The following is a 59,026-nucleotide window of genomic DNA, read 5'->3' as shown; positions in this document are numbered from 1 at the left end:
TTACGGAGAGGGAGTGGATTTCTTGTTAAAGTCAATTTTGTATTTAACACTTGATTCCAAAGTTCAGTGCTGGTCCCACCTCAGTATTTTTACTGTAAAATAGTTGCTGTGAATTCAGTGACTCTTAACATGCCAAGTAAAGATTTAGTCTTTCAACTTGCAATTCCATATTGAATTCTTTCTTCAAAGTAAATCCATTTGACTTTTTTTTTACAGTGCGTTCTGTTCTCACAACAGCGTGATAGAGCTGTTTTCAGGTATTTGTGAAATGGGGAGGGATGGAGTGTACATCACAGTTATGCAGCAGTGGTGTTTGTCTTTGGATAAATTCAAAATCATCCTGGAAACATGGTGCTGGTCCCACCCAAGGGCATGTCTCATATTCTAGAGCTGCAGCCCTGTTATATGAATTTTAACGCAAGAACAAACTTTCCAAAGATGGAAACAGCTTATATCTTTGGCATTGTAACTTTCTAATGGGGATGGGAGCAGAGAGAACAGAAAAGGTTCTATAGCTTGAAAGTAGGTGTAGCAAAATGCCAAACTTCTTGCCTGTGGGGGCCAGCGTAGAAGATCCTGGAATGTCTCTGGTGATAAACTTTATACAGCAGTTGAGCAAACGTAAGATACTTGCTGGATAACGTCAGTTGTCAGTTAACTTGGTCTTGACAATTTGTTGCTTTCACATGAGTCTTTAAAAACATACTGTAAATATCCATAGATAAACTTTTTTTAATGTGAGAACCTCAGTTGTTCCACTGAAAGTATAATTATGATCTTGTGTAGAAGATATAACAGAATATGTAAGGTATAATATGAATGTCTGTTTCCATACAAAATAAGTAGTAGTATTGCTGTTAGAGGATGTCTTTGTAAATATTTAAGACAGCCAAGCTTTCAGAAGAAAACCTGCCCTTGTTGGGCAAAATATATATCCTTATTTTAACTAGTTCCCAGGTATATTTTTTGGGGTGAGATAGGTACTCTGTATTGCTAGTAACCTGGAGTTTCATGAATAGTTTCATGAATCACTAAAATTAATGCTCTTCACAATTTTTATCACAAATGTCCATTTGATATGTTTGTCAGCTGGGTCTGGTAAATTTGTTAAAACTTTCTCTTCTACCATCATTTGTAGTGGTTAATAAGTAAAACATAATAAAATTAATCAAAATATCAAGTTCATCAACAGGCCAGAGGGATTAAAAATAAAGTTAGCTCAGAAGGAACAAAACTATTAATACAAACCCCAACAAAATAAAGAACTTGACTAAAATCTGGCTGTAAAAGTAATGTTTGGGAAGATTGTAATCTTCATTTACTTAACAGATAATTTACTTAACAGTAATGTTAAATATTTTGGTCTTAAGGAAAAGTATTCTGAGTCTTTTCAGAAATCCATAAATGTAGCAAGTTCGCTTTTAAAATATTCTTTCAGTAGGAGAACCTTTGTTTTGGACAGTTTGGGTGTGTTTGAGAATCTCATTTTTCAATATATGTGTCAACAATGCCTCTGCTCTCTACATAGGTCAAACAGATTAGTATAGGACCCCCCAACCTTTTGGCACATGGGGGCCACATTAAAGTGCCCAGTGCCTAAAGAGGACCACAGCTTAAATCAAAATGTAACAAAACTATTAACCTCATTTAGATCAACAGTAAACATTCAGAGGTCAATGAAGAAATGTTAACTTGAATGCAATCCATTTTGGAACAATACTTCACTGTTGAATCCTTTTATTTAGCTACACATGCTTACCTAGTCAGTGTGATTTTTGTGGCTGTTTTCTGTTAGCCAAGGCATTAATGTCCAAGTCAAGGTTTGTGACAGACACCCTTAAAATATCATGTTCATGTTCATTTGTAAGTTTTGACCTACACTTTGATTTCACAGTTTTCATCTTGGAAAGTGTTTGTTTAAAGATACATGTGGTGCCAAAGACGGTGAACATGCCTACAGCAAATTTCTGTAGGTTGATAAATGTATAAGGTAGACCAGAATAGAAACTGAACAGACTATTTTCTTTTTAATTGTCTCTGAGATGATCACTGGCTTGCAAATCAATTAGTTTCATCTTTAAAAAGTTACTTGCATCTTCTGGTGCTACTTCAAATGGATTTTGAAACATTCTTATTTCCTTTCTGTGCTTATGGCAATCAGTGAATCTGTTTGGAATTCCACCTGCAATAGGTTCAGTGCTTTGACATGTCTTTCAACATGGAATTGTAAATTCCTGCCCTTCTCAAATTTTAGTTCATTGCAGAATGAGAATTTTGAAAAGTTACCTTCACTAACTTGCTTCACAAAAATGTTTTGCTTCAAAAGCTTTCAGTTCACATATCACACACAAGCTTTCCTTTTCCCTGCAACCTTAGATTCAATGTGTTTATATGCTCTGTGATATCAGTTAAGAAAGCCAAATCAAAAATTTATCCAGGTTCAGAAAGTATTTCTTGACCTTTTTCTTTCTCCTTGAGAAAGACATCAACTTCATGACAAAGACTGAAAAAACATTTGAGGACTTTGCCTCTGCTAAGCCAACTGACTTCTGCATGGTACAACATATCTCCATATTCTGCATCTACCTCTGGGAGAAAATTTTGAAACTGATGATTAAGTAAGGCCATGTTACCTGATGTCATTAATGCTGGATACAACAATACACTTCCCACTGAAGAATTGTACTACACAGGGCTTGCTGATGGATGATGCAGTGAAATTGCATGGGAAGTGTACTGTTTATCTCTTGACTGATTCTTGTTATTACACCAGTTTTACTTCCCACCATATTTCTTGCACTATCAGTTGTGATGCTTTTCAATTTATCCCAACTCAGACTAAGATTTTCTACTGATTCACACACCTTCAAGAATGTTTTCTGAAGTTATAGTGCCTTTCAAACTCTGCAATGCACACAACTCTTCTGTAATTCTGAAGCTGGAATCTATTCCCCCCTGATAAATGGTAGTAGTTGAGCTGTATCTATAATGTCATTGCTCTCATCTAATGCCAAAGAAGAGGGGGGAATCAACTTTTTGCCTTGGCAATCTGTGATATATGCAGCTCTTCTCCTAGTTCTTTAACACACTTAGTAATTGTAGATGTGGATAAACTGACACAACAGAAGGTATCAGGGCACACTTCCACCATTACTTTAACCATGCACTTTTTAACAAATTCACCATCAGTGAATAGCCTACATTTAACAACATGATAACTGGCCCTCACAGCAGATAGGTTCTCCTCAATGTGCTTTCTAAAACTATTTTGCTGCAAAAACATTTGATTCTTTAAGAGAATTTATCTTGTTCTACCTCTCCTTGATATATTGAGTAGCTCTTGTGACAGGATTCAAAGTGCCTTCTAACGTACTCCTTTAATACTGAGACAGTTTCAAAACGTACCAGGCAAACTGCTTTATCTTCGTTTAAAACAAAGTACTCAATCCATTTGTCATTAAAGACTATTTTTTCGTTTCTTTGAAACAGCACTTTGTTTTGCAGACATCTTACAGAATTTTTAGAGCAGCAGTTGCAGTTTCAATAATATCCTTGAATAAATAAAAATGGGGTTCTAACTCTCATCAAATTCACCCCACTCTAGCTGCTATTAGCTGGGGGGTTTCATTTTAATAAACACATTGCTTTGAGGTTTAAATCTACACATGCTAATACTTTTGGGGGTCCTCCGAAAAAGGGCAGATACAGAGAGTGAATAAAAGGGCAGCCTCCCACCTGGAGCAGATGCCATTAAGTTGGCTTCAAATGATATGTGGGTGGCACATACACATCACTGCCTGACAGCCAAGCCTCAATCAAAAGAAGCAAAATGGCAGCTGGGTGGGAACTTGGCTGGAGGAAGATGTGGGAAGGGGGATCCCATAAGCTTTCCTGCTAAGGGAGTATTCCTTCCCACTCAACCCAAGAGGCCATTCACTGGCTCCTGCAATCACAGGTGCATAAGAAGACTCCTAGCTGGAGTGGGTGGGGGAGGAGAGGCAGAAGAAAGCAAAGCAAAAAGAGTAACCAGTTCTGGTTGCAGAATGCTTTTCCTGCAGCATTCCAATAGAGCCTTGAATGCAAAAGTGAGTCGCATACATTTGGTCCTGGGTAAATTAGCAATCAATCCCATATAAGGTGATGTGCCAGCTCTCAGATAAAGTAGCAATACCGGCAATTTTTGCCTACTCCACTCTCCATATTTAGAGATAAGCTGTGTTGTAAGTTTCTGATTGGACCTCCGTTTCCACCTTTGTCCTCTATTGGTTTTCTGTTCCCGCTCTTTTGTTGCCTATGTACATAAAAGGCTGTGTTGCAGTTTGCTCCTTGCTTCTGTGGTTGGAGACTCAGAGCCTCTGTGTGTTAAAACAATAAAAGCTTTTCTGGTAATAAGGATCAGCATTGCTGTTTCCAGGTTCAGTCCACCAAAGGATAGCCCGGCTTGCCTAAATGAGGTTCTCAAAACATTAATTAAAAGCAGCTCTAAATAAAAATGTCTTCACTGCCTCCTGAAGATTGGTCTCAAGGGACCAGGTTCACCTTCCTGGGGATCCTAATCCATAATAATGGGATTGGCACCAAAGAGGCCATCTCTTGTGTGCCTACCACATCAGTTTCTTTAGCAGCAGTCTGGGACAGTCAGATGGCTTCCCCTGTGATCTTAATTCCTAGGCAGGAACATACGGGATCAGATGGTCAGATACCACAATCACAAGCCATGTAGGACTTTAAAGGCCAAAACCAACATCTTGAATTATGCTTTGGAGCAGATTGGTAACCAGTGCAATCGTTTTACTATTGGGGTCATGTGCTTCTGATAGATGGCCACAACCAGCAACTGCAGAGTTCAACACTATCTGCAGCTTCTAAACACTCTTCAAGGGTAGCACCAAGTAGAGCACATTGCAGTAGTTCAGTCTAGATGTAACTAAGTCACACTATGACTAGATTTGACTCACTGAGACGAGCAAGTACAGCTGGTGCACCAACAGAGGCTGAACAAAAGTGCTCTGGGCCACTGCAGCCACCTGGTTTTCTAAGGTGATTGCTGTGTTGAGCAACACTCTCAAGCTGCTAACCTGGTTTTTCGAGGGAATTATAACCCCATCTAAGACAGGATAGATCTCATGTTCCTGGGCCATTTCCAGACGGCTTGCCTGCACCCGGGACGTCGCGCCACGTTTCGGATCGTGCCGGGGAAAACGCGAAATACCGCGTTTTCTCATGCGAGTTTTGCACGAGATCGCGCAAAACTCGCGTGAGAAAATGCAATATTTCACGTTTTCCCTGGCATGATCTGAAACGTGGTGCGACGTCCCGGGTGCAGGTAAGCCATCTGGAAACGGCCCTGGTCTGCCTTTCTATTAACTTGTCAGGATTAAGTTTAAGTTTGTTCACCCTCATCCAGCCCATTACTAACTCCAAGCACCAGTTCAAACCATCAATAGCATCCTTGAAATAAGATGGAAAAAAAAGGTAGAGGGGAGCTGAGTATAATTTACATACTGGTGACACCTGAGCCCAAACCTTCTGATGACCACTCCCAGTCGACCTTTTCCATTACTAAGAAAGTATTTTTCTTGGTTTGTTTGAATTTTATGTAATTGCATATCACATAATTGCATATTACATAATCTTCGTATCATAGTTTCTTGAATCCTTTCCTCCCATGCATAAAGTATTTACATTGTTAAGATCACACTGCAGCTAAGAAGTGGGTTTCACAAAAACTTAAGATGGGAATAAAATTTCATTAGTCCTTAAAGCGCCACAAAAAACTCATTTCAACTTCAGGGTTTCTGGGTGGATTACATGGGAGGAAGGAACTCTGAGTAGGGTACCTAGCTTGGAGAAAAGGCAGCCTTAAACGAGTTAAGTCCCAGCAGTCCAAACTATGGTATTCCCCATTACTATGCATGGATGTGAAAGTTTGACACTGAAGAAAGCTGACAGGAAGAAAATTGATTCATCTGAAATGTGGTGCTGGAGTTTTGCAGATACCACAGCCGAAAAGATAAATAAGCGGGTACTAGATCAAATCAAGCCTGAATCCTCCCTAGAAGCTAAGAGGACAAAACTGAAGCTATCGTACTTTGATCACATTATGAGAGAACAAGATTCTCAGGGGAAAATAATGCTAGGGAAAGTGGAAGACAGTAGGAAAAGAGGAATACCTAAAACGAGAAGGCTTGACTCAAGAAACCACGACCTCCAGTTTGCAAGATCTGAGCAAGTCCGTTAACGATAGGACGTTTTGGAGGGCTTTCATTCGTAGGGTCGCCATAGACGGACATAACACACAGTCAAAATAGGGTTGGTGAGGGAGGGACTGAACTATAATTCCAATCTGCTTTTGCAAATACTGACAAGAAGAGGCGGACGTCTTTAGGCCACTTTCCCTCTTAGCTGGCCCGAAGGGCGCCGCTACAAGTGGAGCTCTTTTAGCTACCGAGGGAGCCTCATTCCCCCAGTATCAGCAAGAAAGAAAACTCCGCCACTCCCGCTCCAAGATGGCTGCGGGGCGAGGCAAAGGCGAAAGGCGACTGGAGACACTCTAGCCGTTGAGTGTGCTCTCTATGACCTATTCCCGCCCGTTTCGGTTCCAATCTCCCTCTGCCCCATTGACTAAAAAAATGGCAAGGGAGAGGCAATCAAACGGCCCGCTCACCGGAAGTGACGTTCCGGCGGGAAATATCGCTACCCCGCCTTCTTGCCTGAGGGAAGTGACGGCGGTGGGTGTCGCGGAAGTGCGGGGGCGCGCACGGGGTGGGTCTGGGCGGTGGCGGGCGGCGTTTGTCACCGGTGGCGGCAGCAGGACTAGCGGCGAGGCGAGGCAGGAGCCGGTGCTGGGTAGGGCTCTCGGCGCCGGTTCTCTCTCGCGCGCGCTTTCCTTGCTCCTTTCCCTCCAGCGGCCGCCGCCCTCTGTCGCCTGCGCCTCAGGGCTCCGACTCGTCCCTTTTCTACCCCCCCCCCCCCGGTCGTTTCCTTCTTCCCCCTCCACGTTGGGCCTCCCCGTTATCCGGAGCGCCTCTTTGCCTTTTCGTTCTGCGGCGCTGTGGGCTTTCTTGGCGTCCATTCTGGGGTCAGGAAGACTGGCGTTTCCTGACCCCGCTCAAATCTGGCTCCCTCTCCGTGTCCGCGCTACTAGGGAGGCTGACATTTCCCCCCCTTGCCGCTGCCCTCGTGTGTTTGCTAACGTCCGGCACTGCGCGTTGTGTCTTCCGCTGCTTCCTATAGCCGTGATTTTGAGTCCAGCCCGGTTTCTTATCGTTGGTGGGGCGTTCCTGTTTCCCAGTCTTGAGTACTTGGTTACTTACAGTGCAATCCTAAGCAGAGTTGCTCCAGTCTACCCATTGAAATCAATGGGCTTGGACTGGAGTAACTCTGCTTAGGGTTGCACTGTTACTTTGGTAACTTTGTTGAGAATGGAGCATTGGTGGCTTTAGGGAATGTATTGTTCCTGTGGCTATTGAGGTCTCCACACCTCCCTAAACTATGTTCTTAAATATGCCGCAGTTGTTTGTACTTAGTAAGTGGCTCGTTTGTGGTCTGATGGGTTCCCATGTGCCTTTTGTATGTCTCTCTCTAAAAAACGTATCTGCGTGTCCCAGAGGTGCGTTTGATCTGCAGATCAGTGTTTCAGTGCTTTCCCTTGGCTCTGGGGTAAGAGGGCATCTGAGCATGTTCAGAGTGCATTTCTTTCATGACTGAGTAAATCTGCACATACTAAGTGTTAGAGTAGGAAGGGTTTCCGGAATAGAGAAAATGACGGCAGGAGAAAATTGAACCTATTTGAAATTAAGATTTGTTGTGTTTGTTGTTAAAAGGTCACTTCTTGAACTGACATCGATGTTAGCAAGGGCCTGTAAGATGAAATGGGGTTTTGTGTCTAGAAGTCATGGGAGATGAGTTCAAGAGAAACTAAGAATATGTAGGTAGCTGTTATTATAGAGAGTAGCTATGTATTGCTCTTAAAATAATATGGTTAGGTAGTCCTTGTGTAGTTACAACCATGAGCAAAAATCCTGTTAAAATCAGTAGGGCTTACTTCCTAGTAAGTGTGCTTAAAATTGTTGCTTAAATGTTTAACATTTAAAGATGTTAAGATGACCTTTGTTCAACGAAGTAATTTGAACTTATAAATCTGCTTGTTCCACAACTTGTTGAGCCTCTGTGTAGGCTTTTAGCTAGTCTTGTCACAAGCAACTAGGCAAGGTGTTTACAAGCTGGCTGTCATGGTATTCTTTGTGTGTGGTATATGCTGGCTACATTTTTAGTAGAAACTGTAAAATGCTATAATAGAACTGGTGATAGGTTGAGAAGTGGGAGCATGCTTAACTTTTGGGCCTACAATATAAGCTGTTTTGATTCCCATTAGAGAGAGAAATGAGATGTAAATTTAAAAAATGATCTGGTATGTGGTGCAGCATGTTACAGATAACAGCAGGGAAATTGAAGCTTTTTCCCCGTCTGGGCTGTTGGCATTGTGGGCATATTTACAGTTGATGCCTGCTGAATGCAAGAGGTTGAGTGTATATATCTTGTGTGTGAGGCTTTTCTTACATTCAGCCTTTCTTCTTTGCTTATCAGATTACTAATGGAAAAACCTGAGATAAGATAACTGTAGGGTGTATGTGATAATAAAGTTCAATGTATATACCACCATTCAGGACAACTTAACACCCACTCAGAGCGGTTTACAAAGTGTGTTAATATTATCATCATAACAATCACCCTGTGAGGTGGGTAGGGCTGAAAGAGCTCTGAGAGAGCTGTGACTGACCCAGGGTCACCCAGCTGGCTTCAAGTGGAGGAGTGGGGAATCAAACCCGGTTCTCCAGATTAGAGTCCCATTGCTCTTAACCACGGCACCAAATTGTCCTACCAGTAATTCTTTGGAAAAGGTTTGTGATCCTCTGCTTACCTGAAAAGTATTGTGATGCAGAGTAATTTTAGCTTCCAGTAGAAGCAGACATATTGGAGATAGTTTCTGCAATTATTTTCTTTACAGGGCTTATATAAATAGGTCAGAAATGAACCCTTGCGTGTGATAGAGAGAACCCCTCCCTGTGTGTTAAACAGAACAGGGGGCTCTGAAACAGTGTTTTTCTTTAATTGTCATTCTGTGTCTAATAAGGGAAAACAGCTTAAATGTATTAAGTATTTTGTGGATCCTTGCTCTCTGTATACCAGTTAACCCTGTGTGTCCTTAACAGTCTTCTCAGTGTGTTACTCTCAGTGGTCTTAATTGCTTAGTCAAGGTCTGCTTAGGAACTCTTGCCCTTGCTTAGGAACTCTTAGGAACCTGCCCTTTAGAGTGGATTTACAAAAAGCAGTAGCTATTACCAGACGGGAGTAAGATAGTTGATTAGGAGATGATTACAAATTAAGCCAGTAAGACTAATACACCACCAAAAGCATAATATGAAACAAGGCATTAACTACCAAAAGCTTCAGAGAATAGAATGTATTTTGGTGCCCAAATGATAACAAAAATAGTCCTAAGTGGAAGTCATTTTAAAAAAAGCCAAAGGTAGTGAGCACCCAGAGGGGAGGCCTGCAGTGACTCTGTCAGCCTGGCAGGCAGTTTCATATGGGAGCAGGTGGTTCTTCAGATACCTCCTCTCAGAGCATTTAGAATTTTAAATGTCAAAACTTTCACTTCATATTACACCCAGAAACAAAATAGAAGCTGTGAGTATCCTTAATTAGCTGAAATGTTGCAGCATATTTTGGTTAACAACGTGGCTGCCATTTTGACCCTGGGCATTTTGATAAGTCTTGATGATGGTGGGTAGAATAATTGCATGGCAAAAACTTGATCCTTGGTGTAGCCATGCTACAATAAAAAAAAAAAACAATTTTCAAGGTGGGGGCTAGTAGTGTCTTCTGCTTTATACTACCCTTGTTGCCTGAAAACTTTAGTAGAATTAAAGGAACTCTACTTGAAGTTTCGAGTCCCTAGCATAGAGCATTGCTTCTGTTGCTTTGCTAGCCTTGTATCTGTGCTCCTGCAAGCTGACTCCTATCTCCTTCACCCATCAAAGCTCTGCCAGTGCACAATACTGACTGTTAATCTCAATGATTTCCTAGCTCAGCTGCTCTTCATAGTATAGCCTAGATAGGCATTGTAGTATTTCCAGTAAAAGCAAAGGCTCCTGGAGTGCCTTCCTCTTTTATTCTTGTCAACATTTGCAGCTGAGTTTGTATATTCTGCAGTTTAGCCGACTTGCCCTATCAGCTCACACAGTGGCAGTGACTATTATCCAGCAGATAAATGCAGGCCAGACATCAAAATCTCTTAAATTCTGTGCTAGGTTAAGGGCCTGGATTTATCATCCGGCTTCCCACCAGTAGCATTCTTGCAAAGATAGCCAGTACTTACAAGTTGCAGCATATTAACCAGGAAAGTATGTGAAAGGTTTCTATACCAGACTTTTGTTTTTATTTTTATCCTGTTCTGAGCTCTAATTCTGAAAGCTAATAACTCTCAACAAAACATTTGCTACGCTGTAGGGCAAATAAGCATATGCAACAGAAAGCATTTTAAACGGCATATATACCAAGGCTAAGTTGAAACTCTCCACTGATTCTGTTCTGCCTGGTTGCAGCACAGTGCATTATCTCTGAGGATGATGGGATCTCCCGTTTGTTCAGATGGAACCTTCTGCCAGCGTGACTTAGTGGTTTAGCCTTGGGGACCATTGCTGTGAGAGGCTTCTGTTCTTGCTTCTCTTCAGCTGCAAATTTCCCAGGTGGCAAAGCTTGTATGTTTTTCCTCCCATGCTGAATATTCTTCTGATGGATTCACAGTCTGCTTTCTCAGAAGACCATCATACTTAATTTCCGGTGGACCCCCATCTTTAGAAATCTCCGTATAAGCATATGCCTTATATGTAATGTTTTGGGGAACAGGAAAGATCTGACAATAGATACTGAAAAGAAAGCTGCCTTAATGTAACAGAAAGCAGTCTTGTGTACATGGTAGACCTGGGCCCTTCATGTCAGATGAAGGGCAGTTTGGTATGCTAAGGTTTCTTACCGAGTGGTGACCTATGTAGGAATGGGATGTATTATGCATCTTTATATGTACACAGAATGGGCATCTACGGCACATACAGGCTGCCTGATAGATATACTAGCAAAGTTACTTGGGCAACATTTTATAACTGTGCTGCATAATAAATTCATGCTCATTGGGTCCAGTCTAAATTGGTAATTTCCACAGATTCCTTTCCTTTTGCAGACCCCCCTCAGGGCCTCCTGTCGCCCCGCAGTAAGATTTTGTGGACATCAGTGGCTGGTGAAGCAGGAAACTTCATTTCTGCAGTTAGAAAATTTAGTTTGAAACCATGAATGAAAATGTGTGAAGGAGCTACAGATCATTGTATTTATAGCGGCAAGGCACATTAATGTTTGACCAGTAGTATATGATGGGCTGATATGGCCTGTCCTGTATCTTTCTGTCTGACTCAGTGAATAAATGATGATTTATAGAGCTATTTACTGCAAGTCCAAATGGGAATTGAACTGTCATTCTTTATATATGTGGTGAGTATCCTAATCACTTGGGGACAGGCAAGCTTTTCTGCGCTTTACTAATTGACATTTTCCCTACAGTACTGCTGTTGCTGTGTTGAAGCTTCAGATTTAAAGTGGGTTAAGATCATAGCTTTTGGGGGTTAGCCATATTAATTCAGTAGCTGATCTTAGATTAGTTTTGTAAGGGAACATTCACAGAATTGCCTTCAGTGTGATATTTAGGCCAAGTATGCTGGTTTTCTTTGAGAGTTTGTATGTCAGTTCTAAATTAGTGCTATAGTAGTCTTGGGAGCTACAGCACTAGTTAATCTCCTCTTCCTGACTTTTCCTCCCCCAGTATATTAAGCAATATTAGGTGACTTTGCAGGCTTTCCAGTTCAGCTGTGTAGTCCAGTCTTGGAAATGTATGCAAGTATTACTAATTTTGCAACAAGTACACTCATGGTTTGTGGATGATCCTTGAAGTTAATGTGTAAACGTCACTAATTTTGGTAGAGCAATGTGGTGCCCACCCGGTTAAGTGTGATGAAATGGCTCCCTTCAACAGTTTCTGCTGGCTTTAATAGTCACATTAATAGTAAGTGATTGGGTCATGTACAGGAAATCCTGGCAGTTAGACAAGCAGGGGCAGTGTTAGAGATGTAACTGTTGGCTGCTCAGAAGGTCATGTCTGAGGGCAGGGATGTTGTGGTCATTGCACTGTGTTCGAAATGAGCTTCAGTTCTATCCCATTGTCGTTTTTTGCATGGATGCTGCTCTCTTTCAGATCTGCGCAAAGGAAACATGGCACAAATCAGCAAAATACTCACAGCAAAATATTCTTGCTTTCAAGATGAAGAGCTGGAATGATTGAGCAGTAGGATAGCACAGGGCATAGGAACTGTAGCACATGGACAGTGAGAGAGAGAATATGAGCCATAAGAACTATACCCCCCCCCTAAAATCTTGCTTTCCACCACCGTAATGTTTATTAGCTTTCCCTACACACTTTCAAAGCTGCTCCTTCTACCTAAAATGATTTTTTTTAAAAAACGAGAGCTGTGATTCGCACGGTGCCGAAGTCCACATTTGAGTGGGACGCATATAATAAGTACAGATTTGTTTCACCCTCTAATGTGGGGGATTAATCTTATGACCCTTGGTTTATGCTTGGTATGAATGTTGCCTGCATATATACTAGAATGTTGGTGTTGTCTTCTTAAGCTTCATTTCCTGGATAAGCACATTAGCTGAATTTGGTTGCAAAACTTCCTGGAAATGCCAAATAGTGCTGCATGATTATTTTGGTGGTCTCTTCCCCCCTAATCCATTTTATTGCTTTGGACCGCTTGAAACACTGGGGCCTGTCTCTTGCAAGTGTTCACAAGCCTGTTCTTGGCTCCCATATACTTGAAGAGTCTGAACTGTATGTGAATTCTGGCTGGGCGCACAGGAGCTCTTCTTCCACAGGTATTAGGAGCAGAAAGTCTGGAAGACTGATTCAAATGATTCCATTGATGCTTTGCCTGCCACCTGGAAACAGAGGGATAAAGGGCCTTTGTTCACTTCAGGCAGCCTTTATCTTGCTGACCCTTAAACTAGACTCTTTGAAGAGGTTTAGGAGGTTGGAGTAAGCTCTGCTCCTGGATATGCAGTTGTGGTGTGAAAGGAGGCTGCTTCTTGCTCCTCTGCAAAGGTCACAAGGGCTGGCTGCACTTCCCAAAGGCTGCTTCATTGTGTTATAACTTTGCAACCTGATTGGCCTTCAGAATGGCCACTGCAGATCTGCATATGCTGCTAAGAGCAAAGAAGTTGTTGCTCTACTTTCAAGGACTAAGCACTTGCTTGTATGCTGTGGGGCTGGGATGTGGTGCCTGCCTTCCCTGGGAATCTTGGCTGTCAGATCAGCTTTCCTGGCTTCTAACACTGGCCACCTTTAGAGGATTAGTCTCCTGGCTGGGGGGTGAGAGTTACAGATCCTGATCCTTTGCACTGGTGCTGCTGGATTTCTGTGGCAATGTTGTGACTGCATACCTCATGTGTGCAGCCCCTGTATCTGCCACTGCCCTTGTTGTGTATGTTGCTTTATTTTGTGGAACAGCAAACAGGTGTCTGGTGCTTTAGACTAACAAATTTATTCCAGTCTAAAATTTGTATATATACTTGTTGCAGTAAACTATCAGGGCTGGTCGTTGAATAATTTTGTGAAGTGTCTCCGTTTCCAACACTTGATACACATGTAAATTGCAAAGAGGGGATTGGCCATGCCCAATAATGTCTCTGAGCAATGTTTTGCGGTTTTGAGAGGGGGTGAGGGAAGGAGGGAGCATTGAGCCTAGCAGTACAGTTTGGGGCCACGAGATGGTGATGTAATAGCTATGTTTCCTAGTGGCCAGAGTAGAATGCTGCCTTTAGGGAGTAGGAAATAAGCAGGCAGGCGCCTGGCAGCAGCTTAATCCAGTGGAGAAAGTAGCAGAACAGTGCCAATGGCAGCTGCTTTTTTGGTGTCATGTCCAAGGCATGTGGCCACACCCTTGGAGATTGAGCCAACTTCCTGTTTGGAGGAGAGATAGCTTGTGCTGCTTTCTAATGGAATAGGGCTGGGCTGCATCATGTTATCCTTCCAGTCTTGAGAACCGGGCACTCCCTTTGGTAGGAAAAGAATACTGTTTGCTGACATTTTTTCCCCTTGAAAAATGGGTGCCACCTTACCAAAGAACACGTCTAGATGCTTGTTCTGTGTAAAACTGGGGTCCACCTAAGTTCCTCTCCTCTCTACTATAGTGTTCCAATAATTGTAAAGCTTACGGCAACTCAATTCTGGGAAGAGTTTCCTGCAGGGTGTAAAGGAGAGCCAGCGCCCAGCTGATGTGGGTTAATGGGCTGGCGTTGCATACCGTATACCCTGTAGATAATGGGAAGGGTGCCAGGTTGCCAGAGCCTTCCCATGTCTGGAAAACACCTGGCTTCTTACTGCCTTAGGGTGAGTTAGGCTGAGATGCAGTCCTTCCACATCTTCATAACCAATCTGCTTTCCTAGGTAGCGGACATCTTCCGTAAAGGAAGTTGCTTCCCCACCCACCCCATGTCCTGCCTCCTAGTCTGACAGTGAGAGGAACGTGTGTATCCTACAGTGTACTTTAGTCCATATTTGATTGTGATGCAAAATACGGCTACTGCTGCACAAACGTTCTTGCCGCTTCTTGGCACGAGTGTCTTACTCATGCCTCAGCTGCAGATGGGGCGAGTAGGAGTTCTTGTTCATGAAGAGCCTGGAAAAATGATCATATTTTGCCATAGTTAACCTCTCCAAATAAGCTTGATTTGTCTTATTTGTAAATGATGCAAAACTAAATTAACCGTGGCAGTAGTCTTTTTTGAAGAAAGAATGCTCGAACAGTATGTCTCTTTATGCCGAGCTCTGCTTATGTCTGGTGACTGTAGCCTCTTTGGGCTGTGAGAGCAATTATTTTGTTGAGGGGGGAGTAGGTGAGGGTCTCCTTCCAGATTAAGTGCATTCTTAGGAGCACTGTCACCTCTGAGAGACGGTGGTGTTCCCTGCCCTGCCGCTTACATGTTGCCTCATTTGGGAGGCACGTGTGCTTCGATTTGCTAGGGAGCCAACGTTTTCTCTTGTGTGTCCCGTACTTTTCTCCTTGTTCTCCTTGGCCACGTGTAGTTCTTTCTGTTATACAGGAATTAGATTTTAAAGCCATCTGATTTAATCTTCCCTTAAAGGAACATGTGAGGAGAGTCGGCGTTGCAGTCCTTTAGCCTAATGGATGCATACGTTTTTCTTTAAGTATTTAAGCAGGTGTAACACAACCAATACAAAGGAATAAAAACATACATTGTTCTTGCCTTCATAGCAGTGGGACCAGTGTGTGCTAGGTGAACAGCAGTTCATTGCAGAGTTCTTGTTGGTGTGTCAGTGCAGTTTCTTCTCCGGCTGCTGTTTTTTGTTTCTTTAGCTACTTCGACAAATACTCAAAGTTCCAGCCCTCCTAATTTATCATGTTACAGTTTCTGCAGCTCCTTCTCTTTCCAGGTTTCCTATCTCTCCCCCCCCCCCCCGCTAAGAAGTGTGAGGTTTAGATGTTTAAATTATTTCTGAGTTAGTATGTGGATTTTTTGTTTTCGTAAGCTGCCTCCGAGGCTAACCAGTAGGAGTGCAATTGATTAGTCTTGTCTGAAATGACTAAATTTTATATCACTTACGTATTGCCTTTCTCCCCCGCCCCTCCGGGGGCACAATGGCTTGCATTATTCTCTATTTTATCCTCACAACCACCCTGTGAAGTGGGTTAGGCTGTGAGGGTGTGACTTGCCTGAAGTCACCCAGCAAGCTTCCCTGCCGGAGTGGGGATTGACACTTGGGTCTCCCTGATCCAAGGCCAACCTCTATACCTACATTGTCTTGCAAAACCATGAAGTTTTGTGCAGTGAGTCTGGATCATCGTGAGGATTTTCATTCAGTGGTTTGGTAACTTCTCATTGTTTAGTGCTCCTTAGCCCTATTCAGACATTACCAGGAGCCTGCCAGCCAGCCACATTGGGAATACTCACTGCCTGCCTGCAGTCGTCCTAATACATGCAATTGTCATGTTGTGAACAGGGGCGACTTAGTTATATGCTTTGTATGTTCAAGCTTTGGTACATGTGAACGCAATCCCTGTTGGCTTGTGCCTACTGCAGCTATATATGTACTGTACATTTGAGCCTTGCTCCTGTTCATGCAGCCTGGTGACTGGAGGTGGCAGGTAGTGTACTCTTCCAAAGCACATGGGGGTAGGCTCCTGGTCCGTGCAATGATGGTGTCTGAACGAGCCATAGAGTCAGGAGCAGCACAAACTATGCATGCTTTAGTTGGACGCACTAGACTCGAAACGATCAAAAGTAGAAAAGATCTGAGCTAGGTTCTCAATGCAATGTTAGGTGATATGGCAGAAACTCTCCAGGGCTTCGAATTGTGGAGGTCAAATATGTGTGCTGGGATTAATCTAGCATTCGATACCTACTTTCCATCCCATGATGTTTTGAGGCAAAGGAATGGCTTTTACTTTTGTTTGCGTCATGTGTGTTTTTCCCTGTTTGATCTAGTTCTTACATTATGTAAATGAAGAGTTAGTACTTTGGAACCAGTACTTTATGCAAGAGTAGGTGATTTGGCGGGTGTTCTGTGGGTATGAGTTTTGGATTCAAGTGTTCCACCCTTTGGGTCTTTGGCGTCTGTTAGCATTGGCAGCATTTTAGCCTTTGTTATGACCTCCTAAGATCTACTTTGCATAAATATGCAGAAGGAAAGCTCAAGAAGCAGCACTGAAGGGAGGAGGAAGTAGGGGAGAGCAGCTATCTCCCTGTGCAGCATAGCTGTGAAAAAGTCAAGACTCATGAGCTTGCTTTTTGCCAACACCACAAAAAGAAAACTCGAAAGCCTTTGAAATCTTGCTGTTGGAGAACACAACCTCCGATTCTTTCTCAGCTTCCCAGAGAATCCCCAGGGATATAGTGACTTCTAATGGAGTTCACAGTATGTAGAGGAGGAGCCGGGAGTGTATAGAGTTATAATAAGAGCAGACTTCCTTAACTGCAGTTACTTTCCCCTCTCCACATAATAGCTTCCTATTCAAGATCTTGAGTGCCTGCAGCTTATTACCCCAGCCCCCACCCCGCTAATAGCAGCTGCATTAGCTGGTCTTATTTAACCTTTTTCAAAAGGGACTTGGCAGCTGGATGTCCTGAGTGCCCCCACCCCTCCTGGCAGCTGCTAACACTGGTCTGCCTGCTTTGTGAGTCCTGGAGCACAATTTTTTAGAGGAGCTAGCATGTGGTAGAGAGCAGAACTGGAAGCAGCAGGCATACTGCTTGGTTGGCTGCCTTTAGCTCTTGATATGGGGCCAGGAGACTTGTCCTGCAAAAGAAATCTTTGCTCCAGCTGCAGCGGGCAAAGGGCAGGCTGTTGCTCATGAGGATGGGAGCGCTTAAGCTAGGAATATTGCTTTTCTCTCTTCCCATAAAAGAGCCCTGTCCCAAGCCGAGCCTCTTCAAACCACAAAACAGCATCTCGAGCGCCGTCTCCATCTTTGAGCAAGGGATCTTCTCCGGAGCATGGGTATAACTTATTTCAAGCTGCTTGCGGGAGGTGCTAATTTGTGCTTTTGCGTTGCGCTCCAGACATAGGTTGCACTTGCAGAGATGGCTGAACAAGAACCCACCCCTGAGCAGCTGGCCCAGATTGCCGCCGAAAATGAAGAGGATGAGCACTCTGTCAATTACAAGCCCCCTGCCCAGAAGAGCATCCAGGAGATCCAGGAACTTGACAAGGACGATGAGAGTTTACGCAAGTACAAAGAGACCCTGCTTGGAAATGTCGCTGTTTCTGCTGGTGAGTTTTTGTAGGGTACATTTTTTGCTTTTGTCAAGATCAGAGCTCTTCAGATCCTTCCTCATTCAAATGAACCCAGCGTCTCCTGAAGGGCAGGTATTCCTGTTCTTTCCAGCGGGCCAAAGTTGGGCAGTGTGGTCTTAAAGGCTTGCCAACTGCTCTGGCCTAAAAAGAAACATCTGAGAGAGATCAGCTGCTTAGTATGCGTAATGCCTACCAATACACTTAGGTGTACTGGCAGGGCTTTTTTTCAGCGGGAACGAGGTGGAACGGAGTTCCGGCACCTCTTGAAAACGGTCACATGGCCGGTGGCCCCGCCCCCTGATCTCCAGGCAGAGGGCAATCTCAACTCCCCTCTGTCTGGAGATCGGGGGCGGGGCCACCGGCCATGTGACCATTTTTGCCGAGGGCAATTTAAACTTTAAAAAACTACCCCCTTGTTCCAGCTGACCCAAAGTGGCGTCATTGTGCAGTCCTGAGTTCCACCACTGAGTTCCACCGCCTCTTTTCCCAGAAAAAAGCTCTGTGTACTGGAATAAACAGTACATATCAAACAGGCTAGCAACCAGTGTGAAAGCAAAATGAATCTTAATATGAGGTTTGTCATTGTGGAAGATCCTGAAATGGTGGGACTGGCACTGGTGGAGAGGGCAGATCAGTAACTAAGTCGATCATACAAGCTAAGTGGCATAAAAGATCTTATTACCTGACAACTGGATGAATTTCCTCTCTTTTGGGTTTTGACATCCCTTCATGCTTGCTGTCACTTTTCCACAATCGGTGTCTAGAAGATAGAAATTTTTAAAACGAAGGTAGAGTTTCAGGTGTAATATATCCCATGGAGGCCTTAACATAGTTGTAGAAGAAACTTCTTATACGTGTAGCTATCAGTTGAGTGAACAGGGGACTGGTTTGCATACCTTCTCATGCTTGTCCCTCACCTTCTGTTTCAGATCCCAGTGCTCCAAATGTGGTGGTAACAAAACTGACCCTGGTCTGCGCCAGCGCCCCTGGCCCATTGGAGCTGGACCTCAAAGGTGAGTGTGGGTTGCGTCAGAACTGAGATCTGTCCTGAGAAGGTAGACTGGGCTGTTTCAGCAAAGGAGCCTCTGCTCTGTCTTTTGTGCCCATGGAACAGCCAAGACAGATAGCTGTTCTGCCCTTTGCTGGGTTATGAAATAGGAGAGGCATGCTTCAGAGGTGAGCTTATAAAGAGATCCCCCCCCCCAAACCGCAAAAGTTGTTGTTAATAAAGCTTAAGGCTCACTTGGTTTCAGATTGAGCCAACTTGTGTACAAGCCACTTTTAGGGGCCAGGATTCTTCCATATGATAGTTATTCTATTGCACCGCACCTGTCTTCCGACTGTGTGCCTGCCCCACTGGCAGGCGTCCATGTTGAAAAAACTTGAGTGGTGGTGACCATCATGGTGTTCATCTTGGTTGTCATGGGCTGGAAAGATCCCTTGTGATCACTGGTGTCAGATGTGGTGTTGAAACTAGGATTTCAAGTTCTGTTGTCAGGTGGTCCGTGGCCTTGGTGTAATGGCTATCTAAGCATTCTTACTACTATTGGAAGTAGAAAAGTAATGCTGTCTGCTTAATGGAGATCAAGCTGCTGTTAAAGGAACGGTCCTGCTCGTTGGGGGCAGTTTCTTTCTGATTTCCTGCCTCTGTCTTGCCACCCAGGTGACTTGGAGAGTTTCAAGAAGCAGTCATTTGTGCTAAAGGAGGCTGTGGAATACCGGATAAAGATCTCCTTCCAGGTAAGATCTTGTGAAGGGGTGGTTAACGAAATGTATTGGGAGATAGGATCCATCACCTTGGCTCTGGCTGTGGGGAGGGCGCTTGTCAGTTAAGTTCAGACTGGCTGACCTCTTCTGTCTGTTTTAGGTGAACAAGGAGATTGTTTCAGGGCTGAAGTACATTCAACACACGTTCAGGAAAGGAGTCAAGAGTGAGTGCTTGTTAAGCAGTGTGGGGACCGTGCTGCCTTGTGTTCTGAATCCCTGATCTCATCTGCTGCTTTCAGGCGAGGGAATACCACCCTGTGGTGAAATCTCTTTGCAAAGGAGCTGTTTCCTCCCTAGGTGGAAGCCAGGTTTCACTTACAAAAATGGAACAGGGCTGACCTAATGTGGTGAACGCATAATTCCTGCAGCAGCAGAGAAAGCAGAACAGCGAGCACATCGGGCCGACCGTTTAAGGAGCCTCAAACGTAGCTCCTGGTGGAGAGGTATTGATTTATTTCAAGCGTCTTTATAATTGACGGTTCATGAGTTGTCTCTGCTTTGTCTCCTTCCAGTTGACAAGACTGATTACATGGTTGGGAGTTACGGGCCACGTTCTGAAGAGTACGAGTTCTTAACCCCTGTGGAGGAAGCCCCCAAGGGTATGCTGGCCCGGGGCAGCTACAACATCAAATCGAAATTTACAGATGACGACAAGACGGACCACCTGTCCTGGGAGTGGAACCTGACCATCAAGAAGGAGTGGAAGGATTAGTCCTTCCAATGCCAAATCCCAAGAGTTGCTCAGACAGTGGCTACAGTAGAACTCCCCACCCTGTACCAAAGTGCTGGCATTGGATAACCTTCCCCTTCCCCTTTTAGCACACCAGGAAGACCTCTTGGCTCAAGGCCCCATGTTCCCTCTGAGAATCACTGAAAGAAATTGACCAAACCTACCCTTGTCTGTCCCCCTGAGCACAGAGGCAGACATGCTTCATGTCCTTCCCCTGGGCTCATTTCACTGCTGCTTCTAACCCTTTGGAATATATTTTAGGCAGGTTCTAAAAGGGAAGCAATGTTCGTTCCTGCTTGTTCGGGCGGGGGCAGGGGGGAGAGGATTTGGAGGCATTCCTGCCTCTGGGCAAGAGGTGAAATGCGGAAGAATCACGATTCCACGCCAAGCTGGCAACTGCCTGCTGCCCCAATTGATTCCAGGCTCAATCACGTTCATGGCCGGCCTTCCCCCTCCCCCGCAGAGTGGGGGGGGGCACGGGCTGGCTTTCCATTTGTGATGGTTTCTGTAACCCTGATGCCTTAATGTGTGTGTAACATACATCCCCCAGGTAGGGGGCCTCCAAACCTTGTTAGACTTTTTATATGTGCTCCCATCCCATCCATAGACACACTCCCCTCCCTTCTGATTTACATCTCCTGGCTTGACCATCATCCTGCTGAGGTTGAGTTCTGCAAGGACTTAAGCAGGGTTCAGGCTGTTACACTTGCAGGCTTCCCATGGCTAGAGAAGCACTTACTTCCAGCGGGGCGGGTTCGTGTGTGTGGCTTAGAAGTCACTAGTGCCACCATCACTTTGTTAGTTCTGTCACATCCCAATTCGTTGCAAAGCATGGAAGTCCCTGGGACCGCTTCAGAGTTTCAGGGCTGGAAGATGGATTGGCCAAGCTCAGCTGCTCCTCCTCTGATTCGAACAAAGAGCTTGTGATGGACAAATGCTCAAGAGCAGTGAATGCCTTATGTATCTGTTCTGCCTTTGAAATTGTGTGCCTGGCCTGTCAGTATTTATTATTGCCTTGATTAGATCCCTTTCCTTCATGATACCTGAGCAGCCCCAGTGAAACCTCAGTGACCTGGCAGTTGAGGAAGCAGGAGGTTGGCAGGGTCTGAAATCTCCGCTTGCCAGACAGGCATGTTCCAGCTTGGCAGTCCAGTTCAGTGGGCTGCACTGAGTCCCAAAGTTGTGCTAGAACTGGGACCAAGTGTGTGGTTCTTTCATAGCTATGTCTCTGCCCCTACATCCTCCTCCCTGCTCCTTTCCTTAGAGGAGACTTTTGTTTGATTTGGCACATTTTGTCTGTAAATCTTAGATTAGGATTAACAGATTTGGAATCAACGGCTTCCCCTTCCGACAGTTAAAATAAAATCTTGAAACTGATCATGATTTTGACCTCCTTGTGAAGTTACTAATGGTAAAAGAAGAGCTAATGCACATAAGCCTGCTGTGAAACAATGTAATGGAGACTTTAGAATTTCACTCTACAAATGCTGTCTGCTAGTTCCACCTTCCCTTGTTCTCCCCAACCCCTTTGGCACTCATCTAGTGAGTGCTGTTTTTTCACCTGGTCTTTGCCATCTCACATGTTCCTGGTTCCTTTTTTGTCTACCAGTGTCATGTTAGTCCACTTCAGACGAATCTCTGCTGGATCACCACCACCTCCTCATTTCCTCAGAATGTCTTCTGCCATGGGTGGTTTCTGTGCATGTTACAACTACCATGTGCTTGACTGAAGTAGCCTTTTCGTGTAGCAGCTGCAGTATGTGAGTCTTCTAGAAACAGTAGTCTGTGGTATAGAAGGGAACAACTGAAGCTGCTCTAATGACGCTGTTTTTATATTCCTATCCCTCTAAAGAGCTCAGGAGACAAATGGTTCTGCCCTCCATCTTGCTGTCACAAAAACCCTGGAGGGGAGGCTACATCTTGAACAAGTGTGATTGGCCTGAGGTCACTTAGAAAGCTTCATGGCTTTGAATCTTTGTCTTGCTAATCCTGCTCTAGTATTTTGTGGCTGCTTCAAAAACTTTTTAAGTAGAAGTTTCAGTTCCTGGATTTGAGGGATGGGACATGCCAACGTGAAGTCTGCAGTGCTTGACTGCTCTGAGCAGTGTGAGAATGACAGCCTTGTTGGAGAAGTAGACCCTAGCAAATGAAATAAGCTCTTGTTGGAAGAATCAGCATCCTGTTTGCAATAGCGTTCAGCCAACAGTCCTATATCTGTTTACATAATTATACCCAATATTGAGAGAGACTGGGATGGATGCAGACATTTCTGGCTGCTTGCGGGGGGTGGGAATTGTGCTGCACTGGCAGAAATCCTTGCACCCTTGACAGAATTAGTCTGGATCCAAGCTGCTGCATTTGGACATGGAGGCATCTTTAAATGATAACAAGCTTGCTGTCCATGAGTACCAAACACGAAGATGTATAACCGGCGTGATGCAGCCATCATACTTTCGGGATGTTCACAAGCAGGGCATCTAATGAGCCACTGTTAGAAGTGGTGGTAAGAACCTCGTTGGATCAGAACATTTATTGGGCTGCAAAGAGACGCCTGACACAGCCGTCTTCTAAAGCCCGTCGTGGAGAGTCGCCTGCAGACTGCAGGCCCCTTGCCGGAGGGCTGCCGTGTCCTGCACTTGATAGAGTTGGCTCCAAACACTTCGCTTGTATGAACATGTCCCTGCTGTTCCCTGTCATTTGTGCAAGTAGTAGGTGTAAGTACAAGACGTTGCCTGCAGTTTCTTATAAAAGGAAGATGGGTGGGGGTGAAACTTCTTCGCTGCCCAGTGGTTCGACTACACAGGTGGAGGTAAGTTTCATAAAGCAATGAGAGGGTTCGTGGGATTGGGGAAGAGGAGACAGCAGGCAAGGTAGAATTTATTTTTTTCTCTGCAGAGGAAAGGGAAAGAAAAACGTCCTGTGCAGAAGCAGAAGCTCTTGTTCGAGATGGTTTTGGAAAAACTTAGTCGGGGTTAGAAAGCAAACAACTTCTGTGCCAAAAAGTGAGGTTCAGAATACACTCTGTATATTGCATATCACATAATTAGTTACACTTCTTTTAGAAATCCTTTTCCAAAGATGGGATGTCTGGGAAATAAAGGTCAACTATGCAGAAAGGGTGCACACATACTCCGAGGGAAAGCAAACGATGCAGTTGATGGAAATCCAGCTTTGTGGTTCTGGACCCTAAGCCTTCAGGAGATAGCCAGTTTTGGAACCTGGCACTTGTATGTGATAAATTCACCTACAGGTGTGCATTATGTAGGGCTGGTTCCAAGTTTTGGAGAGCCCTGATTGGAGAGTGCCCAGGGGGTTCCCTCCCTCTACCTGGCCCCCTGCTCATGCCTCCCCACCCACCCACTTATGTGCCCTCCCTCTTCCTATACTCGCACCTGCCTATGTCCCCCTTCTCCAACTGTGCTGCACAGTGCATGCAACTGCAAGTGCCATGATAGCTACTGGTGGGTGGTACATGCAGCCAAGAATGTTGGTGGCAAAGCAGTCAATTGGGTAGGGAAAGGGCAGGTGGTTCGATCGGTGGCCGTTGGCCCTGCCTGGAACCCTGGGTCCTGGCAGCTGCCCCGCTTCAGAGAATGCTGCCGCTGGCCCTGTTTAGCAACACAAATATGTGTAAGTTCCTGTCTCCTATTGGCTGTAAACGCGGTGTCATCAAGTGGAGAATTGAGTGGTGACATAGACTGTACCCTAAGGTAAGGTAAAGGTAGTCTCCTGTGCAAGCACCGAGTTATTACTGACCCATGGAGGCTGTTGCATCATGATGTTTTCTTTGCAGACTTTTTATGGGGTGGTTTGGCAGTGCCTTCCCCAGTTATCCACATTTTCCCCCTCAGAAACTGGGTACTCATTTTACTGACCTCAGAAGGACGGAAGGCTGAGTCAATCTTGAGCTGGTTACTTAAACCTGGCTTCCGCCAGGATTTGAACACAGGTTGTGAGCAGAGCTTGGGCTGCACTACTGCAGCTTACCAGTCTGTGCCACGAGGCTCATAGACTGTACCCTACTCTTACATTTAAAAAAGTGGGGCAGAGTCCCGATGGAAATAACATTCTGCTGTCTCTCTACCATTTTAATTGCTTTTTAGTTAAGGTTTCTCACCAGTGACCATCTCTCCCTGCACTAAGAACTTTTGTCCCTGGTCATCAGTAGTAGATATAGCAAGTAAATAATAGTTATTGAGTAACTTTGCATACTACATATATTAATACACTTTTAAATATTCTAAGTAGAGATGTTCTTGGCTGTCAATGAAAATCTATCCTTCAAGCTAAAACTCTGAAATGCGAGTGGGAAGTCCTATGTTGTGTTGGTGTGCCTGGCTTGCTGTATAATACCCAGTAAAACTTACCTGTATGGCTTGGCAGAGGCGTACAATGTCTTTCACTGGACTTTTCTTATAACTCTTATGCCTTGGATTACATGTACATTTAAGCTGTAGAAGTACTCTCTCTTGATATCCATGTGCCATTTAGCCCCAAGAAAAATTCCTCTGCAAACACAGAGGCATGGTACCGACTGCTACTGGCAATCAATTTTACATTGAAATGCTTGTCTCTTTTAACGAGGTAAATCTATTAGGTTTCAGTTGCCAAAATACGTTAGCTAAATCATTCATGTCCTGTTTTGGATTTCTTTAGTAACTGAGCAATCTTGGCCTACGTGTGGGCTATCAATTTTCAGAATTCTAGCTTGTGTGGGAAAGCATCCTTGCAAGTCATGCTGTATGTGATAGAGCATGATTTGGGTCAAGTAGCACCTTAAAGACTAAATTCCCTGGAAATCTAGTTGGTCTTTAACGTGCTACTGGACTCAAATCTTGCTCTTCTACAGACCAACACACCTGTCCACCTGAAATTACGTATGTGATAGATGCAGCTTGGATCTTAATTCTATTCCATGCCATAAATAAATGCAGAGAAATAAGGAAATAGAGTAGTCTGTGCCTGAAAAGTCACTGTCAGCTGTCTCCCATTAGTAAGACCAGCTCTGTTTTCCTAGCTGAGGGAGGAAAGCAAATGTATACCCAGGATTGCCCGTGAGTCTCCCAGTCTGTCGTTTCTCCCAAAATAACTGCACTTCCTGGGTGATGCCAAAGAGGCAATGCGTTGAAGAGGTGCCAATAAATGAGAAGAGTCTCTCTCTGAGCCAGGCATGAATTCAGCTGATTTTCTCCTAATTTAGGCATTAAACTGCTGCTGGTGGGTTAAGTGTAAGAGGCAACAAAACCATCTCCTGTTACTGATCTCCAGAGCTGGGGGATGGGAAGAGCAGCTCCAGTAATCACTCCATAGAATTCTGCAGGAGACCCTGTGAAATAGGGCAGTGACCAATCTCTTGTTGAAGATTGTGATCTCTGAGAGAAATCACTTTTTCCTTGAGAAGGGAATGGCTGCCATTCACTCACAGGAGGACAAAGAAAACTGGCAGGACACGCTGTTTTGATAACAGGGTTTACTAAGAGACGTTGCCAGATAGGGAAAATATATTTCCCTTGTAATGTTTTTCTCCACCCCACAAGGCCTATTGGAATTATGAACATTTGGCTAGTATATAATTTGTGCAGTAGATCAAGATGGGTAGCTGTGTTTGTCTGTCTGTAGCAGTAGAAAAGAGCAAGAGTCCAGTAGCACCTGTAAGACTAACAAAATTTGTGGCAGGGTATGCGCTTTTGAGAGCCACACCTCACTTCTTCAGAAGTGAGCTGCGGCTCACAAAAGGTCATACTTTACCACAAATTTTGTTATTCTTACAGGTGCTACTGGACTCTTCCTTTTCTACAACTTGTGCAGTATTTAATGTAACATCCTTTAAAAACAGTTGCATGAATGCTGCAGAAGCCTTCATTAGGACAATATTTAAAAGAAAAAGTAAAGAACAAGAAGGATTAGGTAAAGGCTATATACTTTGGGGGCTCCATATTGAAGTGAGCCTATAGCAGGGAACGAAACACACATGACCCAAAGCCCCATCATGTGTCTTAAGGCCGGTCTTAAAAGACATCATGTGTCTTAAAAACCAGTTAAGAGCATGACAACTGTCACTCTTGCAGACTTGAGATAAATGAACACATTAAGGAAAAGCTTTTATCAGATTTAGAATCTTTCCTAAAACAAAAATGGTAACAATACGAACGAATACCTTGCTGTTTCCTTTATGGCCACTAGAGACTGTCAAAGAGCAAGGTTGTGTGTGACTTTACTCTTCCCCTTGCCAAAATGAAATGGTGTTTTTGAAAGCAGCTGTTGTGCCGGTGATGTTGATACACAGCCTGGCTTATGCCCTCCTTTGTGAGATATGCTTTCTAAATTTTTGGCCTCCTTTCCAGGGTGAGCGAGCTATTTGCATTACCATGGAAATGGGCATTGAGCTATAGAGCTGCTAGGATAACGTGGAAAAGGAGAGTTGATAAATGGAACAGGAAAATAGCCACAGTTGCAGCACAAAACAAGGGACTAGACAGTGGTAAGATGAAAATCCTCAAGCTGCATGTCCCCTTGTATGAAAAGTCCTGGGAAATGTGAAGGGTGGGATTAAAATGCAATGGCTTCTAAAATAATGCTAGGCTCCTGGTTTAAAAGTGAAATGCCCAGTAACAATTGGTGGGCATGTGAGTGGAAATCTGATTTTGGAGACGAGAGAGCCCTTGCAAAATGAGCTAGGTTTGGACTCTGCCCTTGGTTTAGTTTGGACCACCAGGTAGTGTGTATCTTAGCCTCCAAATCATGCTCTGGCAGGTAAGTTGGCAGGCAGGTGTCCATATAGGAGATGTGATTTTTATTCCTGGACATACTTTTTCCAGGTATCTTGTACATGGCAATCCTTACCAAAAGCCTATTGAATGGTAGATGTCGGTTCCCTGATCTCTCAGTAATTCTTTGTTTTTATGTTTTTTGTTTGTATACTGTTTATTTTAGTGATTTTTAAAAATAATTGTACTCCATCACTTTAAGGTCAGGTTTAGAATTAATGTGAAGTCTAATTAAGCCACACATTTCCTGGTTCAAGCCTCCTCTGTCTTTTCTGACTTCTGGTGTCTAATTTTGATCAAATATTTCCAAAAATTTTTTTTAAAAGCCAGCCAACTTAGCCAGCCTGTTTCTCTTACCTATTCAGTGGGTCAAATGTTAACTCTTCTGCCATTAGTTATGTGATACCTTCAGAAATCCTTTGCAGGCAGAAGAGAATCATGCCACCTCTGAACTTTAGCAGCCTCATTTGTCATAAACCTGATATATAGGTTAGATTATGGTTGTCAGGTAGTACTGGGATGTTTTAACCGGGGTGCATTATTGTTTTTAGTAGTGAATACCCTATAACCCTGGAGAGCTAGAAAAGCAGACTCCTGGGCCCAGGTTTCCTGCAAAAAAAGCATGTCAAAATTGCATAAAAATACAGAGAATTCTGAGTCAAAGAACTTATTATGCCAGCCCTCCAGGTTCCGAGACAGGCGCTTTAGTTGTCAATCATTAAGTATTTTGTCCAGCTCTCTCTTGGAGTCATGGAAAATACAGCCGTTTCTGGGGAGAGGTGCAGGGGCTGCTGGAGTACAGTGTAGTTCTATGGGGCAGACCGGTGAAAAATTGATGGGTGGTTCGTCTGGATGAATAGAGTAATCTGTTATGACGAGAGAGGATGAAATGACAGCCCAGGGAGCTGGATTTATTGGATCAGTTGTGTGAAAGCCGTCGCCCACTGAACTGGGTGGCTGTTGGATAGGTTGAGCCTTCTTCTGGCCTAGAAGCTTTAATCGTAACCATTCCAGTCTCGTTATCTCTAGTTGGTCGGTTTCGGGAAGGTTTGAAAAGGAGTTGATTAGATCTGCTTCAATGGAATTTTCAAGCAATAAGTGCCTGTTATCACCTTGAGGATCTTTAGAAGCTTCGGGTAAATTGGGGCCGGTGGCTTCTTCAAGGTGAGGTACACGGATGGAATGAACTTTCTCAGTTTTTGAGGGCTTTACACATTGTGAGTTCAGGAGCAAGGGAGATGTTATAGTATTGTCAAAAACTCTAATCAAAAAAATCCCTTTACTGCCCAAGAAGGATTTTTGCCGCAGTAGCATGGATGGTATTTTATGGCTGGCAAAAGTGAGTAAAATCCTCTGCGCTTGGTTAGAGCTGTTCAGGGTTTCCACTAAAGACAAGTCTATTGTGGGGTAAGGATCTCTCGGAATAAAGTTTTTAAATGTTTAATGGTCTGTTTTTTTGTCTTCCAGTTAGGGACTTGCCTTTTACACCGGCAGATAGTTAGGCAGAATTTATGGGACTGCATGATCAAGTTGTGATGCTCCTTGCTGCCGTCCCTCTGATCCATGTTCTTGGATGGCAAATTTTCCTAAGGCGCTGCAGTGTTAGTAGAATGAGCACAGCTTAGGGAATTGCCCCTTACTGGACTGCTGGTTTAGCCAATTTATTCACAACATTTGTGAGCTGCTCGAGACGTAAGTTAATCGTTAGTCATATCTATGTTGCCTCCAAAGCTGAGTGTATACACTTTATAAAACATATATATGTTACTTAAGAATATCAAGCCAGATCACACTAAAAATATAAAGCAAGCACACGATTGTGTTTGGCTTTAATCCAGTTTTCCCCGTCAAATAATTGATCATTTTTCTGTTCAGGGAGACTGCTGCACCTTCCTCCGAACAGGTCATTCTGCTATCTCCATTTTTCTGACCGGGGTCATGTGTACAAATCTCTGGCAGCTGGATCTGGGAGGTGGCACAGGGCCAGTGTCAATTTGCATATGGAGTTTCTCACCCGGTTAGGGACAGCCACATGGTTAACGGCTTCTTTACACATCAACTTTATCTAAAAAGAGGAAATAAGAAAAGGCAGCTGGTTAGTGCCAGTACTTGTATATGGTTGTGCCAGTTTCTACCAATTTATCCCATAAGCCTTGGGAAAGCTCTGAAAATTGGCGACTACCTCGGGGAGGGGAGGGGGGAAAGCTCTCTATAAATCAAATTGGATTAGTGTCCAGGTTGCATTAAAGTGGAGTGGCTTAGCCTTCAGATCTATGCCACCCAGCATGGGAGCTGGAGGTCTGCCCTTCCTTGAAATCCCCAGTTGCAAATGGCAAGAACAAAAGCTATTTTTGTGGAAAGCTTGCGGGGGGGGGGGCACACAAAATTAACCACACAAAGCTCAATGAGTACATCCAGCTGGGGACAGCTGGCAAGCTGCCTCCGATGAATCAGAGTCCAGACCCATTCTTGAGTCTGAATGCTTTTGTAGCTATTGATTGCTGCTACCTCTTGGGGTCTGCCACAAGTGTGTGCATGGGAGAGCAGACCTGGCGTCTGGATGGGAAACGAAGGCAGGGGGATTTGCCGTCTAAACAGCCATCTGCCAGTGTGGATAATAAAAGGAAAGCTTAATTGCAGATCTGAATATTTTCTCCACGGAGGATAGTATGTTAGGACAGCAGGGAGAGGGGGGGGGTTGGAGAAATTCAGCCAGTCTCTGCATCAACCCCAAATGCTTATTTTATATATATCTTTAAAAGTGTGTGTGCTTCATGCAGTGTTGCAAAGATGGACAGCTTTACTCAGTTCCTGTGGGCTTTGCTTTGTGGTACTTAAGAGTTCGTTATTGACCAAGCTGATGAGTTCCAGGCACTTTTGCCTGGAAGAGGAACAAAGCCAGTACTTTGTTGCATCATATCTCAGCCTAACACTGATCGGAAACTCTTCGACTTGAGCCCAGGCATAAGCTTTTGAGTCAGAGCCTCAGGATTCCTGTTTTATTCAGCTGCTACGAACACACACAATGCCCATTTAGAATTATAATTGCATATGCTCCTTTTCCCGATCTTATTCTTTCCTGATTTTATCCCAGGTAGAATAGTTTGCTCTCTGGACCATTTACAGTGGTCCTAGAATTTTAAAGTTATAACTAGCAGTGTGCTTTGCCAATGAGGACACAGACATGACCTTTTGCACCTACCCTTACTTCCAATAGCATGCCCAACCACTCATGTGGAGGGTCCTCTTGTTAAAAGTTACTCTCTTTTACTGGGTCTACCTCACAGGGCGGTTGTGAGGGAAGAATCCTGAGCTCCTTGAAAGACAAGATAAAAATAAAATAGAGAGTAAGTGCTTGAAGGACAAGTATGATAGATGGCGTCAAGCGACCCTCTAACAAGAAAACCTGTCTTCTGAATGTATTATGTCCTTATTTCCAGCATGAAAACCAAGACTCCCTTGTGCACGTGTAGTACCCCTCCTGTCGTGACAACCTGAGCACCATGTAACTATTATACATGGTTAAAGATGTCATAACACCTCCCTGTTATTTCAGCATTTCTCCTTTTATATAATTAAGTCCCTCAGGCCAAACTGGGGTGTCACGCTTCACCATCCACACCCTTCCTTGTGCCAAGATGTTAGAGCAGAGGTGAAGGTATAATCTTTGAAAAGACGTCTTTTTGAGACATTTATTATTGATCAGAACACCTTTTCCTTTGTTTATCCATTACCCCTGCAGTTTATTTTGCTGCTTATATTATTCATTGATGCCATGGAGAATGAAACAAAATAAGTTTATTGATCAAAATGACAAAGTAACTGAACTGGGTCTGAAGTGTGTACACATTTGTAGTTTGAAATCAGAGGTTTATAGTCATGAACAGCCCAACAGATACACTTTTTTCTTTTAACTGTTTTTGAGAGAAGCAGCACCCAAACCACTGCTGTAGCACAGTGGTTAAGTGGTTTGGCTGCAAATCAGCACTCTACTGGTTTGAGTCCCACTACTGCCATGAGCTCAGTAGGTGGCCTTCGGTAAGCCACTCCTCTCAGCCCCAGCTCCCCAGCTGTATTGTGGGGATAATAATAACACTGACTTGTTCACCATTCTGGGTGGGGCACTAATCTGTCTAGAAGACTCCCTGACGAATCAGGATACCTCTTTACCTCTCTGCCTCAAAAAAAACCCACTCCAGCCAACTCCCTAGTTGGTCAGCTGTTAAACTGGTCCCCCCCATATTCTGTTCTTCCACCTCCACTCAAAGGTGATTGGTTATAACCAGAGAAGGCCAAGTAGCAACCTCCCAGGATCATTTCATGTCAGGAAATTGGGGAAGGTAATATTGAAGTTCCTTCTTTACATATGCCGTATTATTTATTTATTTATTTAGATTAGATTTTTAGTCCGCCCTCCCCACCAGGCAGGCTCAGGGCAGAGTACAACATTTCAATTTACATAAATAACAGTTAAAAACAGATAAAACATTATACAAATAATGGCTGATTCCGCACACGTTGGATAATGCACTTTCAATGCACTTTATCAGTCGTTTGAGGGATTTTTTGTTCCGCACACGAAAAAATCCGTTCCAAATGATCTATAAAGAGGATTGGAAGTGCATTATCCGACGTGTGTGGAATCAGCCAATACTAAAACAACTTTACACAATAAATACAATACAGCTTCTCTTTAGATGGCGATGATAAAATACTGCTTTTCAAGCCCTGGCTCATATATAGGCTCATAGTCACAATCTGAAGTGGGTGCCACAGACATGGGAATTGAGGAGTCACGTGTAACTGTTGCACAGGACAGCAGGTCCCAGACCCAGCTTGTGTACTCTGTAATGTGTGAAGAGAGCATCTCAGAACCTTCCTCCAACTTAAGATGAAGGAAGACTCATGAGGCTGGAGGAACTGCATTTCACCTAAAACAAGATATCACCCCTTTTTCATTTCCTCTGCAATTGACTGTCCTGCTCTGAAGAAAGGTGTGTTAGCAAAGCAATCATAACAGATTATGTTTATTTGGGGGGGGGGACGGCTGAACAGGTTGTCTAATCTCATGTTAGATCTCGTTTTATTTATGATGGAACAACTGCCACTCAATGACATTCAGCAACAGTTGCTATCAGGACAGTAATCAAAGGTGGGGGGGGGAGAGAAGAAATGCAAAGCAATTTTTTTATCCATGCACAAGCATTGAGATGTCTATGCCCTGGAGCTGATGCGTGATTAAACTTCTGGAAACCTAAGACCAAGAGCTGACATCAGAAGAATGGCGACCAACACTGACAGCCTTTAAAAGGCATCACTAAAATCCTTCCAAAAGAAAAAGAGTGAATGACATACCTGGGCAAGGTACTAAGCTGGATAAGTAAGGGCAATTAGAACACACAACCTACTGCCAAGCAACTGAAAAATGCAGTGGAATCCCTTGTAAGTCAAGATGTGGCAACCCTAAATTTCTGTGCTTTCTTGGTACCAATTGCTTGCTTCTAAGAGCAAACTTGCATTATCTTTAGTGCTCATCATCTGACCAGCATTATTTAGACTAGAAACATTTTGTAAACATCTGTAATGTGGGGTTGGCAGGCATTGTTTTAATCCTAAAAATGTATCATTCTCTACTTCTAACAGGTCCGTGGTAAAAGTGTACATGAATACAAACCTTGCAAGTTGGCTATTTCTGTAAGAGCCCATTGTTTGCTTGTGTTGCCTATCCTTTGTTTTGTTCCTGGTTCCCTCCCTCCAACTCTGTTGTTCTCAGATCACACATGGATGCAACATGTATTTAAGGTACATCAAAGGGGATGTCAGAAATCAACCTTGTCCAATCATTCCCAAGTACGCCCTGGTTGCTGTGACCAGCCCAACACTTGTACATAGCAGGGAGAAAGTGTTTGCATTAGAAACCGAAGCATGAGGTGGAGAAGATGAAGCAACAGAAATGGGCCCTTTTCACACTACATACCTGCTTCCAGAACATCATGAAACACAGCGCAAAAAAAGCAGAAGATAGTGTCTTCTCGCGAGAGTTTTGCGCGACATCATGCAAAACTCTTGCGAAAAGACGCTATCTTCCGCATTTTTTGCGCTGTGTTTCGCGATGTTCTGGAAGCAGGTATGTAGTGTGAAAAGGGCCATGATCTATGAACAATGAGAATCAAGGACTGCGATTCAGAGCACATTTATTAGGAAGTAAGACCCACTGAATTAAGATTTGCTTCTGAGTCGATGTACTTAAGAGCCAAGCTACAAGAGATGCCTTACACAGGTTGGACACTTGTCAGCTTCCCTCAAGTTTTGATGGGAAATGTAGGCATCCTGGTTTTATAGCTTGGCTCCGCATTACAGCTGCAAGAACAGGATGCCTACATTTCCCATCAAAACTTGAGGGAAGCTGACAAGTGTCCAACCTGTGTCAGGCATCACTTGTAGCTTGGCTCTTAGAATGGGACTATAAAGAACACAGATCTATGACTAAGGAGACCCAGGTTCAAATTCCCTGATCAGCCATGACCATGCAGGGCTACCTTAAGCCAGCCAGCATCTCTTTACCTTATCAGAGTTGTGAGGAAAAATGTGGTAGGAGGCAGTAGGTATAGAACCCTGAGCTCTTTGGAAGAAAGGTTGGATAAAAATCACAAGTTGTAAGTAAAATACAAATACATATATCAGTGGAGATGCAGCTTTTGCTTTAACTGTTGAGACAGTGGTTATGTTGTACTCCTGTGTAACATAACCCATGCGAGATGAATTCACACAAATTTCCTGGGCTGCCCAAGAGATGGTGAAGCAAGGAGGTAGTGCGGTGTTGCTTTGGTCTCTCAATTTTCTAGGTGGAAACAGACTAGGAGGCTGGTTCACACTGACAGCTGTCTTAAGAAAAAGAACTATGCCTGATTTTACTTGCATTTTCACATGAGTCTGAGACCAGGGCAGCTCCTGGGCTTGTACCAGCAGGCTGCCATAGAGAAACAGATCCAAAAAATTTTTTAAAGTAGGGACAGGACTGTGTCTCAGAAGAGCACTGGCTTTGCATACAGGAGACCTCAGGTTCAGTCGCAAGGGTTGCTGTCTGAATGGTGGGGGGGGGAGTATCTTGTCCCTTTAATGGAGATTTAATGTGCTTTTTTGGGGGCCAGGTGAAATTATTTAGCTCCATACCATGAAGAGCTTCAACTGCTCATTTCCGCTCATTAAATCTCTGTTAAAGGGACAGGACATTTTCCCAGGGGGCCTGCTAGCAGCCCTATACAGGCCCCTGCAATTCTAGTGAAAAGGACCAGATAGTGGGTGATTTGAAAAATACCAGCCTGAGACCCTAGAAAGTTGCTGCCAGTCTGAGTAGACAATACTGACCTATCAACAAAATTCAATGTATATACTGGCCTTCAAGGTAACTTAACACCCGTTCAGAGCAGTTTACAAAGTGTGTTATTATTATCCCCACAACAATCACCCTGTGAGGTGGGTGGGGCTGAGAGAGCTCTCTGGAGAGCTGTGACTGACCCAAGGTCTTCAAGTGGAAGAGTGGGGAATCAAACCCAGTTCTCCAGATTAGCGTTCCAGCACTCTTAACCACTACACCAAACCTTGACAGACTGATGGCTACTTCAGTATAAATTTCACGTGTTCAGAATTTTTTTCCAGACACTGAAATGAAATGATGGGGGAAAGGTCACCACCTTCCTTTCTGCACATCAGGCTGCTGTTGAAAGCACAGAAAAGGAGCTAAAACCCGTCTGGCAACTCTTTCTGATGTCAAGATGTTGTGTTCCTACTAGGGAGCTGGTTTCTAGTCCTGGCAGGGCTGCTTTGTGAAATGACGAGAAAGACAGCTGTGTCACATCTGTTAATTTCTCCCAAACCTTAAAACTGCTGCATCTCAGACTTTAAACTTTGATCTTGCTTGGCTGCCAAGCCACCCTGGCCTCTCTTCATGCTCGCTGATAGCCAGTTTGGCAGACACCTCACCAGCTTGCAGCACTGACATCTTTTTACAGGAGGACTGTTGTGCCATTAAAAGCTGCCTGATGTTAAACTGGTTTACCAGTCTCCCACATGGTAATGTAGGGATGGGGAGGAAGCTGCATCTGTTGGATTTTGGCCTACCGCACGAGTGTTCTTAACGACGCTGCAGTTCTGTTAGGAAAAAAAGTGACAAGGCCGGCAGCAAATGGTCCTGAAAGCTCATCCAGGATAGTGGTATCAAAAAGTGTGGTCAAACTAACCAGGAGAAGTGAAGGGGGTGGGTGGGTGGGAGGCTAACCTCTGTTTTCAATCTTCTACAATTCCATGCTTTGCATATTCCTCAACTGATGTTGATTGCCTCGTGATGTTTCACCCTGATCTCTGCAATTTTTGTATCCCTCTAATGGTGCTGGTATCATTTTTATCTCTAATTGCTGAAAAGTGAAATGTCTTAAGTACATTTCTACTCCACCTGTTCTCCCAGGAGCACAGGGAAGCTTACATCATTCTCTTCTCCTCCATGGTATCACAACAACCCTGTGAGGTCGCTGAAGCTGAGAGTAAGTGACTGGCTCAAGGTCACCCAGAGAGCTTCATGGCGGAGCGAGCACTTGAACCTGGGTCTACTGGGTCTGAATCCACCCCTCTAACCCCTACATCCTGCTAGCTGGTTTGTTGAAGTTACGTTCTTTCCTTGCTAACATTCCTAATGGGATAGTGCTAAAGGGAAATCTTTAAGGAAACACAGAATTTAGAATTTTTTTCCTTTGCAGTTGCTGCCATCCTCAGCGCAACCCCTAAGGGAGGTACTGATTCGTAAGACTTACTTTATAGTCTACTCAACAGCCATGCTGGATTAGTAAAGCTTAAGATCAAAAGGCTTGCAGTTATCAATACGAGGAATAATGGATCCAGCTGAGGCATGGTTATTGCTTGCCACTGATGACTGTTGGGGACTGGTGTATTTGAGAAAATGTTGGTCTGCTGCTGGATTGATAAGCAAGCCTTATCGGTCCTGGGTTTGCTTTATGGTTATCTACTTTGCTCCCTGGCAGAAAAAGAGCACTGCAGAAATCAAACGCTCCTTCTGCTCTCTTGCGCTTCAGGACAGGCCAGGGCAAAGGGGCAGGGCACTTCAGCCAATGACAGCTAGCCAACTCAGGCCTTTTGACAAGTGGCTGCTTTCCCCAGCTCTGGGGCTGTAACCTAACACATTGGGCCACGTCCACCTAGAAAGAAGGAAGCCACCTTGTGGAGAAGTGGTTTGAAGTTTCACAATCAGGAAAACAAACATTGGGAAGTGAGGAGGAGGAGGAAGAGAAGGAGGGATATAATGCTTGTCCTCCTAGGAAGGGAATGTACTTTTTCCTGGAAATCTTTGCTCAGCTGTGGATTTGCTGACGTTAAAGAAAGGCATTCATGACTGCATACCTCAAAGTGACCAAGCAACTTGATAGAACTGTCATTTTTAGGTTGACCTCTATCACTAAGGGAAAGGGGTTTGATATAAGGTGGTCTTGGAACTGCACAATTTATTCTCTAGGATTGTAATTCTAATCCTGCGTACTCTAAAGCCTATGAGGTTTACTTCAGAGTAAACTTAACTAAGCCCAGGCAGAAAAACAGATGAGTCTTCAATGAACCAATGGATCTAGGAGTTCTGTCTAGTTTGTGGCTCCCAAGTTGTTTGCCTCTTCACTCCTGCATCTTAACAGAAGACAGTCCCTTTTGTAATGCTACATAGGCTTCTTAAGGTTGAAAACAGAATCTATATGACTGCCAAGGGCTGGCCCACATTTTAGCCTTACCTGTCACCCCCCCCCCCCAAAGTGGAGTCAGCATCACCGTTAAGGCGGGGATTTGCTCAGACTAACCCATTGTCCACTGAACAACAAGCAGGCAGGACTTTGAGCTGAATTGCCTTTGGCTGGCATTGAGAATGAGGGCACCTGGCAACTGGAATGCTTGTGATGACGTGTCACAGTCGTACCAAGTCTAGCAGGCTCCTCTTGCAGTCCATGCGTGCACGCACACACCCTTGTGAAGAAAGAGAGCAAGCTGTTTGCACAAGTAAAACAGCTTGTCTGCAGGAAATGCACCCCCATCTAAGAAAGGGTTGACAGCAGCATAAGGGAGACACAGCCGAATAGCAGAGGAGTTCAATCTGCTTTGCAAAACAAGCCTTCCTCCTACAGCCTCCTGAAAAACTAATTTAGCTGTTGACCCTGTAGAGTCTGCTCATGCCCAAATAGGAATGATTTAAATGTAACTCAGGCCACTCCGTGCAAAGACCCCAACATCAGGGACTTTAGTTTGAATGGCACCCACATTTTCAAGCAATAAGGTTCTTTGGTCTGTCCTGTCCTCAGTCTGGGACGCAATTACCAATCTCACTGTAGATGGTATTAATCTGTTTTCACTTCCTACAGTATTCTGAATGTTTTGATATGGAGGAAGCTGCTTAAAATTCAATGGCATTGATTCGCTTGATTTGCTACATCTTAAAACATGTATACACAGGAAGGCAGAGGTGATTTGCAGCTCCCACTAAAAGACGCTAGGTGTGTCCATGCTGCTGTAATGTACTCCTAATTAGAACTGTACCTTTCAGTACAGGCTATCATATAAAGTTAGGAGGCTGCAAGGAACCATAGTCTTAAAAGGGGTGCTCTGCCCATGCCAGCAAGCTGAACTAAGGAGTTCCTAGAGTTGGATCTGTGCAAACTTGGCTTCCTGGTGCTGAAGCAATGGCAGATCTTCCAACATCATTCCAATAAGATTGCTTTTAATTGTTCATTTAGGCTTGGGGGAACTACAAACATTCTGGATTGGAACATTTTGGCAATATGATTTCTAAAGATTTGTATAAACACAGCTTGCAGTGCATCTATCATGCCCAGCTGAAATGTTCTATAAATCAAAATATTTGGTCTTAAAATGCTGCAGAACAACTGACAACATTCCTCAAGGCACTGCTGCAGTGCAGAAATCAAAATATTTGGTCTTAAAATGCTGCAGAACAGCTGGCGACATTCCTCAAGCACTGCTGCAGTGCAGAAATCAAAATATTTGGAACAGCTGGCAATATTCCTCAAGGCACTGCTGCAGTACTGATGGCCATCTCAGAGTCTGTTTCAAAAGCCAAATAAATCAGCATCACTGAACTCCCAAACTGAGCCAATGGAACAAAACAATTACATTAACAGATATTCCAGTTGTAATGAATGGCAGTTGTAAGCAACAATCCTTATCTATGCTGATGGTGGACTGATGCAATTAAATCGATGCTTATGGGCATACAGATCTGTTCTGACATAGGCCGTTTCCAGACGGCTTAACTGGCTCCGGAACGTCGCGCCATGTTGCGGGGAAAACGTGAAATATCGTGTTTTCTCGCGCGAGTTTTGCATGACATCGCATGACGTCGCGATATTTCTGGTGCACAGAAATGCGCTGCACCATCAGTAGCGTTGCCAGGTCCCCTCTATCTCCCAGCGGGGGATTGGGGGCTGGCTCTTACCTCGGTTGTGATGGGGGTGCGTGTGCACACGTGCACTCCCGCAACGCGCAATGAGGTCACTTCTGGGAAGTGACATCATCCCACAGCACGCCCCCCCCAGCATGCCCACGCTCTGCGGGGGCTCACGTTGGGGGCTGCTGTGGAGCGCACGAACGCTCCTGCATTCCACAGCGGCCCAAAATGCGCCCGCGGATTGGGCCTGTTTTGGGACACTGTGGTGCACAGGAGCGCTCCTGTGTTCCGCAGTGCCTCAAAATGGGCCCGTTTTGGCCTGGACCGGGCCTGTTTTGGGGTGCTGCAGTGTGCAGGACCGCTCCTGCGCACCACAGTGTCTCAAAATGGGCCCGATCCATGCCAAAATGGGCCCGATCTGCAGCTATTTTGGCGCGGATCGGGCCTGTTTTGGGGTGCTGCAGCGCACAGGAGCGCTCCTGCGCACTGCCACACCCCAAAACGGGCCCAATCTGCGGGCACGCGCAGCTCTGCAGGGGAGCGCACACATAGGGTGCACGCCCCCCTGCTGGCCAAGTAAGTGGGGGCGGGGTGTGGGGGCCGGACCCCCACTGGGGGTCTGGCCCACCTAACTATCAGGGAGGTGGTTTCCCCCACCTCCCCCCCCATCAACTTCGTCTGAGAGGATGGAGGACAGGTTTACCTGTCCTGGAAGTCTATGGCTGGTAGATCTGGGCTCCATGGGTCTAGATGCTAAGTCTATTCACCTTGTAAAGCCATGGTGAGTAGACCTGGCCTGCACAGGTCTGGAGTTCAGGTCTACCCACATTGCAAAACCATGGAGAGTAGATGTGGCCTTCGCAGGTCCAGAGGCCAGGTCTACTCACCTGGCAAAGCCATAAAGAGTAGACCTGGCCTCCATAGGTCCAGGTCTACCTGCCTTGCAAAGCTATTGGTGGGTCAACCTGGCCTCTGCAGTTCTGGAGGCCAGGTCTATCTGCCTTGCAAAACTATTGGTGGGTATACCTGGCCTCTGTGGATCTGGGGGCCAGGTTGACTCACCATGCAAAGGCATGGCGAGTAGATCTGGCCTCTGTAGGTTTGGAGGCCAGGTCTACTTGCCTTGCAAATGTATGCCAAGTAGACCTAGCCTCTGCAGGGCTCCCCATGCCCTCCCCCCACCCCCTGTGGCTGATCAAGGCTTGGGGAAAGGTTTGGAAGGGGGGGTGAAGGGAAGCCACACTGCCCCCCTACGCCCCCTGCCACGTTTCCAGGCTTGGGGGGGAAGGCTGGGGATGGGGGAGGGCAGGAAAGCCATGCTCCCCCCCCCATGTTTCTAGGCCTGGGAGGGAAGGCTTGGGGAGGGAAAGGGCAGGAAAGCCACGCCACCTCCCCTAAGCAGCAGTTAAAGGCTTGCCTGGAAGGCTTGGGAGAGGAGCACAGGCCAGCCAAGCATGCCCCATGCTGGCAGGCACAGTCACGGCTGAGGAAGGAGGAGCCAACCTGTGGGCCCGTCTAAAGCCTCAGAGGCTTGCCTGGACTGCGCCTGCGCCAGTGAGTCGTTGGAAATACCCTTACAGAAATGCAGTAAAATTAGATTACAACCCAGAAGCATGAGACTACAATCCTAACAGCAGGGTGCAGCTAGATATTACCAGTGATGCTAAGCACCTGACAGGGACAGATGTGTGCTTTTCTGGGAACTAGGAGACAGAAGGAGTGAATCACTGGGAAACAGATGCTAATTATTTAATAAATAAAAATGTTTTAAAGAATGCAAATACATCATGCAAGCAAAAGAAAGTAAATTAAATACAATTCAAAATATATCAACAAGGGCTCAAAATTTAAGGACTGCTGAAAACAAGTCAATATGTAACATGGAACAACATGGGTAGCTGACCACTTGGTCCATGTTACGAGATCTTCATCAAAAGACAATGTATATTGTTAGTTTGTCTGAGCCAAATTATCTTCTCAGAGATTCATGGAGCATGTTCCATAACCCAAGTCCCTGTGTTTTCTGTGTGACATCATGAGTTTTGCCATGCTTTCAATTTTGAGTCCTCATACAAAGAGTTTGAGTTTTGATTTCAAGTTCTCATCCAATGTTTTCTTGTATATATTCGAATTTGAAGAAATATATGCATGAAGCTGCCATATACAAGTCAGACCCTTAGGCTATCAAGGTCACTATTGCCTCCTCTAATAGCAGCTCTCCAAAGTCTCAGGTCAACATATTTCACATCACCTGCTATGTCTTCCTTCCAGCTAGAAGAACTGGGCATGGAATCTGGGAACTTGTATATGTAAAGCAGATGCTCTAACACTGAACCATGGCCCCTCTTCTAAAAAATTATTTATCTACTTACATTATCTCTTGTAGCTTAGTCTCCTGCTTCTTTTCCTCCCTGGATTAACCTCCTTTGTGTTTCTCCATGATTTTCTGGGAATTACCGTATCGCTATGCTGCGCATTTTCTTCTGTGACAGTATAGCAAAAATGCATGTTTTGAGCATGGTTCTGCCCAGGTGTCATTTCGTAGAAAAAGAGCTGGAGGAACTCATTAGCACAACTCATTAGCACATGTCATGCCCCTTGACATCACTGGAAGTGTGTCATCAGCATAACTGATTTGCATATGCCACACCCCCTGGCATCACATATCCTCGCTGTTTTGGACCCAATCCTTGCCACTGAGGGCCGAAATTGGGCCCAAAATGGCAAAAAGGGGCTGCAAATGGCCGAAAAGGGGCCCAAAATGGTCTAGATCGGGCGGCTGCTGAGTGGGAGAGTGATCCACCACCCGTCAGAGGCTCGATCCAGGCTGTTTCGGCCCTAATCCAGGCTGAAACAGGCCCAAAATGGCCAACAGGCAGGCGGGGCCACCTGACATGTGACCTCTTTGAGGAACTGCCAGAACTGCATTCCTGTGCGTTCCCCCTCGGAATGAGCCCTGGTTCTGCCAATGTTACAATTTCAGTTAAAAGATCCCATGCTTGTAGCAGATGCAGTAGTATTAATGCCATGTTGGTTCCTCAGAACGGAATGCAGTGTAATTCAGCTGAAATAGTTTAATTAAGAAACCAGATGCAATGTCTAATATAACACTTTGAAAGGTTGCATTACATGTGCTGTAATGCAACAAATTCCTGTTTCCTACTTGCTTTTTCCTGTAAACTGACTTTAGGGTATGTGCTCTTACTATGAAAGTATAGTCTTTGTTTTCAACCATATGTGGTATGTTTGTTATTAGCAGGCACTTAGTGTAACTTAAAAGATCTGCAAAATTGATTCGGATCCTAATCGTTTTTTCTAATGGGGAAAGCATACTTCTGCCAGCAGAAAAGTGCAGGAGAGGTTTTTTTTTAAAATTTAGTTTAACAGTTCCCCTTCCTACTGCATATCCCCACGGGGGCATGATGGTTAAGTGGAGGAGAAATTTTCCTTCTGTGGGTGCTGCTTCTCTCACACTTGATATGATACACAATTGTAACATATTTAGGCTAGTTATATCACCTAGCGCCTCCAAGTACAAAGGATGTCATCAGTTTTTTAAAAAGTGATTGAAGAGTTCAGCTGCCTGAAGAATATTTACAAAATAGAAGTACAATAGGGACACGAAATGTGGTTTTTGAGCTGCCTTTATTCTGACTGTAGAATGCAAGCAAAAGCTGTAGTGAAACAAATGATGAGAAAACACTTATTCTAATGTGATTTCTAGGGCAATCCTATGCAGTTATTCCAGTCTGATTTCAATAGACTTACATAGGAGTAACTCTGCATAGGACTGAAAATGTCTCTCTATCTGCATTCTCCATATAATCCCTAATTTTACAAATGTCTATACAAAGTTTTACCTTCTACCCAATTTACTGGGGACAGACATTAGATTAAGCACCCTACAATTTCTTAGCTTCTTTCAGATCTCTTTTTAGAAATTGGCATTATACTGACTACCTCCAGTTCTAAGAAGGCCAATTTCAGAAACGGACAGAGTATTTGTATTAGAAGACCAATGGTTTCATGTCTGAGTTCTCTTGAGCATGTAGCGCACCATCCAGACCTGCTGGCCTGTCAAGTTTTAATTTGTCACCTCCACATGTTTTTTTTTACTCTACAAGACACTTTCCAGACATTATCCCTGAAAAAAGTAGTTTGTGTGCAGTTATCTGTTCAATACCTTCTGCAGCGGTATAACAGAATTCAGCTTCCCTGCCATCTTTTTATCCTAAACAGTTTAAGTGCCTCCCTTGTTAGCTTCCTGCTGAATTTAAATAAATATACATTGTTTGCTTTAATGTTTTCATCAATATATATATTTTCCAATTTCTTTTTTGATAATTACATACATTTGCTTTGCAAGCATTCAGGCTCATTTAGGAAAGACTTCCACAGTTTAAAAGTAGTCTTCTCGCATTTTTAAAATTTTATTTTATTTTTTTATGTCATTTATAGTCCGCCTTTCTCACTGAGACTCAGGGCGGATTACACAGTATGAGATTAGTACAATCAGTATCAAGTAAATTTCAATACCGTATCAAGGACATTTCCATAAACAATGCCATAGGGTAAATAGATACAAGTTTAAAAGACATAGTAATGGCAAGAATCCAATACAGAGTAGAAAAAATACTGAAACAACATAATTCTAGGACTAACATTAGACATCATGGAGCACTGGTGGTACATAGGAGTACATATTTAAAGCAGCAGATAATATGTAAGGCAATATAGTGATGAAGTCTATGGTCACTAAGTCATTAGCGAAGCATCTGAGACTCCATCCCTACAATTACATTCTTGGTTTAGCCGTGCCTTTGTATCTTGCTCCTGATTCCAGAAAGTAAGAAGAGTGCTCACCACTTAAAATGGATAATAAAATAAGATACATAGCATGCTGTAAGTCCCATTCTGAAACAGTTGAAAGTTTTTTTCAGAGTTAGTATTGCTCACTGCAAGAATGTCTTTAGACATGGAAAGTATTTTTTTCTTCATTCTATCAGAGGATGTGAGCTCTTACTCATGAAAGCTCGTGCTGGAATAAATGTGGGTCTTTAAGGTGCCATTGAATTTAGGCTTTATTTTGTTACAGTAAACTCACAGAGCTATCCCTCGGGGAATTATCATGGATTTTCCAGCACAGCTTTGCATTCTACAAAAATTAAATGATCTTTGTGCTCCCTAGTTTTGAATGGAGTAGCCTCTACATGGCTATGATATTCAGGATATAGTAGCCATGCGGTTCAGATAACAGATGTTTTCTGTGAAGGTAGTTTTTTTTTCTTCACCTGTCTTTCAATAAATTATATTTATGATGGGTCTGGAAACGGGAGGTTAGCTAAGCATAAGCAGCTTCAGCAAGTAGCCCTTTTTGAGGCTAAAAGGCTGCATCCAAGAATATGTCCCAAATGGCCTACAGAATAGTTTTTCTCTCCTCTGTTACTTTTTGAGTTGCCCTCCATAAGGAAAAAATGTCAGACTGATGAAGGACACTGATAGTTAAACCAGGTACACTGGTTCTTGTAAGCAATCTCGTTAAGGCTGCAGTCCGACAGAACTCACAGCTACAAAAATATCACTGCACACCCTCCCAATAACCAGCTTAACTGGAAAAGGAACTATTTGGAAACAAATGTGAAAGATTCATCAATCCTACTGCTTCAAACATTTTCACGTGAAATCATTAGCCAGCGAAAAATAATCTTCGCCTGTGTACATCAGTAGCTTAAAAAAAGGGACATGTTGTACAATGGAGAGGACCTTGTAAAGTCAAGCTGTTTATATTTGAATTATTAACAAAATCTGACCACACGAAGCTTCTACCTCAACAAAAACATGCTAAATTTCATTGCCGTCCTACACCTATTGTTAGCAAAGAAGTGTGAGGACAACACTCAAATCTTCTACTTGTCAGCTGAGTAAGGTGAAACACTGACTGTTCTGAAAAACACTGGAAGGCAGCAATAGTCTGTGTGAAGTACAATAAACTTAATTACACAGCCAGTCAGCCTGTCGTAGATGATGTTGCACTGCCTCTGAAGGTAGTAGTTTACAGCTGGGGTGCTATGTTTGTGCCTGTATATAGAAGCTCAGATCCCCTCTGTGGCATGTAGACCCTTTCACCAAGGGTCTACCAAGGTATACTAAAGCTAGGAGAACAGTAAAATTAAACAGGAGTTCAATAGAACCTTAAAAACTAACAAAACTTATTCCACATAAGCTATTGAGAGACAAATCTCAATCACATGCACAGTGCACAGTCCAAAGCAGCTAGGAAAATGGTGTTATATGTCAAATATTTCTGTTAATTATGGGTGCTTATCTTACATACATTTGAATTTTACAAAGAAATGTCACAAGTCTGTATTTCTTACATGAAATAAATAATAAAATAAATTTCACTGTATTACCTCACTGTTTTTATCCCTCTCTGAGCCCATTATGTATATATCTGGCACATCATGCATGTTTAGTATTTTGCCCTCTTCTGCCACACTTAAGTCCACGGAAATCAGGATAGCAGTGTTAACTTGTCAGTCATCAAGTTGCCACAACATTCTTTTAACTTGCCTTAGAGATCTTTCTGCATAACAAAAAGTCCTATATTAAAATCCTAAGTCAAAGATTTAGATGGGTTAAATGGTAAGCTAACCTTGTTTTGTTTCACTGCAATATGTGGAGAGGCCCTGCACCGTAAAATGCATTAAAAAGGATTGTATTCATAGCAACCTACACATCCAACAAGAGTTTACTTCTCAACCTCCCCCCCCTTCCCCGCATCCTTCTGCACACCGTGCTCAACAGTCCCCCATGTACAAAAACCCTTCCTCTTTCCCTACAGACCCGGAAGTGCTTGCTGCTTATTCCTTTGCTTTTCCGGGGCACTCATTAACGGCGGCCCAGTCAGAATGAAACACGAACGAGATCACCCAGTCGCACTCAAGTACGCATGCGTAGCAACCGCGCTAGGACGGGCGTGTCTCACAAATGCCACGTTCCAAAGGAGAGCGGCGAAACGGCGGAGGGAGGGCCGAATAGACGTTCGTTAAAGCTTAACCAATCAGAAGCAGTTGAGCTGAGTTCGGACTTTGGAGATGTTACCCAATCCGAGGCGGCTGGGAGACGGGAGTAGCCAATCGAAGACCGTCAAAGGTGAGCGACTCCGCAGGCTCCGCAGGAAATGGCAGGGAAGATGACGTAACCTTTCCCGTTGACCAATCAAAGATTTAGGGCGGTCTCAGGCTCGGCGCCAGATCAATAAGAAGAGAAGGACGAGGCGGCCGGGCGTAACCAATAAGCGGAAGCCGCAGAGGGAGAGGGCGGGTTTATAAGCCGGGGGCGGGCACGCGGGGTTCTCTTTCGCGGTGCCTTTTCGTTGTCCCGTCCCTTCGCCTGCGGTCCTGCCGTCGTTGCCTGCGCCGCCATGAAGACCGCCCTGCTCTGGTCTCCGCTCTTCTGCCTGCTGCTGCTGGGTCGCGTCTCCGCCGACGAGGAGATCGAGGACGAGGAGGGCGTGCTGGTGCTGAAGGGGGCCAACTTCGACCGGGCTCTGGAGCGCTTCCCGCACCTGCTGGTGGAGTTCTGTGAGTGGCTGCCGGGCAGGGCTGAGGAGGGGGAGCTGAGGAGGGGGAGCCGTGCTTGGAGCGGGGAGGCTTCTCAGTGCGCGAGGAAGGCCGCGGCACTGCCCGGGGGGGCGTCTTTCGAAGTTCCGGAGGTTCTTCCCTTTCAGACGGTGCATCGTTCACGTGGGTGGGCCCCTCGCGTTAGCTCTTGCCTATGGAGGCTATCCACATGCAGCAGTCTCTGCATTGGGTCCAATGGGGGCCTGTTTTGGGCTTTGTGGGGCCTTAAATGCATGGGATAGCTCCGTGGTAATAATTTTGGAAGCTGCTTTTGTGCTCAAAACGTTCTGCATGGATGTATTCTACCTTTTAATTCCTGTGGTGGTGGGTGGACGGGAGGTTGGGTGTATTCAGGAATAGCAGCCTGCTGGAGGTATAGCTATGAGTCAGGTAAATTAGTCTGTGTAATAGACGAAGAAGCATTTCAGGTGTAGCACGCCGTACCTGCTTGTGTTGTAAGAAGGCAGATGCTTTCTTTACTGAAAAAGGTGTGCCAGGGAACAGCTGTATAAACGGAGGTCTTCCTTCCTAGAGTTCTGCTAGGAGCAATATAAGATGCCACACAAGCCGTGAGAACTGTATTAACAGAAAGTTTTTATTCACTCCAGGATATTGTGCTAGAGGAAATATGTTCAGGGTATGGTAAACTTTGAGTCTGATTAGAGGGTAGGTGGTGCAACAACTGTGCTGAAACAAAGCAGGTACCGTCAGGTCAGCAACTGCAAGGAAAATCTTCTTGGAACCTTATGGAAACCACCTTGAGGTAGAAGAAAGGTGGGATATGAATGCAATACATAAATATAAGTAATGACATAAATGTTTTTGAAGTGTATTTAGAATAGCATTGACTGGCGGTCACTAGGGAAGTGTTTATTTTCCTAGTTTAAAAAAAATCTGCACGCTTCTACACTGAGGTGCTGTCAGTTTTCCTGTAGGTAATGTCTATTGAATTCTGAGTTTACCACATTGCTCCAGATTATTTAATGCCAAAAGGGCACAAATTCGAACAGACCAGCATTTCTTCGTAAGTCCTGTAGACAGTCCTGGTTTTGGCACTACTAGCCCTGTTAACTGTTTATTGGTGAGGTGCATTTTACTCAACCAAGTGCTAATGAAAGGACTAAGTCTGAGAGATCTTAACATACTTAATGATGTGTGTGGGTGGGTATAGAACTGTAGAGCAGGAAAAGGTGGTACTTTCTTGACTGTAAAGGTTCTAGTTTTCACTCTGCTTGAATATTCCACATTGGAGTATTTCATCATACTGCTGCATTCCTGTGGATCAAAACTATGGAAGATGGTACAGTGACTGGTTGGACGCTTGTTTTTCAGATGCACCTTGGTGTGGTCATTGTAAAGCTCTAGCACCAGAGTATGTGAAGGCAGCAGCAAAACTAAAATCTGAGGGTTCGGAAATCAGATTGGCAAAGGTGGATGCAACAGAAGAGTCAGATCTTGCCCAGCAGTTCGGGGTTCGAGGTTACCCTACAATCAAATTTTTCAAGAATGGAGATAAATCATCCCCCAAAGAGTATACAGGTGAGTAACGGCTAGTGGAAGCCTGAAGCCTGTGAATAGATGCCATAGATATTCTCTGTTGAAGCCCACAGGGTGGATTATTATGGTTTATGTCTTCAGGAGCAAGATGACATTTCCATGGTGTTGGCATGACTAAAATATTGGTTTGTACTTCTCTCTTTGCACTCTATGTGGTTTCTGCTTAATTCCTTATTCCTATTAATTTTTTTGTACAGAATGCCTCATATGGTGCCCTTTTCAAGTCCTGGTGTTCATTTCTTTCCATGGTGAACCTCAAGCTTCTTGCATATATAGTTGTCCAGTACTTTGTTCCTGATCTCTTCTTGTTTCCCTCAGTGCTTCTTTGTTTCTTTCTGGCTCTTTCTCTGCTATTGTGCCTATTCTTAGTATAGATTATGTCCCTTTAGCCACCAGGCCAATGGACTGCTTTTTGGCACGTCTCTGAATCTGCTTGGTTGTTGGCTTGCCAGAGCATAGACCTATCTACAGGCTGTAGGCAAAATATGACTACATCTGCTTGAGACTGCCTCTCCTCTCACAATGCAGATTGTAGTATGGCATCGAAAGCAGGCCGCTTTGTTCCTCAGGAAGAAGCTGAGAAAAATGGCCACTAAGAAGTTCAGCTCAAGGTCATCTGTAGTGATTGCACTCTGGTGCAGAGAATACTAGTCACCAGCATTGGTTTGCATGTTGCAACTGCTTCCTTGATCTACATGTAATGGCTTGCTGATGTACTGATGTCTGCTACTTGTGTGGAGTTGCAGCGCTCTCAGCAGCTTCAGCAAACTAATGGAAGGGGCTCTTGACATAGGTCTGTGTAAATATTATCACTTTATATATTGTACTTTGCAGGCAAGGAGATGATTGGCTAAAGTCCCCTACCTTTTAGAAAAGAGGATCAGTTGTGCATCTCTTGATATGGACAACAATGTATGCATCAGATTCAGACACTGTCCTCACTGAAGAGGAAAAGGAAAATCTTTGTTGTAGGAACATGAGATCAATAACGTTCTTGTTTTAATCCTCTTCCCCACAATCTTGTAGGCAAACTGTCCCTTGTCTTGCTATATGTATTATGTCTGGTGTTGATGTGGCTTGATACAGCTAAACCCCCTCCTTCCTCCCCAGTTACCGTATCACCCTTGTACTATAATGCAGCCTGAGCTTCTGTAACAATTCAGTTCTGCAGGACTAGTGGGGCTTGCTCCCAAGTAATTGGGGATAAGGGCTGCAGCCTTAATTATTTTTTAATTAGCCTAAACAATTCAGTTTTTGGTTTCTAAATAGCATATTGACATTAGATCAAGATGGGTAGTCATGTCAGTCTGTAGCCGGACAAATGGGCAGGAGTCCAATATCTGATACCAAAGAAGTGAGCTGTAGCCCATGAAAGCTCATACCCTACCACAAATTTTTGTTAATCATATAGGTGCTATTGGACTCTTGCACCTATTGCCATTAAAATTGGAATAGTAATAATGGTCAGCTGGATCTTTGTGCCATTGAACTTAGCTTAAACAATACCCTGCTCATACCCTGAATTTAGTGCCGAAAGTGGGAACGACCAGATTTGTATCATGGTATCGTGATTGAGTGAGGCTTGTAATGCAGCCTTCTATCAGTTGTATAAATATAAAAAAGGTTTGGAAAATGAGTTCACAACATATGTGTTCTGTATTTGCCCTATAGTGGCAGTCTTTAGAATTCAATTAGAGCTGTGGGGTAACTGCATTTACTCTTTAAGCATACTGTCTCTTGGAGGCAGAGTTTTATAAAACATGCTCTCATCCATGGCATGTGAAAAGTTTTTAACGCCATGAGAGATGTAACAGCTTTGGAGGAGCAAATGTATTGCATGGCATGTATTATGTTGAGACTAAATGGAGAAATTGTGGGGAGCCATCAACTGCATAAACAGTTCTACTTTTAAGGCATGAATAGGCTTCTGGTTTACGTGCTCATAATTTTTACTTTGGCTTATGATGTATAGTGAAATCCTAAATTATTACACTCTTAAGTACATTTTCAGTGTACTTAAAAGCGTATAACTGTGCTTAGGATTACAAATGCAATGTGGCCTTGAGGAAAAATTCTTGCTGCTTTTAGCATGTGGAATGCTTCAGGTGGGCGTGGATATAGGAAGCACAAGTGTGTAATCATGGAAAACCCGGTCACTGCTGCCTTAAGCTTTGGTAGTTGAAGTGAAAGGTCAAGCTATTTCTACCACATTTTTCTGAAGTGAAGCTAAATTTTAAATGATGCTTAGAGGTAGAGAAAACTCTGCTTCTTCCAGTCTGTTGTCTGAAGCAACTTCGTGTTTATGTTGCCATCCCTGAATTAAGGTACACCAAGACCCGAGGGCCTTTCAAAATGGCTAAGTGAATGTGAGTGGTGCTGTATTCAGTTGCTGAAACGTCAAAACGTGAATCTGGAAGGGTTACCAAGGGTCATCTAGTCCAGCCCCCTGCACAATGCAGGGGGCTGGGCCCTTATGTAGAGTTTTGCTTCCCAATATTTTTTCCATGGAAGAACCGTTAAATTAATTTTCAGAGAACAGTTAATTTTTTTTTTTATTGGGCAAATTTCTGGCTTCTGAAAAAGTATCATATTGCTGATGGAACATACCCAGTGGCCATTCTGAATTTTTGTTCTCATGCTGATGTCCTAGTAGTAGAACTATGGAAGCCAAAGAGCTCTCACACTCTAAAGAGCTCATAATACTGGATCATGAGCAAGAACTTATTGCTACCTGTATGGTGAATATTTATCTCTATGTGATTAGAGTTCTTGTACTTGGCAATGAATCCATTGCCTGTCATTCTGGTGCGTGCTAAAAGTTTTAAAAAATGTGTCTGTGTAAAAATAGTTGCCTCTTTGGGCATGATCCTTCCCCGCTTCGGAGACCAAGTTACCTTGACTGAGCAGAGAAGGAAGGCGAAATGTCAATATGCCAGATTTAACTCCATTCTCCCATGCTCTGCTGTGACATGTGATGAAAATGGTGCAGATACTATGTCTGCATGGTGAATGAATATGTCCTCTCTGATGGAACATACAGTTTGAGCCCTCATAAACAGGCCTCAGCCTAGTTACTGATTAAGCATTTCTTATACTGATTAGACAAATAAATGGATTTAGAGGACTTGCTTATTTTTCCAGAGCTGTTGGATAAGTCAGGAGAGCTTTTGAGTGAATTAGAAATGTAGGTTTAATGTTGAAGCGCTTTCCTTCTTTTAAACCCAAGTGCCGGAGCCGGAGAACCTGAATAAAGCTTGTTTCTCTTTTCCCTCACCAAGACATTTGGTGTCAAAATATCTTGTCAGGCAGAAATGATGCATGTGACGGAAGTCTAAACATGGAGTGATTCCGCACACGTTGCAACGGTAATGCACTTCCAATCCTCTTTATAGATCGTTTGGAACGGATTTTTTTGTGTGCGGAACAAAAAATCCAACTCAAACGATTGATAAAGTGCATTATCCAACGTGTGCGGAATCAGCCCATGGTTGAGTCTGACAGACACCATTGTCTCGGGGGGGAGGGGCGGGGGGATGGGCTTAGGACAGGGAAGTACCTTCGTGCTCAACAGTGCCTTCTGGTGGTGCCTAAAACATGGTGGTTTGTAAAGTGTGAGCACCAGCAGCACACTTGCTCCCCTGTCAGCTCTCACAGTCCGTGAACTTTTCATGAAAGTACAAAAAGGCCATAATAAGGTATTTTCCTTCTTCCTCTCATGTAGCTGGCAGGGAAGCAGAAGACATTGTGAACTGGTTGAAGAAACGCACGGGCCCTGCTGCCACCTCCCTTACAGATGTAGCTGCTGCTGAGGGTCTTGTGGAGGGCAGTGAAGTCGCCGTGATTGGGTTCTTCAAGGTATGAGTTGGTTTCCCTTCGGGCTCTGTGTATTGATTAGGCGCTTGAGTGGGACCTGTCTGTTTTGGTCACCGCCTGCTGCAGCTAGAATCTGTTGTACTCCTCTTTATTCTATCTTGGCTTTTTGTTTCCCAGTCTTTGGGGATGCAGCATGCGTCCAGTTAAGGCATAGTGTATCACATGGCTTTAAAAAAAAAATCTTTTCTCTCCATTAGGATGCGGAGTCCGATGCTGCTAAACAGTTCTTGTTGGCAGCAGAGTCCGTTGATGACATTCCCTTTGGGATCACTTCCAGCAGTGAGGTCTTTGCTAAATACCAGCTCAGCAAAGATGGAGTTGCCCTTTTTAAGAAGGTGAGTGACTGAAAAATTCATGGTGTGTATTGAGCCTCTTTGGCAGCTGTCTGCAAAACGTTGCTGTTTACCCCAATGTGTTTTTCTCCCTGCTTTGTTTCAAAGTTGGCACCTGAGTATCACTATAAAAACTTGATGATTTTGTTGAACAGAGGAAGAAGTTAAGGTGTTTAGACTTATTCTGGGGTCAGCGGACATCAAGATGAGTTATCTTGGGCACAAGCTGGTCCTGGAAGCCTCTCTCCTGTGTTCTGTGAACATACAGATTTCTGCCTGCTCCATTCCAATAAGCCTTAGACAATGGTTGTTGTGGGTTTTCCGGGCTGTATTGCCGTGGTCGTGACACTGAGAGATCTCTGTCTTTTGGTGCTACACCTCTGAAGATGCCAGCCACAGCTGCTGGCGAAACGTCAGGAACTACAATGCCAAGACCACGGCAATACAGCCCGGAAAACCCACAACAACCATCGTTCTCCGGCCGTGAAAGCCTTCGACAATACAAGCCTTAGACAGATTGAAGGTCTTGCCTGGTAAATGTTTCTAAATGATTACTGAGCCCTTTAGAGAGGCCATTGGCTTTACTTTGGGATTTTCTTACAGAACTGACAGAGGATTTATGATGATCTCTTGCTGGGCTGTCTGCCATTCTGCTCTTCTTTGGCATTATGACCACTTAATAAGATTTACCTTTTCCTCCCAAGCTTAGTGGTTGAAAACCAAATGCTCGAGGGCTTGTGAAAGCAGGAGTGGAAGAAGCTGCCTGGAAACCTAGTCAGCAAGTTGTTATAGTTAACTGGCCTGTTCGAGTGGCAGAACCAGAAAGGAGGAGGTAGTGTAGATCAACTTTGTAGGCCCAACAACGCTTGTATGCAAAATAAGGCAAAAAAATTCCTTTGGGCTCTGAAGACTGTTAACTGGCTTCTTGCGAAGAACACAAAGTCAAGCTCAAGAATTTGGCCAACATTCATTTTGATGTTTGTATTACTAAAGGGACCAGTTGTTGGATTTTCTCAAAGGGATAATTACTGAAGCAGAAAATCCCCCCCTCCCCCGAGACTGTCTAGAAATGTACAGAATTAAGTTTGAAACTAGTGTTTGTTGTGCTCCTAGCTACTTCTACTATTATATTATGGATTGAAGGTAATCTGTGGGCAGAGGATTTTGAAAGTTGGAAAGGGAGCAGGTAAAGTATATTTGGAGGAGTTTATCCCTGCTCTTACCTTAGAACAATAGAGAAGTGCTTGATCTTTAGTTGAAGCAGTGATCCTTTTAGAGGCCATGTGTACAGCCAAGTTTGTGGATTTGCATTTTAAAAAACCAAAAGGTGGGTTGGACAGTTGGCTCAGCAAATCAATAAACATGTATGCCATCGCTCTCGGAGATCGGCTCTAGATAGCTATCTCATCAAATAAAACTAATACAATACAGTCATAAAAATGAAGCGTAAAATTGCTTTCAGCAGCCTAAAAGAGTAATCAAGAAACATGCTATCGAAAGAGCTTTAAAAGGTGGCACAGTTAAACGCCTGGGTTAAAAAATGTTTTGGTCCAGCCCCAAAGGAAAGCAAAGTAGGCACCCTTAAGGCGCATAAGGGAAGAGAGCCTTCCAAAGCTGAAGTGTCACCAGTGGAAAAAGCCCTGTCTGCTTGCCACTTTTATCTCATCTCTGAAGACAGAGGCACAATGGACAGGGCTTGTAAAGATTTTATCGTTACTAGTCACGCTTAGTTGCTGTTGGATACTTCAGTTTATAACTTGTATGCTAAAAGCCTGAGAACTCTTCCGTCTAGTAGTTCTTGTGAGGACTTTCTCTTGGAAGTCCCAGAGGTGTCCTGGGAAGTATCTCTTTTTAGTCTTTTTTTCTGTTTAAAAGTTTCTCACCTTGGGCTGAGTTAACAATCGACTTAGAACTAACCAAATGGACATCTGCTTGAGGTGCTTGCATTTTCCCTGGATTTTTTTTTCTCTGCATCTGCATGACAAGAGCTGCAAAGTTTTCCAGTCCTTGAGTTTTTGACTTTCTGGTGGTGACATGCTTGGGCTATTACAAAGGCACTCCGAATAGGCTAAACATGGTCAGACGGAAGAAGGTTGTTGGATGTCCTTCACTGTGCTTACATTCTGTTGCTTAGATTCCATATCAGTGCCACAATAGTCTTATAAATATCACTTGGCCAGTCTCAAAGTGAACAAACATGGTAATTAAAGGCTATTTTTTTAAAAAAAATGGTGGAATGTACACTTTTCATAACTGTGTTCAGGGCAGTTTTTAACTTTGGCTGTGTAAAGAAAATGCACCTTTCTTCCATGACTGAGGAAATGGGGAAAAAATCGCATCCTGTAATTTTATAATCTGTTCTGGCTTATTGGAGTTCTTGAGTTGTTAACAAGCTGCCAGGCAGAGTAAAGACTAACATTGTCCTTAGCTGCCCCAAACAGAATTTTCTTGGAAGGGAGGAATCCTGTTGCAATACCCATATACGAGATTTCTAAAGGGGTTTTTTTCTGAATCCATTCTATTCCTGGATACTGCTGCTTTACTTTTGTTTTGGTTGGGATTAAAATATTAAGGATCCAGTAAGTGCTACATGTGTTTTCTGCTTCACCCAAGTTTAACATGTTGGCATAGAATGTAGCGCTAGTCTAAGGTGATGGTATTGAAATAAGAGGACTTTGCTAGGTCCCTAGTTAAGGGGTGGGTGGGGTTTTATGGCTACGTGATAGTGGGACTGAAAATGTGCATAGTTGTGATGCCAACATAATAGACCCTGCGGCCTCTTAAAGCCAGTTTGCAGAAAGTATATAGGGCCAACTTTTAATATCTTTTGCAGGCCAATGTAAATATTTCTTAAACACCTACAGGAAGCATGTAAATCAAAAATACGTTCTGCAGGAAGAGACAGAATATTTGAGCATCTGAGGGGAAAGCATTCAGTCCTAGATAACACCTGCACAAGACCTAGAGAGGTTCTTGAAAACTTATCCTGAATTATTTTAAAATTTTGAATTGTCTGCATGTTATATTCTTACAGCCACATATCCAGTAATCTGTTCTTCCTTTCCATTTAAGCGTTCTAGTAAATAATTCCTCAAAGATGGGGTGAATTTACAGTCTGTGATACTGCTCAAGCATTCGTAGTCTTTCACCTGCACTTCATGGTACACCCATAGATCGTATTAGAGATGTGGGGATTGTATCTAAAAGCAGTGGCTTGTGTCAGGCCGCCTGTTGACTTTAGGCAAAAGATTGAAACTAGAAACTTCCTTTTAACAATGCGTACTTAGTCATTACAGTGCCCCAGTATGACACACTTTTTCCCTTGTTCACTGTATGAATAGTTTCTGATTGTTTAGAGGTAAATTCAACATTTGACTAGCTGGGAAGGCTGTCCTGTGTACAAGGTGCTGCTAAAGAGCAGGATCAGAGGGTCCCTTGCTTTTGTCACATGGTGATTAACCTTGATGCTCCTGTTTCCTCTCCCACCCTGGGTGCCAGGAAAGGTTCTGATAGCCTCGGCAGAAATAGTGTTGCTATGCCGGAAACTTATTCTGGCGTTGGTGTTACGGCATGCCCTCGAGCATCTGTTCTTGTGTCACTAACAATAGCTCTGTAGGGGGTATGTTGCCCTCTGAGTAAACTGTTTTTTGAGTGGTTTCATGGTGTGTATTGCTATCTTGGATAGAGGTTCTTTTTTTAATGGTTTTGTTGATCAGTGTATGCTTCCAGCATGACCTGTGTGATTAATTATCCACTCGGGTGCTGCTGCCCAGCATCCGTGACTTCCAGACTTGCAGCCACTTCCCATTAGCTTGCTAAGCTATTCCAGAATGTAGAGAACGTGTGTGTAGTCTTAGAGTTTCTGCCAAGCTGCCTTCTAGTTGCTGCTCTGTTTACTCCCATGGAACCTTGGATCTCATTTGCTTGTAAGATGAGAGCTTTCCTCTAGAATTTGCCCTGGATTTTAATGGTAGAATTCTGTGCCTTGCTGCAATGTCAGCTTAAAAAGGGGGCACCCTTGGGTGTGTAAGAATTGAGATCATTATAACCCTGTTCTCAGAACTGTGTGTGTTTTTCCTATAAACCTTTTAAAATTCTGCATGAAGAACTGAATTGTGTATAGCTCATGCAAACTGGGCCACTTCACTTAACTTCCTCCCACTTTGTGTCTTCCCACAATTTCATAGAGCAGTGCCAAGAACGATGCAGACTGCTAAACCACTGAGATTTCAGCAGATGTTGCTCCCACGCATCTTTCTAGCACTAAGGACTAGAAACCTGAATAAATTCATGTTCTCAGCAGGCTGTGCGCAGGACTGTAGCATATGCTGTTCCTTTGCTTAGAAATAACCATATTAAGTAGGCAAGAGATTGAACTGTACATCTGTGGAACTGATTAACTTTATCACACGTTAAACGGTCCTTTTGTGTGTCCCCCTCACAGTTTGATGAAGGCCGTAACAATTTTGATGGAGAAATAACAAAAGAGAATCTGCTGAACTTCATCAAATCAAACCAGCTGCCTTTGGTCATTGAATTCACTGAACAGGTACGGCAGTTGCTCCATAGACAAAACCATGCATGATTACGGTGAAATTGGGTTGGTGAAGCAGCCTTGTGCCTTGGGTATCTGCTGGGAATCCCAGAACACTAGGGGTCAACTTGCACCAAAGATAATGAACTGGCAAAGGGAGAAGAGGTGTGCATAAAAGTAGAGCCTTGGTTTCCTTGTTATGCTCTTGTTCCTAATAGTTGTGAATTCCTTCCAGACTGCACCAAAAATTTTTGGAGGCGAGATCAAGACCCACATCCTCTTGTTCCTGCCCAAGAGTGTTACAGACTACCAGGGGAAATTGGACAACTTCAAGACAGCAGCTGAAAGCTTCAAAGGAAAGGTGAGAAGCAACAGTTAAGTTCTGCCTTGCTCCTAGATAGTGAACACTGCCTCTGAGCAGCCTTTGTTCTGAAGTCCCATCACTCCATCTGTTTGCACATTATCAGGGACAGCATGGGTTGGAATCATATACTACAATTTCTGGCTTCTAAAGCATAAATTAGATGTTTCTCAATTAGCACAGGTTACCTTAGCATGCACCTAATATTAGTTGAGACCTACCATCTTAAGAACGTGGCACATTAAGTCAGGGCTTTTTTTTCTGGGAAAAGAGGTGGTGGAACTCAGTGGGTTGCCAGCACGGGGGCAACTCGTGGCGGGAGGTGGTGCCCTGGTACCACATGCACAAAGTGCGCGCACGTTCCCAGGACCACGCAATGACGTCACTTTGGGTCAGCTGGAACAAGAGGGGGGGGTTTAAAGTTTAAATCACCCTAGGTGAAAATGGTCACAGGGCCGGTGGCCCCGCCCCCTGATCTCAAGACAGAGGGGAGTTTAGATCGCCCTCTGTGCTGCTCCAGTGGTATGGAGGGCGATCTAAACCAGTATGGCCAGTATGAAACCCAAGGGAAGAGGGGGAGAAGGCACAATGTGTGAAGGCAATTTTCAACAGTGTTCTGCTGTTCAACATGCGTTGCTTTAACTTGCCTGCCTTTGACTTTCCTCCCCAAAGATCCTGTTCATCTTCATAGACAGTGACCATAGTGACAACCAGAGGATCTTGGAGTTCTTTGGCCTTAAGAAAGAAGAATGCCCTGCCATACGGCTCATTACCCTGGAGGAGGAAATGACCAAGTACAAGCCAGAATCGGATGAGCTGACGCCAGAGAACATCAGGGACTTCTGCAACAAGTTCTTGGAGGGCAAAGTGAAGGTAATGGTGTTGAACATGACTTTGGGGGCAGCTCTCATGCAAGGTGATTTCCAGCAACCAGCCTGGCATGAAACTTGAGAGCTGTCACATGGCTTTGAAGCTTTTCAGGCTGGCTTTGCAGCACGCCCGACAGCACAGCATTTTAGAGCTTCATGCTGAGAAACCCAAAGGGCAAAGCCAGTGGGGCACAGAGCCAGTTTGTAAATAGCTCTAATGTGCTGATAAAGTAAGCTCCAGTACATCTGGGAGCTACTTGTAGAGCTGTCGGTGTAGGGCCAAAAACTGCTTTCGTCTTACTGGCACAGTGGAGGAGACGGAACCCCCCCTTCGCACGAGTGCTTAGGGACCTTCCATCTTAATCTAGCGATGAAAGCTGTTGTGCAGAGCCAGCGCTTGCATCTGTTCAGCCCTGCTGCTGACTCTTGTAGGGATGTTTCTTAAGTCTACCGTGCTGTCCTGTTATTCCAGCGCCGCTGCGCCCCCCCCCCCTTCCATAGACGTGACACAGCTGTAATTTTAATGGTTTGGATGGTGTGGACTTCCTTAAGTCCACACGGAAGAAATCAGGAGACCATGCAGAATTTTTAACACCTCCTTTTTGAATGGAGAAACGGACCAAAACATATGGAAGAAAAACAAAACACACTGCTGTTTTAAATGTTGCTGTATAAGGCCTGAGATAAAAGATTTAACAGCAGTGTGGTTCCAGTGAGGATAAACAAGTAAATACAACAGCAAGGCAGCTAACAAATTAAGATTTTACCTGAATAAAGTCACATCTTAAACCATTCAAACCAGAGCTAAAATAACATGCAAACACATTGGGCGGAAAGGAGGGATCACCGAGGGTATGCGAATGAAACAAGTCTTCACTGACTGCCTGATAAATACAACAGAAGGGGATGGCTGAGTCTTCTTGGGCAGAAAGTTTTGGAGTTTGGGTGCCACAACAGAAGAGGTTCTTTCCCAAGTTACCACCCACCTAATCTCAGAAGGTGAGGCCCCCAGAGCAGAGCCTTTGAAGATGACAAAAGAGGACATGTAGATTCATAAGTGAGTAGGCAGTCGTTCAGGTATGCTGGTCCCAAGCTGTATAGGGCCTTAAATGTCAACACTGACACCTTGAATTGTGCCCAGAAACAAACTGGGAGCCAGTATTGACGAGTCAAGACTGGAGTGATACAGTCCCTACGTACCTACTCCAGTCAACATCCTGGCTGCAGCAT

General features: G+C 44.1%; 2 protein-coding genes across 3 annotated transcripts in view; both read left to right on the top strand.

Moving 5' to 3' along the window:
• Positions 1 to 6,710: 6,710 nt before the first annotated feature.
• ARHGDIA (Rho GDP dissociation inhibitor alpha) lies at positions 6,711 to 21,809 on the top strand. Of its 2 annotated transcripts, none has more exons than XM_054977135.1 (6): positions 6,711 to 6,731; positions 17,695 to 17,905; positions 18,859 to 18,942; positions 19,593 to 19,669; positions 19,797 to 19,860; positions 20,209 to 21,809. In XM_054977135.1, exons 2-6 carry the CDS (start codon positions 17,716 to 17,718, stop codon positions 20,406 to 20,408), a joined length of 615 nt encoding a protein of 204 aa, XP_054833110.1. In that variant the 5' UTR covers positions 6,711 to 6,731; positions 17,695 to 17,715; the 3' UTR covers positions 20,409 to 21,809. The 2 variants fall into 2 exon arrangements, with proteins under 2 accessions (XP_054833110.1, XP_054833109.1); XM_054977134.1 differs by lacking the exon at positions 6,711 to 6,731 and adding an exon at positions 6,746 to 6,849.
• Positions 21,810 to 45,993: 24,184 nt separating this feature from the next.
• The window catches only part of P4HB (prolyl 4-hydroxylase subunit beta), a 19,483-nt gene continuing 6,450 nt past the window's right edge, over positions 45,994 to 59,026 (top strand). Inside the window, exons 1-7 of the mRNA XM_054975326.1 lie at positions 45,994 to 46,231; positions 47,603 to 47,809; positions 51,549 to 51,682; positions 51,898 to 52,035; positions 56,477 to 56,581; positions 56,802 to 56,927; positions 57,600 to 57,800. Coding sequence (XP_054831301.1) covers positions 46,072 to 46,231; positions 47,603 to 47,809; positions 51,549 to 51,682; positions 51,898 to 52,035; positions 56,477 to 56,581; positions 56,802 to 56,927; positions 57,600 to 57,800 — 1,071 coding nt within the window. The 5' untranslated portion in view covers positions 45,994 to 46,071. The remainder of the gene's footprint in view (positions 46,232 to 47,602; positions 47,810 to 51,548; positions 51,683 to 51,897; positions 52,036 to 56,476; positions 56,582 to 56,801; positions 56,928 to 57,599; positions 57,801 to 59,026) is intronic.

The sequence above is a fragment of the Eublepharis macularius genome, chromosome 4 (assembly GCF_028583425.1).
Source record: "Eublepharis macularius isolate TG4126 chromosome 4, MPM_Emac_v1.0, whole genome shotgun sequence".
Taxonomy (NCBI): Eukaryota; Metazoa; Chordata; class Lepidosauria; order Squamata; family Eublepharidae; genus Eublepharis; species Eublepharis macularius.
This window is presented reverse-complemented; position numbering and strand designations above follow the sequence as displayed.

What these genes read in the sequence shown, in the direction of transcription:
- ARHGDIA (XM_054977135.1), top strand. Translation starts at nt 17,716, where the DNA reads ATGGCTGAACAAGAACCCACCCCTGAGCAGCTGGCCCAGATTGCCGCC. An exon ending in AAATGTCGCTGTTTCTGCTG is followed by an intron (nt 17,906 to 18,858) that starts GTGAGTTTTTGT and finishes CTTCTGTTTCAG; the next exon opens with ATCCCAGTGCTCCAAATGTG. An exon ending in GGATAAAGATCTCCTTCCAG is followed by an intron (nt 19,670 to 19,796) that starts GTAAGATCTTGT and finishes TGTCTGTTTTAG; the next exon opens with GTGAACAAGGAGATTGTTTC.